We start from the raw sequence: 72,089 nt of genomic DNA on the forward strand, positions 1-72,089 counted from the left end.
AAATTTCTAAAGCACTAGTGACCTTTACAACTCGAGCCTCAGTTTCTTCAGGAATGGGTACCACAACCATCCCCTCTTGGATCACACAGGATTGGTTATGAGGCTAAAACGACATCGTTTATATTACAGTACACTGAAAAAGATCATGCCCTATGTAAATGTGAGGCACTGTGACAATTGGATTTTCCCTCTTTTAGTGAGTTGCCTGCACTGATCTTTGCCTCTTTTCAACTTTCCAATAAATAAATGTTCTGAAGTGTGTCATCCTCATAAAGTTTTATAAGCAGTCAAGCACAAATACTCATATATACTTGTCTGAGAATGACACTTCTGACTGTAGAGGACCATTCTTTCTAAGCATCCAGCTTTGAGAAAGACACGCATGGAGTAGTGCTGAGGCTCATGGACACTAGCCTGGCCAGGCTAATCAACTTGATTACGTTTTCCAGGTCATGAGCATCTCATATTCTGGCCAAATTTCTTTCACTTTTTGAGAGAACATTATAAAAGATAAGGAATACGAGGAGAATATTAATTTGACTAGGAAGAATTAGATAGCGGAAAGAAAATTAGCTTTAGAATGATATATACCTGGCACATAGTAGTCACTCAATAAATATTTGTTGACTAAATGAATGAATAAGCTCAAATCTCACCAACAATTTTTAGCTGTATGATCTTGTGCAAGATATTTAACTTCTCTGAGCTTTAGCTTGCTCACTTGCAACACGCAGAGTAATAATCGCTACCACACAGAGCTTTTTAAAAAAGGATTAATGAAGGGGTAGAGGCACAAAGTCTCTCGGAGGGCTTAGTAAAAATTTAATAAATGTGAGTGTCTAGTTTACTAGCGATGTTATGTCCTGGAGTGGGTGGCCAGTTTATAGAACAAAGACTGGGCTTTTGAGCTTGTTTGCAAGGTTCCATTAATGAAGCTTCCGAATTTCTTCCAAAAAAATCAATAGCGTTTTGATAAGACCAAGCTTTCTTTGCCACAGAAGCAAGACCGTAAGAGTGCACCTGAGGAAAGCATTTAAAATGCTTTTGACACACAAAAGCTTCAAGGGTTCTGCCTTGGAAAAGCTTTCCTGACAAAAGGAACCTCACGGTCTCCCAGGCCCTGGTTTCTAGATTGGTTTTCCACCTCCTCTCATGCACCACTTTTCTCTCTCAGTGCCAGTGTCTGCCTCTTTAATACACTGGTGGGTCCTTGAAGGGCCTTTCTGCAGGCGTTCCTCAGCATCAAACTTAGGAACTTTTAGCGGCAACAATAAGGTGGATGGCAAACTTTTAAATGATCCGCATCACAAAGGAAGAAGGAAGGGAAGAAGCCTGTGACATACTTGGTGCTTTTCCCAGTGTTGATCATTCCTCTAATCCTTGCAGCAACCCTGTGAAGAAGGTAGCTTTATTCATTTTTTGCGATGGTGATTTTAAAACAGGGATATTAAGGTACAAAGAGGCTCAGGAATCTGCCCAAAGTGACATAAGCAGTAAGTGGTGTAGCTGGAAATTGAACGCAAGTCTGTTTCATTCCAGAACCATGTTCTTTTCTTCACATTACCCTGCCTTCCTGTTTACTGGCTTTTCATTTCCTCAACGCACGATGCAGCGAAGAAATCCGCCAGCTTGATGTGTTGTGGAGAGCGCCTTGGAGCCAGGGGACCGAGGATCCCGCACTGATTATGCCATTTACTAACTATGTGGTCTTGGGCAGGTTACTTATCATCCCTGAATCTCAGGTCCTTCATTTGTAAAAAGAGAAGAGTCACTCCTTTTAGGCAACGTCAGTGTGAGAACTAGAGACAATGTAAGTGGAAGGAGCGTCTGGCATCCAGGAGACATTCAATCACTGAAAGCTGCCGATGTTATTGTTACTGCTATCCTCAACAACCAAGTTCCAGAACAGGATGGTTGACTCTACAGAGCTGTACCTGATAAGCGTCAAATGGGTGAGACCAACACCATGCGCATCGACAGGATGCACAAGGAGATGGTTTCTTCCTCGAATAACTGGAACAAGATTGAAGCACTGACAGTCACTAGACTGCAACTTCCACAGTGGTAGGAATGGGGCCTGCTTTTCTTTTTCTTAGCATTCTCTTTCTAGGACCGAGGACAATAGATCTGAGCATACAGTCAGTATTCGATGAAAGTGTGCTCAATAAATGAATGAAAGTTGGTCCTTAAGGGAACGATTTTGAAGCGGCATGAAGGAGACTGGAGGGAATGTAAACGGTGATTTAAAAAGGTGGGATGGTCAGAAAACTTACAGCATTTACGGGAAACAGAAAGTAAAATGAGAAATGGAAGAGAAACAGCAAGATGGGTTAGTGCTATAAGACTTTGGCTCCAGTTGATAGTAGAAGTCACATTGTGGAGGTAAAAGCAACAGACCAGAGAGGCTGTGGGTGTAGACATTTATGGATAATCCGTAAGCATAAAGCACTGTCCAGGCCCCCTGGAGACACAGAGATGAAACTTCCTTCAACTACTTCTCTTAACACTGAAACGTCCCTCATGAACCTTAATACCAGGTGTAGAGTTAACATCTGAGTAATGGGTGTAATGTCACTGGCCAGTTTTGTATGTGGACCTTGGGGACCCCCTCCCGTGACATCTCCTGAATCCAGTCAATTCCTCTCCTGCACCCAAATGCCATCCTGAGGAATAAAAGGGGAGCTGGGAGACCTGGGGCCTGATCTTGATCCGAATACTACTGAGTGACCTAAACCGACTGTGTACATTCTACGATCAAATGAGATTATGAGACTGGACTAAAATTTGCTTTGATTCTTTTCCTTCTTCCAGCAGCATGGGGTCTTGTGAGGAAGAAGAGAGAAATTGTGAGCTAAATAAGGAGGAGTTTTAGAACAAATGTTCTCCACCTATCTGAGGATGGCATTAGCAATTTTATGACCCACCCTGCGAGTACTTAAATACAGCCACGTGTTCTGAGAAATGCGTCGTTAGGCATTTCGTCGTTGTGAGAACATCATAAAATGTACTTACACAAACCTAGATAGTATAGCCAACTACACACCTAGGCTATGCTCATTTCATGGGACCACTGTCTTACGTGCGGTCCACCATTGACTGAAACCTCATAATGTGACGCATGGCTGTAACTATAATGTAAGGTAGAAAGTGATAAACGCGGAGTACATAAGTGCTGTGGGGATTTGGAAGAAGTATTTCAGCTAATTCAGGAAAAGCTTTGTGGAGGAGATAGAATTTTGTGAAGGAGGAGGAGAGCTGTTTTTCTCTCCAACATTTGATTTTGAAAAACATACAGAAAAATGGAAAGAACCAGAAAATGAACACCCATATACCCTTCAACGAGATTCAGCATTTAGTAGTATCTTGATATACTTGCTTTCCCACCATGGATAAGAAATATAGGCATGGAGCCGGCCCCGTGGCCTAGTGGTTAAGTTCGGTGTGCTCCACTTCGGCATCCTGGGTTCGGTTCCTGACCGTGGACATACACCGCTTGTCTGCATATGCATGTGTGTATATATAATGTACATGTTATATATTTTTCAGAACCGTTTGAGAGTAAGTTGCAGGCATCATGGCACTTCGTTCCTAAATACTTCAGCGTGCACCTCTTAAGAACAAGGACTTTCTCCAAATAACCACAACATCACTACCACTGAAGAAAATGAGGAATCATGACTGAGCTGGGCTTTGGAGGAAAGGCAGGTTTTGGATTTTTGATGACTAGCGACAGGCGTCTTGGGCAGAGGACACAGGGTGAGCCCAAGCCCAGATGTAGAAGTCTATTTTCATCTCTTCATTTGACGGGAAACCGCTCCTAGACCAGAAAGCTGAAGTGATTTGCTGAAGGCCACAAAGGTAGTTTGGAAAAAGCTGGAACCAGAAGCCACATTTCCTGATTCCTTCTGCATGGCTTTCCACCACACTCCTCTTCCTGGCATGGCATTAAATTTAGAACACGGCACTTTTGGTTTCTACACAGGGACACCTTTAAATCAGTTTCAGTTAAAAAAGCTTTTCGGAAAGCACCTTTCTGTGTAGGTTTCCAAGACGTTGCAATCTGATTCCTGCCAGCTCTCCTGGAAGAGCAAGGTTTAAACAGGTGAAGAAATAGAAATAGGGATGACTAACTGCACAATAAGTCATGGAAAAAGCCAGGAGTCACATCCCAGGTTCCCGGGAGAAAGCAGGTCTGTAACCTGTGCGGGCCTGTCTCTACCTTCTTACCCCACAGGCTCGAAGGCCTGAGCGTCTCTTCCCCTCCCTCTGCTTCCCGTGGCAGAAAAAGAGAGGCCAGCAGAGGCAGGGAGACTGCTCGGCTGTGACTCGGGATGCTTGAGTCCTGTCCTGCCTCCACTTCTCATTATTGGTGTGACTTTAGACAATGGTTCTCAATCAGGGGTGATTTTGACCCTCAGGGGACGTTTGGCCACATCTGTAGACATTTTTGGTCTTTGTAACTGTGAGGATGCTAGTGGTATCTAGTTGGCAGAGGCCAGAGATGTTGCTAAACATCCCAGACAGTCCCCACAACAAGACTTACTCTGTCCCAAGTGTCAGAGCTGAAGTTAAGACACTCTGTTTTAGACCAATCACTCCTTTTCTTCAGGCCTTAATATCCTCATTTTGAAATGGGGACATTTGGGTTAGCTCAGAGGTTTTGAGGGTAACACCATCTTGAGGGTGTTTAAGAATCTCCTGAGAAGCTTGTTAAAAAAGGCAAGTTTCTGGCCCCCTCTTCGGGCTTCCATAGTCGTTCCCCAGAGCCACTCCTTGAAAAAGGTTGCACTGGATAGTTTCTAAGATCCTTCACAGCTGCCCTGTTTTCCAATTCTAAAAATGTAGATAAGTAACAAATGTGCTTAGGGTTCCTGCCTGAGCACAGGATGCATATGGAAACAGATGGTAATCCTCCTTAAAATCTCCTCACACGGACATATACCTCCGCACCCATGGGCTGCACAGAGTGGTCAGGCGTGTATGTGGTGAGACTTGAGGTTGACTCCTTTAACCCTTTCTCAGAAGCCTGTGAGCCCATCAGTACCTGGGGTGGATAATTCTGTAGACTTGTGACAGCACCAGTTGTTCTGGAACAGCTGATGTGACAGAATAGCAGGAGACAACACACACTTTAAATTCAGGCATCAAGTCTCCGAGCATCTTCTTTTTAGGTAAGGCTATTCGTAGCACAAGGCCATCACCTGGCATTTTCAAGCTTGTAGGAATTAGTTTACAGGGACCATCAAAGAAGCTGTAGACATGTCTGTCTGTTTATTGTAGAGTTTGAACCATATGTTATTTTGGGGGAAGGGCAAGGTTGGGTGTGTTGCTGCTGTTGGCAAAAGCATGACTCCAAGTATACTCATAGCCACCAATTATTGAGGATCTTCCATGTGTCAGATGCTTGTGCTACATCGTTTAGCTCTCCTGGAGCACCGCAAGGAAGAAATTACTATTTTCATTTTTCAGATGAGGAGACAAAGATTCGGAGACATTTAGTAACTTGCCCAAGATCACACTGTAAGTAAATGGCAGAGTCCGCTTGTCAACCCAGGACTGCTTGATTTCAAAGCTCATCCTCTGCCACCAATGCTGACTTCCTCCTGTGAGGACTAGAGGGGACCCCAGAAGGCCAGAGACAAGAGAAGCAGGAGACCACCAGCCACAAACATCTCCACATGTCGCTTGTCCCCAAACAGCTACATTTGTGTGTTCCTGGGCTTGATTTTTGCTTGGAACTTATGTGGTTATATTGGAGTAAGGTGCAATGCCTAGTTATTTCATCATTCCTTAAGTATCTGAACTTCTCCCCGAGATTAATGTCTTCTAAGCTAGGAGGATTTTTTTTTTTTAAAACATGTTTTATGTAGATGGATTCATTTTTCTAAGTTTTCATATGAGAACTACTGAACTAGAATTGCTGGGAGTAGAGTTGAGGGTTGTTTTGGGATTTTTGATTTATCAGCGTCACAGTTTTCACTGGTAGGATCACTATTCTTTCTCTTGGTTGAGATATTTTCTCCAGAAGGCTTCAGTCCAAATGCAAACACGTTACCTGGAAGCAGTGACACAGTGAGTCATTGCTTCTGCCAACCTGCTGACGTGCGTGGGGATGTGATTATGTCTTGAGAGAAAGAAACTTACAATAGGTACGAGTTGATATGAAGATACGTTTGGGAGAAATTGATCCATCCTACCCACTGTATGGAGACAGAGTCTGGGTGGTTCTTCAGTGGGAAGTTCTAGGTCATCTTTTGGTACCCTTGGTACTGAGAAAAATAGGGAATGGATTTTGGAAAAGCTAAGGTAAATACTGAAGGGGTTGATTAGAAGGAGGTGCCAAAGGTGAATTTCTTTTATTTTATTAAAGTAAGTCGATGGTAAGGATACTACAATGTTTTTTAAATAGATTTAACACTAAAATTATAATTATATCAGCAGTTTATTAGATGCATTTAAAAAAGAAATGGAAATCACAGCCTTTAATATGGTTTTGCCACTAAAACGATAATAACTTGTTTGACATGTTTTCTCATTGGAATGCTCATTCTCTGCACACAAGTGTGTGTTCACAGTTGTCTTTTTAGCTAAAACAGTAAGTGCTGTATCTTTGTTATTTTCTTTCTAGCATTTAGAATCTTTTAACTAAGAGTTCATCTCCTTCTTTTTCTAGATTCCCTGCCACTTTGTTCATATCTCTACGGTAGCACTTACCATGTTTTATTGCAATTTATCTGCTATGCATTTGCCTCATGATACAGTGAGAAGCACCTAAGGAGCAGAAACTGAGTTTCATTCATTTTTGTGTACCCACTGGATGGCGTGGAGGAAGCGTTTCATAAATGTATCAGATGAAAAAATAAATATATTTTCTTCCCAGTATAAGCCAAGTCTTGCTTCAGTAGGCTCTCATTGACCATAAACTTATTAGAAATATAAATAGAGACGTTTTCTTTTTGTATAGGAAGGTAATACTATTGATCTGCTGTTGCTTTGAAATGACAACGTGGAAGGAGTGATTTACTAGGAGCAGTGATGCAGTGGGAGAGGTCAAGGCACACGTTTAACCCAGGTTTCTTACAGTCAAACATATTTCAGTAACTTTTACTATTTTTGCTTTACTAGACATTTAATTTTCATGTATATCTTTATTTCTGAAGATAAAGACAAAATGTGTTTATTGTAGAAAACAGAAAATATAGACATGCGTCAGGGTTCTTTGCTTATAAGTAGAAGAAACCAACAAGAGTTAATTTAGCCAAGAAAAGAAAATTATTGAAAGGATATAAGGAAGCTTCTAGAATGGACAGGAGGCCAGAGAACCAGTTTAGAAATAGGACAAGAAGGGCATCTAGGCATTGATGTAGGAGGAACTTGATTGCTTAGTTCAGATGCCACTATAGGATTGAATGAAGCCTGACATTCTTCTGTCCCAATGTGACTCAGCTAAAATGTCTTATCAGCTCATCTTAGTACGCATGCAAGGTCCTTGGCTTATACTAGGCTGGTGAGCGAAAGGACCTGGCCAAGGAACCACGAGAGACCCTCTTCAGCTTCCCTAATGGGGAGCAAAGAACCTCAATTATTATTCCACCAAGTTACATCATGAGGGAGGGGTGATTTTCCAAAAGGAAATTGGGGGTACTAGTGGAGAGCAAGAATGAATGCTGGTAGAGAAAAAAGACACTTATTTAAACTATAATTATGCCACCACATGAAGTTGATATTTTTGTTTTCTTTCCAAACTTTATTCTAATCATAATGATAAGAGCCAGATTAGGATCTTACTTTATATAGTTTTACATGTCACTTTTTAAAAACTTTAATATATGTCATGAGCATTTCCCCATTAACCATACTTCAGAAGCACCTTTTCCAGTAGTGGTATAAAATTTCATCGTTTGGCCATTCCAATGTCCAATATCCAAAATGTCCATACTCTCTAGAAAGGCATTTTCAGCTTTCTACCATTGTAACACAATGACAAAGTGACAGGGAAGAACAGTATGGGCTTTGGTGTCCTGGAGAAGTGTATTTAAATTCCAGCTTTATCATTCTCTAGTTAGGTGCTCTTAGGTAAACAAGATAACCTCTGAGTCCCAGTTCCTCATTCTAAAGTGGGGAACTAATAAGTCCCTTACAGATTTGGACATGCTGAGTTTGAAGTGATTGTGCGATATCCAAGTATATACAGATGGAGGGAGAGCTCTAGACTGAAAGTGTAGATTTAAAAAAAAAAAATCTATTTTTAGAGGACATTTGAAGTCTTAGAAGGAGATGAAATCAGCCAGGAAGAGAGAGTAGAGAGAAAGGCAGGGAGCGAAGGATTCGAAGTGAGCTGGGCCCACCAATATTTAGTGGGAGGGGAAGGGAAAGTGCAAAAGCCACGTGATGAAGAAGAGATGGTAGAGGGATGAAAGGAGAAGCATGGAAATAATGTGGAGAAGCGGAGGGAAATGTTTGCAGAAGAGAACAGAGACAGAATGGTCGGAGAGGTTTAGTAAAAAGAAGAGACGGTTGGGGGTCAAGAATGGAGGAAGGAGAGATGCTGTTCAATGCAGCAGTGAGGGGCACTAAGGCAAACACTGAAAACGATCATTTGACTTGGTGATTAGGAGGCCTTTTGTCTCCTCGGCTGGAAAAGTTTCCATGCAGTGGAGGGTCAGAAGCTACAGAAGGATGCACAAGAATTGTGGAGTGTACTTTTAAAAGGTTTGTATAAACAAGGAAGGAGAGGGGTGAAGAGAGAAGCTGGAGGGAATCAAGGGAGGTTTTTTCTTTTTAAATATGTAAGAGACTTGAACAAGGCTGAGGGAAAGAAGATGGTCAAGAGGGAGAAGATACAGGCACGGGAAAGAAGGGGAGTCCAGTCATTTGGGCATTTCTTCATTGATTTATTTGTTCAACAAATGAGAATAAAGTGCCTCCTATGCGCAAAGAGCTATTCCATGGATACAGCAATGGTCAGGCAGTTTAGGTTGCTGCTTTCATTGGGGGGTATGTTATACTTGGAGAAAAAGACAGTAAACCATGATGACAACACAATAACACCATCACGAGCATAACTCAGGAAGCAAATATTCGAGAATAAAAACTGTATACCGAGCATCAAAATAGATTCACTGTTTTGTAACGAGTGGTTACTTTGGATCAGATGTTCAGGAGTGGGCTAAGGAGGCAATATTGAATCTGAGGCTCATATGACAAGAAGGAGACAGTTATGCAAAGATCAGCAGGAAGAGATTTCAAGTCCGAGGAAGGGATAGTGCAATGGATGAGCTCGGCATGTCTGGCGCAACAACAAGAAGGTTGGAGTAACAGAGATGGGGAAGAGTTGGAGATGTGCTCAGAAAGGAAGGCTGAGGCTAGATACTGAAGGACACTGGAGGCCACGGTTTTATTCTAGGTGGGATTAGAAGCCACCCACCGCAAGAGAGTAATATGATTACATTTATGTTCCAAAAGGATCATTCTGGCTGCTGTTAAAATATAATTTAGTGGGGAGGAGCAGAAGATGGGAACAGGTTAAGAAGTTATAGCCAGAGTCAAAACAAGAGATGGGGTGGCTTGGACTACAGTGGATATGACAAGAAATGGATGGAATGAGGCCATATTTTGGAACAGAGCCAAAGGACATGCTGATGGAAGGACATGGAGAGGTGGTGTGTGAGGAAATGAGGAACCAATAAAGGCTCTTTGCTGGAGGACTTGAGTGGATGGTGGGTTATTTTATTGAGGTGGACAAGAGTAGGGTGTATGTCTAACCAAGTCAATTTACCTCAATAAAGCTGAAATAAAAAAAAAGAGTTCTGCCCTGGACGTGATAAGAGGATGACTGGTGGAGAGATTAGTTGAAGGAATGTTTCTTACCTACCTTATCTCTAGCTTTTTAATTACAGTTGTTTTCCCAAGGCTCCAAGGTACTGAAAGCATGTAAAAGCCATTTGGAGTATCTACTTTTTGGCCTCGCCCACTGTTTCCTGTGCTCCTTTGTCCATCCTTCTGCTCCCTGGTTCCATACGCTGGCTTCTGACCCAGGTTCTGGAAAATCACGTGTCCTTTCTCTAATTTGTTACTCAGGTCCCCATCTGAATCTCTGCTCTGCATACTTCCTTGATCTCATCATTAGCTTCAACTTCAACATCTTCCATCAGGTATTACCAGGTGTTCCACACCCTCTTTCCCCATTCCACAGGCCCAGACCAAAAGAGCCTTTGCTCTCCAGCATCTCCTGCCCCCCAACCTATTTGAGGAGAATTCAGTTATTTATAATCTGTTAAATTACTAGGTAAATTCAGCCAATAGTTGACACATTCTGTTATTATTATTCTTAAGAAAATTCTCCTTAGTAACCAGTACCAGTTTAAACCAGTTCCTTGCTAGGATACTTATAAAAATGTCTAGATTTAGGTATTTATTGAACTGGTACATTTGACACCACCATATTCTAAGCCACTATCTTCTCTTATTTAAACTTCTGAAAAATCTCCTAACTGGCCTGTCTTTGTCCAGCCAATTCATTCTCCACAACATAACCAGGGGAATTTCTACAACATAAACTTGATCCTAGCAGCCCCCTGCTTGCAAGATTTTAGTGGCTCTCCATTATCTTTAGGATAAAACCTGCTAATCCTTGACAGAGATGCTGGAGATCTCCAAATGCTCCATGCGCTTCCCACATTTTCTAGCCTGTGTTGCAGTTAGTTAGGTCTTTGTGACTAGTTCTGGACAGCAACAGATGCATGTGTCTCTTTGGAGCCAAAGCATTTAAGAGCTGGTGTGCCACCATTACACCCTCTCTTCACCTGTTGTAGTGACCCTGAAAGCCATACGTTGGGATGGCAACATCCAAAGACGGTGGGACGCTGAGTGTTTGAGTTACCCCATGGAGAAGAACTGCCCTGGAATGTGATGTGACCTGCATTAGAATTTACTTGGCAGAAATAAATCTTTGTTGGTTAAGCCACTGAGCTTTAGGGTTTTATTTCTGCAGCCCGGCCTCGCCTACTGGATTAATGCATCTGGCGAGCACAGCCCTGCGGGCTCTAACTCCAGCCCATCTCTCCAGTGTGTTCACCTCCCTAGGCATGTGGGACTCCTTTCACTTCCTCCAAAGTATCGTGCTTTCGCCTGCCTTTGGTCATTTCCCATTTGCTGGGCAATGTCTGCCTCTTCCTCCTCCTCCTTCCAGCATACGCACTTCGGCTAAATCTTACTCATCCTTCAGGTCACAAGCTAACCATCACTTCCTCAGGGAAGCCACCATAACTTCCTTCATCTCGCTCATTGCACATCACTGCAATTACTTACATTTAAACAAATCTGTCAGCCTGCTAAGCTATAAGCTTTGCCAGGGTGCAGACACTGTCCTTCTTAGGCGCCACCATAATTGCTGACCCCTCCATAGTGCCTGACATTTTAGTAAGGGCTCAGTAAATATTTGTTAATGATGGAATGATTGAATGAATAGTGGTTGTTAGTGCCACGGAGTTGATTCCGACTCCTATACAGCAGCAGAATCTTGCTCGATTTTTTTATGCCCTCTTCTTATAGGGCTTTCATGGTCAATTTCCTGAAAATGGGTGGCTTTCTTCCTCGTCTGTCTTAGTCTGAAAGCTCCACTGAAACCTGTCCATCATGGGTGACTCTGCTGGTATTTGAAATACCCGTGGTCTAGCTTTCAGCATCATAGTGACATACAGCAGCCACAGTATGACAAGAGACAGAACTGTAGTGTAGTTCCCTGACCAGGAAACCAACCTGGGCCGCAGCGGTGAGAGTGGAGAATCTTAACCAGTAGACCACCAGGGCTGGCTGAATAAATGATTAGCAGGAGATAAACAAAGGTGAACAGGATAGAGATTACACAAAAAGGAGATGTAACATAGAGGACCCAGCTTATGCAGAAATGGGGCTTGACCCTAGGTCAGAGCATCCTGAGTAGCCATGTAAAATGCTGATTCCAACTGCACCTTCTCATCGATCCTCTGTGATACCACCTGAATTCTTTGAATACAAATGAAATCTTTCCTCATTGAAAATCCCTGGTGGCTTTCTATAGCATGTGGGGTAAGGTTCAAATGCCCAGCATGGCATCTGAGTCAGTCAGACCAGACCGGCCCCTACTTGTCCTCATCTCCCAGCACCTCCTCCGTCCATCCGCATGAGCACTCTCCTTCAGTTAAAGCAAAGACCTCATCCTCTTGGAAATATGTGCAGAGCTCGCACCTTGCCACCCAGCCACCTCGTCCTCATATTTTAAGACTCAGCTTAAATGTCACATCCTCTGTAAAGATGGTTTTAAGTCCCCTAGTGTCAGCCAATCAGCATTTTGGGCTCCAGTAATGGCGTGTCTTTATGCAACCCTTAGAGCATAATTATTTATGTGTGTGTCCCTCCCACTAAGAGGTGAGCTCCTCTGGCTGGGGGCTGTGCGTAACTTACTCATCTTCTACTTCCTATTACAGTGCCCAGCCAAAAGGGAAGCTCTCTGAATGCTTATTGAATGAATGCATGAAGGAAGGAAGGGACAAGAACCAAGTTGGAATATTCCAATGGATGTGATTTCTAGTTTCGCTGTTGGTTTTAAAATATTTTCTTTTCTTGAGTGAGTGTATACAGAAGGGAGTAGAGGTTGCATAGGGGAAAAAATAGCTTCTTTTAAAAGTCTATTTTCCACTTTTACATTTTCTCTTAGGACCAACAAGAGACTAAGAAGTCTCTAAATAATATGGACAACATATTTTATTTATTTATTTATTTAATTTTATATTTTTAAAGATTGGTCCTGAACTAACATCTGTTGCCAATCTTTTTTTTTTCTTCTTCTTCTCCCCAAAGCCCCCCAGTACATAGTTGTATATTCTAGTTGTAGGTCCTTCTGGCTATTCTACGTTGGGTGCTGTCTCAGCATGGCCTGATGAGTGATGCTAGATCTGCGCCCAGGATCTGAACTGGTGAACCCTGGGCTGCCGAAGTGGAGTACGAGAATTTAACCACTCACCATGGGGCCGCCCCTGGACAGCATATTTTATATTCCATGGCTATTTATGGTTTAGTAGCAAAATCTTTATCCAGAATGCACATCCTTTGGATTTCTGAGAAATAGAAAATAGCTTTTCCCTATTACCTTATAATTAAGGTTCTGCGTATATTTTTAAATCTGAGCTTTTCTTTTAAAAGTTTCTTTCCTTCCTGGGACACATAGGCTTAACATTTTTTCTATGTTGGGAGTGAGGGCAGTTTAATTTACATTTATCTTTTCTTCTAGTTTGAAGTGTTTTTTGAATTGTTCTTATGTTTTATTTTTTATAGTCATTCAGCCTCGAGGCCTGGGAAAATCCCATTTCCCCTTCTCTGTTGAGGATACGATTGTGAAAGGTTATTAGTCTTGAGAACTCTCCAAGATTGCGTCACTGGCCCGGGATGCTAGACCAATAAAAACCCCACATGGCTCAGTGGATTCACTTCTTAGGAAGAACCTACTGAAATGCTTGCCTAAACACCCAGTGCTCAGTCTGTTTTGCTTATATGGTGCGTCTGTCTCCCAGCCCTGTTGACTGAGTGACGAACAACTTCCTCCTCCCCTCCCCACCCCAAGGAGCTGGCAAGGTTTTGAAAAGGGGCGGCTCAAACATTGGAGCGGACAGTCCAGAAATAAATCATGCTTCGAAGCACACCATGTGGAGCTCAGGATCTTCAGTTGGGGGAAGGGGCCTGAGAATTTTTTGAAGGAGACATTCTTACTCCTTTCAGATCAGTTTAGAAATTCAGCTGGATCACAACAAAACAGATGTAAAGATGTCAGTAGGCGTGGAAGTTGGCTGGTTTCAGTTATGTGTGGTCCAGAACTGTCAAACTTGACACCTTCCCTTTAACCCAGCTAAAAGATTCCTAACATCACCTCCAGGACTGTCAAGAACAATTTGTGTGTGTATGTGTGTGTGTGTTCTGTATATACGCATTTTTATCCCACAGGGACAATTGTGTTTTGGCTAATGGGGATGGTCTGTTTTCCTCTGTCAGGTGACCATGGATTTTGTGGTACTCAGCATGCCTTTTGTCTAAGGCAGTGACACCTTAATGAAAAACAAAAGGTAGATTCATCAAAAGAGACAAGATTACTGGAATCATAAATGGAGAACATCAGAGAGGCTGGCAACAATAATAATAATAAATTGCAGCTATTGTCCACAGAAACTTGCTTTTCTCAGGTACTTTTGATAATTACCTGTCAATGTTTCGGTTTCAACACCGGCTCCTTGAATTGATGGACTCTATGTACACTGCATGAAATTCTTGTGTTTGCCTGTTGAAGTGCGTTCCATTCCCAGGCATGAATATGGTGGAGGGTATTTTATTTTTCCACGAGGTGAAAGTGGCATTGTTGAAGCTGACACATGTAAGCATTGCTTTCTGGTTGAAGGGACGCAAAACAAAGCAACAAAGAAACATCAGCCTTAATAGAGAAGCAAAAGGAGAGTGCGGTGGCTTGGATGGTTTGGGGGCGAGTTGTGTTTGTGTCTCCAGCAGAAAGGCATTTGTTTCTCTCTCTGAGGACCTTTGTTCCAGCCTCTCGGAGGTTGTCTAGCTCAAGTGATGTCTAACTTGCTATCTCTGTCGGGTGACGTGTTGAAGTTTCAATAAAATATCACTACAAGCAAGAACAGGGGAGATGGGGAAAACGGAGTCAGTGAAGATCTATCTTAGGAATGTAGGAAATTTGGAGATTATCGTTTGTCTTTATTTAAAGAATGTCCTAATATAACTGACTGAATTTAATAAAGCTACAAACGTCTAAAGAGAATGGATGTTCCATTGGTTCAGTTCTTCTCTCTGGTTTAATTCATGGAGAGAGAAGTGGGGGGACTGGTTGCACAGGACCATGTGGCAGGGAATTCGCACATTTCTATCAGAACAGGAGACGACTCCAGATCAGGAGATAGGTGTCGTGGCATCAGTTGTGCTACTCTGTGACTTAGGACAACCAGTCTGTCTACTCTGAGCCTCAAATTCCTTATTTGTTAAATGAGAAAGTTGGGCCAGATCCTATCCGACTCTAAAATTTATTTTTTTAAATCTAAGTATTCCTACCTCTTCACAGCATCTGACATAAAACTGGGGATCAACCAGTGTTTATTAAATGAATAAACAAATGAATGAGGGCTTCCCTTACAGATAACTTACCCTGTTCAGTCTGTTAGATGGGTGGATTTCAGAACTGCAAGGGTTATTGGTAAGGATTTACACGTTTACACATTGCACAGTTAATAAACGCACTTTTTCCGATTTCTTACTGTGTGTGGAAGGCAGCCTCTAAGATGGCTCTAGTGAGCACCACCTGCTAGTGCTCACACCCTCGTGCAACCCCTCCCCATTGAGTGTGGGCTGGACATGTTGACTCACTTCTAACAAGTTAATACACACAGCAGGAGTGAGGGTTTGTTCCGAGACTAGGTTTCCAAAAAACCCTGACTTCTGTTTTGTCTCTCTCTTTCTCTCTCTCTCTCTCAGCTTTGCCCTGGAGGCAGCCAGCTGCCATGTTGTGAGCTGCCCTATGGAGAGGCCCCCATGGCAGAGAACTGAGGTCTCCAGACAACGTCCAGCAGACCTGAGGCTGCCATAGTGACGTGAGTGAGCTTGGAAGCAGATCCCTCCCCAGTTGAGCCTTAAGATGACTACAGCCCTGGAGGGCGCCTCGACTACAGCCTCAACTATGAGAGTGACTCTGAACCAGGCCCAGATTTCTTTTCTTTTTTTGAGGAAGGTTAGCTCTGAGCTAACATCCACCGTCAATCCTCCTCTTTTTGCTGAGGAAGACTGGTCCTGAGCTAACATCTGTGCCCATCTTCCTCTGCTTTGTATGTGGGATGCCTGCCACAGCATGGCGTGCCAAGCGGTGCCATGTCTGCACACGGGATCCAAACCAGCAAACCCTGGGCCACCGAAGCAGAATGTGCGAGCTTAACCGCTGCGCCACCGGACTGGCCCCAGGCCCAGATTTCTGACTCACAGAAACTGTATTTTAAATGTTTGATGATTTAAAATGATAAGTTTTGAGGTAGTTTGTTACATAGCAGTAGATGAGTAATAGACGATGTTGCAAAAAGAACCCTAGTCAGACAGGTAATTTAAAGTGCATATAATCTAAATAAGAGACACAACAAATATAGCAATAACTGTTTTGCACAACTGTAACAGTAATAATAACCAATTCCTACACAGAGCTTACAATGTGCCCCAAACTGATATATATACCTGTATATATATACACATATATAAATATATACACACATATGAATAAATACGTGTATTCAAATATATACATATAAATGTATATATATTAACCCATTCATTCCTCACAACAACACTGTGACATGACTATCCCCATTTTACAGATGAAGAAATGGAGTCACCAGAAAGATTAAGTAAGTTGCTCAAGGTCACACAGCTAGTACAGGTAGGAAATGGTAGACCGAAAGCTAGAACCCAATTTCCAGATGGCTTGCTCGTTACCACTGTGCTGTAGGGTACCCACAAATGAGATAAGGAAGTATCATGAAATGATAAGTTCTAAAGGCAGGATTACATGCACTTTGAGGGATAAGGACAGGATTTTATGGGGAAGGTGGATTGTGAGACAGGGAGGCTTAAGCACATTGAGATAGAAGCAGGATATAAGCAGAATCCCCGTTGCAATGGATCGAATGTTTCTGTTCTTCCAAAATTCCTTTTCTATTTTGCTAATTGTATAGTTACTGCTAAAATTGCTGCTACGTTCCCTCTTTGGGGCAGCATTTCTTTATTTACTGGTGCCAGCAATGTGGACACACTGCTCACTATTCAGTTCAACTTAGCTGGCACGGACCCGAAATCAGCCGCGGGCAGAGGACAGGCTGCAACTTCCCATTTTCTTGCTGGGTGCGGGCTGCCTGCTAGAGAGGTTTCAAGGCTCCCATTCCACAATCTGGGATCTAAAGAGTTCGACTCAGATGCAGAGTCTCATTTTCAGAGGTGTTACATTTGCATAATTTTACAGCTGGGGATATCAGAGCTAAGGTAAATCAAATAAGTTTGTGCCTCTGCACAAATAAAAGCTTGCTCCCTTTCCCCAGGCTCCCATCATCCTCTTATAACCATTCCTCGGGTTCTGGCTCTTTCTCAGACCTCCTTTCCATATTGCATCTCATGCTCAGAAATAACTTCGGCTCTGCAGCCATTGTGCTCCGCCCACCTCTGTGTGCCTTCCCCAGGAATATAAGCTGTGGCTGTGGTGCCGGAGAGGGCAGGAGCCTCGGTCGTAGGTGGCTGGGCTCCCATCTTCTTTCTGTACCATCAGAAGCCAAGTGACCGTTGTCTCCTGCCTGGCCAGGGGTGGCAGCCTCCTAACTGTCTCCTTACACTCGTTCCCACCTCCACTTTTCTTGTCCACACAGTGGACAGAATAATCACTGAAAACAATTAATTTAGTATTTTTATTTTAAACACAATGCATGCAGGCCAGCCCGGTGCCACAGTGGTTAAGTTCGCATGTTCCACATGCAATGTATGAATCTAGTTAAAAAAAGAGAGACAAGTTCAAAAGTGGGTGCAATGAAAGATCTCTGTCCTAAGTCAGCCCTCTCGTTCCCAAGGACCTCTTCCAATAGGCAACAACATTCACCAGTTCATTGTAGATTTTTCAGAAATAGTCTACATATATACATATATGTATAAGAGATATGCATACATATATATATATATATTTTTTTTTTTGAGGAAGATTAGCCCTGAGCTAACATCTGCTGCCAATCCTCCTCTTTTTGCTGAGGAAGACTGACCCTGAGGTGATATCCATGCCCATCTTCCTCTACTTTATATGTGGGACGCCTACCACAGCATGGCGTGCCAAGCAGTGCCATGTCAGCACCCAGGATCCGAACCTGCGAACCCCGGGCCACCAAGCAGAACGTGTGAACTTAAATGCTGGTCCAATATACATATATATTTTTGATGAAATTTTTCTTCTATATATGAATGCTTTTAGTATATAAATTCGATCATGACGTACAACAGAAACTCTCCATCAACCTTAGGAAAGTATACAAAATTTTTAACATGGCCTTCAAGCCATGCATGATCTGGCCCTTCCCTGACTGTGTGACCTTGTCTCAAGCCATTCTCCTCTTTATCTTCTGTTTTTCACATGAGACTTATATCAGATGGTCAAACATCTAATCTACCCCCCTAAGGTTCTCTGCACATGCTCTGTCTTTGATTAGAACAGCTTTTTGTCTGGAATGGAAATTGTGGTTGCCTCTTCCACATAGATCCCATCTACGCTTAGGAGCCATATGGTTTGGATGAAACAGACCTACCCTAGGGTCCAAGAATATACGAATCCCATTCTTCTTACTAAAATGGTTGGTTCAGGTAAGCAAGACCAAAGTAACTCAGGAGACAACCACCAGTTAGAAGGATTGGTTTGGGGTAGCCTAGTTAGCATAAAGAGGGAACACTCTCTTTCTCTCTGTGCATGTGAAGAAAGAAACTCTAGTAATTGTTGGTAGACATTATCATGATAGAAACCAAGAGACTGAAACCAGCACGTAAATTTTGGCAGGATGGTTAGAATCTCAGAGAAACAAAGCCAGAGGCTTGATCAAACTGTGCCTGAAGCTATTACAATAAATACTTTTTAGTGTTTTAAGGAAATTTACATTGGGTTTTATTTGAGTTGCAGACAACTTAAGGCATCCTGATATACCCCTTCTTCCCCACATGCAACTTCTTCTATCTGGCTAATTCTTACCCAGTCTCCAAACCTCTTAAATGTTACTTCCTCAGAGAGGTTTTTCTGACTTTCCCAGACTAGGCTGGGTTTTCCTTTCATGTGTTTTCCTTGCATTGAGGACTCTTCCTCCCACATACTTGTCACAATTGTAATGAAAGATGACTTTTAATGTCCCTCTCCCCCAGGGGAGTATAAATTAAATGAAGTCAGAGCTATGTCTGTCTGGTTCACTGCTCTGGCCCCAGGTTCTGGCACACACCTCACACCAGTTAACTGCTCGATAAACATTTATTGGATGCAAAAGTGAATGAATGGTAGGATATATTATGGATAACTTGATCATTCACAATGATTTTTAAAGTTAATCGTATTCCCATAGATTAACCTATAATTGTTTTCTTTTTTTTTGAGGAAGTTTAGCCCTGAGCTAACTGCTGTCAATTCTCCTCTTTTTGCTGAGGAAGACTGGCCCTGAACTAACATCCATGCTCATCTTCCTCTACTTTATATATGGGACACCTACCACAGCATGGCTTTTGCCAAGCAGTGCCATGTCTGCATCCAGGATCCCAACTGGCAAACCTCAGGCAGCCGAGAAGCGGCATGTGCGAACCTGACCGCTGCGCCACTGGGCCAGCTCCTAACCTATAGTATTTTATCTTTGGTCAAACACTTGCAAAATATCCTGAATCGCTGGGATATCTTACCAGCTGTAACCCCTTTTCCATCACTGAATCTCTGTGGAAAGAATGTGAGGGTGATAGTTAAGAGCCCTGTTTCCAATGTAGGTAGGTGTCCTGGATCAGAAACCGGAATCTGGGGCCGGCCCCGTGGCCGAGTGGTTAAGTTCGAGTACTCCGCTGTGGCGGCCCAGGGTTTCCCTGGTTTGGTTCCTGGGCACAGACATAGCACCACTCGTCAGGCCACGTTGAGGCGGCGTCCCACATGCCACAACTAGAGGGACCTGCAACTAAGATATACAACTATGTACCGGGGGGATTTGGGGAGATAAAGCAGAAAAAAAACAAAAAAAAGACTGGCAACAGTTGTTAGCTCAGGTGCCAATCTTTAAAAAAACAGAAAATTCTTAAAAAAAAAAAAAAGAAACCTGAATCTTTCATAGACTGGGCTTCTGGTCTTAGGAAAGCTGCTGAACTTCTTTAAGGCTCAGTTTATCTTTATTTTTTAAAATTTTTTTTGCTTTTGAAGAAGATTAGCCCGGAGCTAACTACTGCCAATCCTCCTCTTTTTGCTGAGGAAGACTGGCCTTGGGCTAACATCCGTGCCCATCTTCCTCTACTTTCTACGTGGGATGCCTACCACAGCATGGCTTGCCAAAGCAGTACCATGTCCGCACCCGGGATCCAAACCAGCGAACCCCTGGCCGCCAAGAATCAGAACGTGCGCACTTAACCGCTGAGCCACCAGGCCGGCCCTCAGTTTATCTTTAAAATGAGGATTCTAATGGTATCTGCCTCACAGGGTCATTGTGAGGATTGAATGATGCAAACCATGTAATGCATGGCTTTATACTGAGTACTTGCAAACAGTATTTCCATCACATAGTAAATACCGATAACCCTAGTACGTGATACATGTAGCTACTTGGTATTATTGTTATTATTCAGAGTCGGGCCTCAATTTCTAGGGCTGCAAAGTGAGATTTCTCTTAACTGTACTCCAGGGCTTACTTATGAATGATTCAGCATAAGCAGAATTGACCAAACACTGGATTTTTCATCACTTCTGCTGGATTCGGATTCTCGTTTAACCCCATGATTTGGAACAGCTATTGTTCTTCGAAAAAGAAAATGGATTTCAAGGAGTATTCATATTGATTCATTGTTGGTTGTCTGTTGAAATGTAAATAGCCCTCAATGTGCCACTCACTGAGACAGGACACTGCTTTTCATAATGGACAAAATAGCCTTGTTTCGCTTTAATAACCTGCTTGTGGTCAAACCAGTCATGGGATTGCTTAAACACAGCAGAATGCCCGCCACTGTCATTTGCATATCAATGAGCAGCCATCTCTGCCGTTGGTGTCACACAGTCTTGCACTTCCCTGACTTGGGAGCTGTACTGAGGAGCTGAAATGTGAAATGCACACATCTGTCTCTTTCACACAGACACGCATACACTAAGGATGGGCAGCAGCTGCTGAGGCGGGTACACGGCTTATCTTGTATATTTGCAGAAATTGTAAGGGGGAGAAATAGATCGGCCACCCCAATATCTTATGGACATATATGCGCATATTTCTTTTACAGAAGTATGCCAGGAATAATCACTTTGGGTTTGCAAATTTGGCTGTGTTAGGGGAGCTAGGCTTCAACAAGAAGAAAAAATATATGTATCCTTACTTACATATGAAACTCTCTGATTTTAAAATTCAGGGGGAAAAGAACCAAAACTTCTTTCCTCTGCTTATGGCCCCACTCCTGCCTATGAATTTTCCCAGAGTTGGAAAGAGTCCTTCCATTTTACCAGTTTGGAAATAGACGGGCATATAAGTCTCTTGCCCAAGGGCCACTGAGGGCGTTGAGGATGGACACACAGTTTTGTGATTCTAGTCTGCTGCCCAGGGCGGCACGGGAAGCGAGGACTGCTAATTCAGCGATCGTCTCCCGCCGTCTTTGACAAGACCTGGCATAATGCTTTTAATAATCTTTTTAGGTGACCTTAATCGCCACTGCAGCATTAAACAGCAGTTTCACCACGGAGCCAAGATTCAGGCATGGATTTATTACTCAGACTAATTCAGTGGGGAAAGCAAACCTGAGGCTACAGAGTCTCCATAACTTCGTTGTGGCTGTACGCATACTGTGAAAGACTTGAGAACAGTTGGCCCTCTGTATCCACAGATGCGAAACCCGCGAATACGGAGAGTCGACTGTATTCGTTGTCCTACGTCCGTCCGTCATTTTATATATGGGACTTTAGCATCTGCGGATTTTGGTGTCTGCGGGGGTTCCTGGAACCAATCCTTTAGTGGATAGCGAGGGATGACTGTATCATAAATATTTGTGTGTTAGTATTTTTTTAAATTAAAAACTATCAATATTGTACTCATCCCTAGAAAAATGTGAGGAACACACTCATACACGAAACAATAATCATACTTTTGATCTGCTTGGCACTGTTCTAGACTCTATCTGGGAATCAATTTATCTAAGTCCCTTCTTCAGCAACAGAGTGAGACACACACTATTTTAATTCATTTTTTTCTGTTAAGCAACTGAGGCTGGGCGAGGTCCAGTACTTTGCCTGTGCAGGAGTACAATGTGAAATGCACACATCTATCTCTTTCACGCAGACACACATATACTGACCAGAGGCAACAGCTGCTAAGCTTATCTATCGTATATTTGTAGAAGTTGCAATGGTAAGAAACAAACTGCCTACCCCCGACGCCTTACTATACAGATAATAGATAGTGGAGATATTAATAATTAATAATAACAATAATAGGTAACATTAGTTGAGTACTTCCTATGCCAGACTAGGCACTCTCTTAAGGGCTGTATGTGCATTATCTTATTTAATCCTCACAATAGTCCAAGGAGAGAATTATCACACTCATTTCAGAGCAAAGGAAGTTACATATTTTGCCCTAAATCCTAAATCTAGGAAGCAGGATAGCTGGCATTTGAACTCCTGCACTTTGTGTGAAAACACTGATCAGCAAAGCCTCTCGATGGGTGAACTCTTCTGCCTGGTCCCCCGGAGAATGGTGTGGTCCTCCATGCTGGGCGGGCTGCAAGGATGCTGAGCTTAACTATGGGCTTTCTTCTCCCTCTTCCAAACATCAGAATCTTTCCCGTCCCTCGTTTTCACATCCCATCACCTCAGTCGCACACTTAACTTTCCATGTTCCATTTCTTTAACAGCCAGCTTGGGCTTCTTAGCAGACGGCCAGTCTGAGAACACAGTTCACAAGCACATACAGTGGGAGCAAATGAGTTAATATGTCCCAGATACTTGCATATTTTTGGCATAGAATATAAGCAATATAGTCACAGCTTATTATCCATCCCGGGCAACAATCATTCTTTTATTCGTTCAATAAACATTGAGTGTCTGTGATGGCCTGGGCAGGGTGCTAGACCTGCGTTAGTATTTGTGACAGGAGCATTTTGGAAATGCAATGCCCCATTCATTGGAGTGACTTTAATGGCAGAAGCCTTAGGCAACCTGGCAAGCAGGCTTTTTGGCTCCTCTCAAGTCACATTAAGTCAATGGCCATTGACTCTGCTTATCTGAAGGGCTGGTCTCTCTGGCACCATGTTTGAAAAAAGTGATGGGGGGTTTGATTCCATGGTGAAAAAAGAGAAGAAAATCGCTTGTCTGGGCTTAGATGAATTCTTTCAGATGTGGATGGTGCCATGTTTCTGACCTGGAACATGAAATCTGTGAAATGGAACTTAGCTGACGTGAAATTCAGCTTCAAAAGAGAAGTTTCCATTAGTTTCTATGATGGAGATTGGGGCAATGTCTTTATAAGTTTTTTTTTGGTTAATTTGTTTAAATAACTGGGATTTCCTTTTGCCCATTTCTAGGCCAATAGAGAGGCTGTCTCTTTGATCAGAACTTGCCACTGCTGCATTGTCTCTTTTAAATTTTATGCAGGATGACCGTCATCTGTAAATACTTTGTTGGGAGCCCTGCCTGACTCTAGAACAGCCAATTTAGGATGACGTGAACAAGTCAGGGGACTCAGAGCTAAAACAGACAGGATTTTTAAATCTAATGAAGACTCTGTCAGGCCCGATTTGGATCTGGATAATGAGGGTCTGATTAAATTTGCCATCTTCACAGCATTGTGAAGTCTTTTGGGCCAGTAAATGATTTCCTTTATTTTTCTGCCCAGAAACGAGGGTGAGGTCAACTTGTCAGAGGAAGCATTTGTGTGTCACAAGTTATCAGGAGTCCCGCATTGGGAGGGTGACAGGCTAGGTCATCTCAGATAGGCTGTTTGATCTTTCTGTGTTTTTGTTTCTCCGTCTGTGAAAGCATGATAACACACATGGGGCTTCTAAGGAAAGTGCTATTAGGAAGGATCTAGAAGGTGCGTTCCTTGAGAGCCTTTTGCAAAAAAGCTTTGCATCAGGGTTTGCTAGAGAGATTGTAATCTTGAGGTGGTGTAGTAACTTTATGGCAAGTCAGTTTGAGCCAAAGTCCTTGCCAAGGAAATATCAGATCTGAAGGAAGGGAGGGTCATTTCCGGTATTTCATGCATTTGGGGGTGACTTCTGATATGGATGGTGCTGCAGTTTCTCCTTGGGAGAAACGGAAATCATGAGAACATCATTTAAAAGTCCAAATTAAACTTGCCCACAATTTAAAAAGGCAGATTCGTATGTGCTCAGCTTCAGATTATAAATTGCCAATAACAGCTTGGTACTTTCGTTCTGTTGCTTTGGGGGGACTTCGGGGGGGAAGGCATCCCTGCAGCTGCTTTTCACACGTGGCGCATTCACAATGACAAGTGTGATGTTAGTCCTTGGAACTGTGGAGGTTAACACGCTCTGGTGTTGTCTCCATTATCATCTCGATTGCCCTGGATCTCTGGGACCAGATATGCTTTTACAAACATGCACAGACCCAGTCAGTATTTATTTTTGGGTAATTAAAACTGTTCTAGTAAACATCTTAATAAGACCCCATGCACGAACATATGTCTGAATTCAGAGAATAGTTCTGCTTCTACAACTTCCAATTCCTATATTTTAAAATACAAGTTTAAAGCTTTTCATACATAGCAGTCAAACTCAGTGGAACCCCTTATTTTCCATCACCTTCTTGCTTACACAGTCCTTTCCACCGCCTCCCTGAAACTCTGATGAGACCTGTTGCTTTCATCTGTGTGAATTTCCCACTGGCAGCGCCCCAACTCCTAGAATCATTCTCTTTCCCCAAAGGGAATCACCAGATGCTCCGTCTGTGATCAATGTGCAGTGTGCTTTTCGGCTTTGCCTGAGCTTGCCCACAGGTCCTCGCAAAAATGTCAACAGAGGCGCTGCAATGCTGCCCCAGGGTAATGGGCAGGACTTCACAGTCAGTAACAAACCCAGACAAAGGCAGGAAATGTTGCTCCCCTCCCCCACCCCAGCAAAGCTGGTTTTTTGCAGGAGGCTGGGCCTTCTTGCTCTGCAGGTCTTGGGCTTCAGGTTGTGGTGCCCAAACAATGAGGGTTCAACGGGGTACAATGTCATCTTCTGAGAGCTGTGACAATTCCCCGATCTGTGTTACTCCACACTTTCAAAATTTCCATCAATTTCATATCCGCCAGTATCATGGGGAAATAGTTACATGGCTAAACTTTAAAGTAATAGTTCTATTCACTATGTATTGTTTCTAACAGCCAAAAACTGGAATGGACCTAAATGTCCAACAGGAAGAATTTGGTTAAATAAATCATGATGTCTATCTGTATCTCCCTCTGCCAGATACATCTATTTCTGTTTAAAATGAGAGTGTAAAATAGTGGGTTTTTCATTTTACATTGTAGATAACCCTGGAGAGCTTGAAGAAAGCTGTCAACCATCTCCCCAGAGAAATGCTTATATGCTCAACGTTTTCATATACTATCAGAGGATTTCAACATAGATTTGTCTATCACTCAAAGGTTAAGAATACTTAATGTAAAGGACATAGTAGAAATACTATTTAATCATTCTGGTCTATGGAGTAGTGGACCAAGCAAGTTATAAGAGTAAAAATCTCATTTTTATTAAAAAAAAGACAACTGTATATGGTTTCGGGAGGAAAAAGTTGTTCTGGACCCTCTTGGGGTCCCTCCTGGGTCTGAAAATTAAACTGACAAAGACAGATTAACAGAAGAAAACCATGTAAGTTTTACATGACACGGGAGCCTTCATAAGGAAATGAAGACCCAAAGAAATAACTAGACCTGAGTAGTTTTTACTAGGTTTGAGGAAGAGAGCGTGGTCGTGGAGGAATATGGTAGGTGAAGGAGCAGGAGGTAATTGTCATAAACTGGGGGAAACTTAGCAAGGCCTGTTTGTTCAGATTCTTCTTGGCATCTCCTCATCTTCAGAGATAAGGATGTTCCTTTCCTGGGAGTACAGAGAGGCCACCTCTCACCTGAGGGTTTTATGACCTGTTTCCAGGGAGAAGGGTGAAAGGGAAGCGGGTCAGAATGAACTTCCTGCTTCTGCTGTTTTCTCAAACTCTTTCAGCTTAAAATGCTCAACATGTTAAGGTGCCATATTTTGGGGTACGAAGTCCTGCACCCCATCCTATGTAAAGAAAAGGCTTTAAAAGGCCGAACATGAAGGTGCTAAGAATAGTCTCTGCTTATTTGTATCTTCTGACTTTTCTACCACTATACACAAGCTGCTTTTATGAGAAGAAATATGCCACACAAGTTTGTTTAAATTGAAAAAAAAAGCTGTAGTCAGTTTGCACATTTGTTAGAAACCTGGGGACATTTTTAGCACTCCTCTTTATTTATCAAATGATAAAATACTAGGAGGAAGGGACATTAGGATGAAGGCACACTATTTCTGAGTGAGATCTAATTGGCCCATATAAAAAGGTACCCGATTGATGGACTTCTTTCCAACATGAAATACACAGATAAAACATATTTAAAAGATTCAAATGAATCAGAACCAATTCAAAAATCCTAGGACCACACTTGGCGACCAAAAAAAGCCAGCCTACAGGTAGCTTTTAACTTGACATCAAGGCATTTCCACTCCTGGAATGTCCTTTGGGGTACCTATGGCAACTCAGTGTCTTGAGAGATCATGATGGGTGCGACATTCCAATTTCTTTCCCCTTAGGAGGCAGCTGGGACAACTCCTTTCACCCTTGCAGGCCTTGCTCTCTCAATTTGAAGGTGAAGTTTGCATATCTTCTATTTCCCAGCAAGTGTCTTTAAGAAGAGAAGTTAATTTGGGGGTTGCAGGGATGTCTACTCAGCATCTGCACCCCCTTTCCTGGGTGACACGGCACCCTCACCTTCCTTCCCCCTTCTCCCACTCAGTTGCTCTGGCTTCAGCGAGGCGGGCAGCACCCCTCCGCTCCAGAATGAACACGTGACTCAGCCCTGGCCAATCAGAGCATTCTTTCTCTCAGGTCACAGCGATTGGTTCAGGGATGGGCGTATGGATCCCATCAACGAGATACAAAGAGGGAGCGCTTGATAGAGATTTCTCCAGCCCAGTTTTCCCACCTGGGAGAATGTAAGCCTGGAATTCTTCTGGACTGAGCCTGCAGAGGAGTGAAGGCCAAACAGCACAGCAGAGCAGATTCAAGAAGGCGGGGGTGGGGTGGGGGTGGGGGCATCAAGTCTTGGGGCCTCATTTGAGCACCCCGATCCGTATGTGCCTGAACCAAACTTGCCAGAGGAGTTTTCAATTTTTTATGGCAATAATTTCCTTTTTTTGTTTAACCCAGTTTGTGTGGGGTCTGTTTCACTTACAACCAGTTGGGTCCTGATTAATATACTGGTTTAATAATAGTGACACTTACTGAGTGCTTCTCAAGTAACAGACCTGGAGTAAATCCTTTATATGCATTCTCTTAATTCTTACAATAGTTCTTTTTAAGAAAAGAAACAGCTCAGAAAGGTGGAGTAACTTGCATTAGATCCCCAGCAAGTAGCAAAAGATCAAGATTCGAACCCAGTTCTGTGTAAAACCCTCTATTCTTAACCAGCATACTGCCAACTGAGCAGTGAGACGGTGAAAGTTAGGCCTGACAGCTGGAGGGTTGTTCATCTTGAGAATTCATTTTTAACTGTAACTTACAAACGGCTGTACGGGGGATAACAAACGAGAAGTTGCTAAACAAGGCCAATTTCAAGGGTTAAATTCTCCTCTCCGTCAGTTTGTCAGTTTCCTTGTCAGTACCGCCCTGTTATTTTGTTTTGCTTTCTGAGGGCCAGACAATGTTTAACAGAAAAATCCCAACCGTCTTCATTTGACAGTTGAAGAATCTGGGGAACTCGAATTGACCTGATGCCTTCAACTGCTCTGAGGCTCACTTGGGCTACAAAGAAGCAGAGCTGGAGATAGAGCCTGAATCCTTTAAGAATCAGCGAGGGGCTACAGGCCACTTTGGTGATAGGTTGTTATAAACCCAGAGTGGGCATTCTTTTTATTAATGAAAATGAGGAAGTTTATCGGTTCTGCGCTGCTCCCCCCTCGGGTAGGGTTTGCTTACACTTTATATAACAGAAGAGTTCTCTTTTAAACTTTGAAGAAAACAAGGTAAACACACGCCTGGGAAGCGCCAACTATGGTTTTGACTCTAGCTCCGAGGTTCACACTGTACTCATAACATCCTGTTCTTCTCTGCCGCCTGTGATGTGGTAGATAGCGGTCCCTCCCCGGACTGTTAACAGCTGAGCTCACTTTTCATAAAGATGCTGCTCTGTGAGATGGAGGAAATGGGCTGCTGCTGCCTCCCCCCTGTCATTCTTACCGTTAAGGATGGGTACTCCCAGGTGCTTTGAGGATGCACTTTCCATCTTCTCTAAAATTAGGTCTTTGACTCCTTGGGGATATTTGGCAAACTTAAATTTTACTGGAAGCCCAGAGAGTATTAGTAAGTGGGAAATAAGTCTAAAAAAAAAGTCATTTGTTTAGCATAGAAGAAACCCGCTCTGTGGAACCCTGCAGCTACAGAGTCAGGAAAGGGAGCCTGGCTACTGGGGAAAGATGTGATGAACTCTGACACTGAGAAAGAGCAGTGTCAGTGAGTCATCTGCCTTTCTAGAGACTGGGGTTTCTGACTTCTGAGCCACTCCTTCAGTAGGGGGCTGGAGAGCTGCGATATCTTTTCATACAATATATTTATTAGCTTCCGAATGAACTTGTGTCTAAAAATTACATCTATTGTAGAGACATAAATGGAATAAGAAATAAAATGTCAGTTCTGTGGTCTGGGGCTGACTCAAAATTAGTTCTTTGCATTTGGAGATTCTGAAGGCATAACTACATGAATGACTTCAGCTGGTCAACTACCCGAGGAAGGTGTTTCCCTTCTGTCTTCTCCACTGAGCTGCAAAGTCACTGTTTTGCCATCCAGGAGACAGACACAACAGTGGGGTGTGTGTTTTGAAAGGCTTTTGTTACAGAGCATAATGTGCATCCTGTGATTGCGCTTCTCATCGGGAAGTTCCAAAACTTGCCTCGTCACTGGAATCACGAAGCTGCTTTAGAAAGAATGGAGAGATCCTTTGTCAAACCTGGATCTACTGAATAGGAATACATCAGAACAAAGTCTGGGCATCTATAATTTTATCTTGGTGATTCTTATAATCAATCTGGGAGCCACCACTCTGGTCTTCCCTCATTGGGATGGATAAATTAATCAGATTAGCAATTTGTCATTTGAGATCTGTAGACAACCAACAGGACAGGTCAGCCTTCAATTAGGGGCAGAAGGTAGGGAATAGAAGGCGAAGATTAGAGGGTCTTGGTAGAAACAATGGGCTGATGTGGGCGGGATGGAGGCATCATACAGGAAGGCCCAGTGTGGGGTGCAGAGGATTCTTGGGATGGTTGTCTGAATGGGTTTTAAAGATTGGTTTGTTGGATGAACAGAGAGTGGCAAAGCCCACTTGGCCTCTTTCAAGTAAAAACAAAAATCGTGTTTCTGTCTGGCTATTGCGCCCACCATTTTTATTCTATTCTTCATAGTCAGAAATCAGAGGTATGTACTGAAACCCCATTCCTTTCAAACATAGGCGTAAAACAGAGGAAATCTAAGCGCAGACATTTCAGTGTAACATTTATGTAGACAGTAGTTTAGTTTCCCTTTTCTACCTGGGAGAGCATGTCACATGCCCATTTACTCATTCACTTATTTCATTAACCATCATTTATTGAGCAAAACCAATACTTATCAGGCATGGTGCCATGTGGTGGGGAATAAATAAATGAAACGTGGTCTCTGCCCTCTAGATGGTCACAGTTCCAAGGCCACATGTGAAATCATGAAGAAGAGGGAATGATCAGCTCTCTGTGGGCAGGAGAAAAAAGTGTGTTAGGGGAATCATAGAGAGGGAGATCCCTGAGCAAGGTGGTTAAGAATGAAAGGGAGATTCACCTGGAAAATGGACCCAGTCTTCTTGGGCAAAGACAAGAGCTTGAACAAAGGCAAAATGGCCTGGTGGTTCTGTAGAATTCTATGTAATATGCCATTATTGCATGAGAGGGGAAAGTTGTGGGACATGATCTGGTGGTTTGGCAGCGTCCAAATCATGCAGGGTCTTGAATGTCTCTGCTTCTGTTCTAAGGAAAAGAACTTGGCACATCCCAAACACCTGAATTTATAAACACACAGCAGAGGAGAGCAGAGGCTGCTCAAGACACGATGAGGATGCATAAACTCTTGCTTTTATTAAGTATATATTTTGGCGTTGGGGTTGTAGGAAACTACTTCTCAGACAAATTGGATATATGAACACGGCAACTCACAACTTTTAGAGAATTGCAATTTAGAGAATTTTCTTAGCTCCAGAGTATGTTTTTAAAAAGATGAAAACCACTTCTAGCTTCAATTTGAAAATGGCTTAATTTGAGAGACCATTAGTCATGAAGGTGTTTCCATAGCAAATGTGTGTGGGATGTCCTAGCTCTGTTGGCGATAGTTCAAGGGAACTTATATCATTAAATCCGGACAAGGCCTGGCATGATGGCGAGAAAATTCATGGCACTGTTCCCATAGCATGAGGCCTCCATTTAAGGGCAAGATAAACAAAGGGCAAAGAGCAAGAAGAGAAGTGTTGGAATGAAAACAAGTAACAAAGGGAAGATAAAAATGGAAATCCCAGTTCAGTGTGAATAATAGGAATGCAAATGGTGCTGCTAAAATAGAAAGGAACAGTACTTTTCAAAAAGGCAAAGCAAAGGAAAATTGTAGTAGCAAAAGCATTTTGCATGGTGAAATTGTACACTGCCTATGCTTCTCAGAAGCAAAGCCACCTACTCTAATTTTTCCCGGCACGATGCAGTGAATTTGGTGAGTCATTTTATGAAGGTTTACTACTGAGTTCGAATCTGCATATTTTTTATAACGCGTTTGGATTAAGTCTCGTTTTTGCCAGCGGCTGGCTGCCTACTAATGCTCCCATTTTATAGCTAAGTTTCTCACCTGGGCTACAAGAGCACACTTCAAAAATTAATAAGTTTATGGATGAGCTCTAGGATTTATTGTTAAGTAAAAAAAAAAATTATGGTGGAAAAAAGTGTGTATAACAGGCTGCTGTTTATCCAAGGAGAAGATAATCTGAATATAAATTTGCTTATATTAAAAAAAAAAATCTCAGGAAAAAGTAATTTATGGGAGAGCAAGGAAACGAGGTAGAGGGGACAGGATTAGAAGCTAGATGTCTCTGAATATATTTTGTTTTTGTTTCAAATTCAAAAACGTGTAAATATTTAACATGATTATAAAACAAAATTAATCATGAGACAAGGCAATTTCTAAAAATTGAAAGCAAAATGACACGAATGAACCTAAGTCTCACATTGGTGGCATAATCACAGAGAGGGATTATTTCAGAGACAAAGCAGTTCATCTGTAGATATATCTTAAGAAAAGAAGAATTGTCAAAGTCTTGTAGAATTATAAAGTATTGTAATTATGAATTGAAATTGTGACATATTTTAATACAAAAAAGACAGATTCACCAGCTCTACTCGCTAAAAAAACCTGGAAATTATGACCAGCTCAGAAAAAAATGAACAACCCTAGGGTTCATTCACTGGGTTCAACACTCAGTGCCTCGATTGTGGTATCAATACATTTCCCCCTAAAAAGAAACAGGGCTTCTGGGGAGATAACCGATTCCAGATCTGGGGCAGGAAATGTGTAACAATGAGTCTGGAATAATTTATCATACCAAAGAGCAGGGAAGGTGTCCGTGACTTTTGGGGTTATGTCTAAAATACTCCGGAACCAAGTAGGAGAGGCTTTCTCTAGCCAAAGATGGGGACAATTTGAGCATCTATAAAATAATAACGGCAGTGGATTGAAACACATTCGTAATGTTTAAACCTATAGTGATTCTAGAACATACACGCATCCACAAATGCCCAAACAAAAATATCCTCAAAACCTCAAAACCATTGGTCCTTTTTGGAGAATGCTAGGTAACCAACTCATAAATTTCAAAGCTAATAAATGAAGGGAAAGAATCAAACATTTATCCTGTCTTTTCTGTAAACATTATACTGCTGAGTAACCAAATGCAAATGGCTCCTGATTCAGATCAGCAAAATGAAAATAAAATGAGCAGGTAATTGGGAAATGTGAGCACTGATTGTATGGTTAGAAATATTATGGATTTACTGTTACTTGTCTGTAGTTATGATAATGAATTGTGCTTATGTTTAAGAAAAATTTCTTATATTATACAGACATATATATTTACAGATTAAATGTGATGTCTTAGTTTTGTTTGAAATAATCCAATGGGTGTCGGGGTGAGGAAAATTGGATGAAGATATAAATAAAACAAGATTGACCATGAGTTGATAATTGTTGAAGCTGAGTACATGGCGGTTTATTATATTATTCTTTTTCGCTTTTGTATATATTTGAAATTTTCCATATAAAAATTTAAAAATTTTTAAATTTGCTCGTCTGTCTTTCCCTGTAACCTGATAGTCTTGCTTCCCAGTGTGTTTTTATGCTCACATGGCAAGTCCTCAATGACTCTTTGCTAACACTCGTGCTGCAGCTGGTTGAAGGTATCCCTCTAGCATTGTTCACGATTCTCATTCTGAATGAAAATCGGACAGATAGAAAAACGAATTGTGGGCATTAATCAAGCCAGTTAATGGGTGATTCCTTTTGGGGAGTTATGAGCATTCGGACTTAAACATCTGATGTTTGGTGTTCTAAAAGAGGCCTTAAAGTGAAAGATACTGTCCCTCTTATCTAGGAGTAATATTTCTTTTAACCACAAGAAACCAATTTTGCAACTCAAAGGCTCTTGATAAATTGACATGACATGGTCTCGTGACTGATCAAATCCTCATCGGCAGGAAGACTCATCCCCAATTATTTTCTCTAAAGCAACTGAGCTCTTGACTATTGTATCTATAGTTCTGTATCAGCAAAACCCATGTTTCAACACATTGCACTGTCATTCTGGGAGATTTGTTGTCATTCTGAAGGTTTTAACTGTATAATTTTCCAATTATAATACATTTTCTTTTATTAGTGCATTCATATTTTTCCATCTCAGTTTATTTATTTTTGAAACAATTATTCAGATCCCTAACCTTCTGGATTGATACTGTAATTGGCTTTTTTTTTTATTCTGTACTCTTTTCCATCTCTAGTATTTTGAACTAATTTCTGGGCAATTTCTACTTGGTGTTCCCAATCCTCTGTTTACTTAGAAATTTTCTGTTCATGTAGAAAGGATACTTTCTTATATTTCTTTTTTTTTTTTTAAAGAGCTAACATCTGTTGCCAATCTTCTTTTTTTTTTTTCCTTCTTCTTCTCTCCAAAGCCTCCCATACATAGTTTTAGATTCTAGTTGTAGGTCCTTCTGGTTGTGCTATGTGGGACACCGCCTCAGCATGGCTTGATGAGCCATGCCACGTCCGCGCCCAGTATCGGAACTGGCGTAACCGTGGACCGCCAAAGTGGAGCCCATGAACTTAATCACTCAGCCACAAGGCTGGCCACACTTTCTTATATTTCTGATGGTTCTTTTTTTATTAAAAAAAAATAGCATTCTATCCTTGTTTCGTTTGTTTAATGGATACAATATTCTTTTGTAATTCTCTGAAAATGTACCTGTTTTGAAGTTTTCTTCTGCCTCCTGAATTACCTCTGTTTCCTCTAAGTTCTGTTTATTTATTATTGTTTTTTTGTCTTTGCTTCCATGTTAGAATCCTCCTTCAAATATCTGGCGACCTTTGGCTGGCTATTCACATTCAAGAATGAGGCTCTAAATAGCTGAATGAAGTTTCTGTGCATGAAGCTGGGTCTTGTTGACTGCTGGGCTTCCCAGTAGATAAGAGTGGAACCCTTTATTTACTGGGGAACCCCAAGGGTAATATTAAAAATATTTAACAATTGATATGGCATGGGCATCATTCAATCAGAGAAGGTGTGCAGACACTCAGGATGCACTGGCCATACACAACTCATTCAAGAATACTGTGCGTACAGACTGGATTCAACCTCATCAGAGGGTCTTTCTCTTGGATGGAATGGTTTCCTCAGAGAGTACTTCTCCAGCGTGCTGTCCAGAGTGAGATGGAGATAGTAATCCTGCTGCCAGGGTTGGAGAGGTCACAGAGTTCTTTATGTAGACTGTCATTTAATCCATCAGCTGTGCTTCATGTCCCTGGGGCGCAGAGCTTCTAGGATTCAGTTTCTTCGCAATCTGTCACGCTCCTGTCTTCTGCAGATCTGTTGGAGGCACATACCTAGCTGTTGGTAGAGGGACGACATTTGGGAGTCTGATTGCTTCTTATTCAGACTTTCTTCTAAGATTCCTTTCTTCATGTCCACCCTCCACCCTCACCTTCAGAGATACTGGGAACCTCCAAGTCCTAAAGCATTCTGGGTTTCTTCTGCACAAATTGTCTTGTTTCCTATGAACATCCCTCTGTTCAGGCATAAAGTTTATCCTTCTCTCATCTATTAAGTCAGTCACCACGTATCCAACTGTTTTCTCTCCCCTCTTCTCCTTTTTTTCACACACCTCTTTTGCCATCACTTTGTCTCCAATTCTCTTTGCTATTATTAGTTTAAAGTGTATGTGTGTGAATTTCCTTTTAAGTTTTTAGTAGCATTTCAGAAGGAAATAGAATATGTGTATTTAATCTACTATGTTTAATCAGAAGTTTTATCTTTAAATTGTTTTTTATTATTTATTAATTTTTTTTGGTGAGGAAGATTAGCCCTGAGCTACTGTCTGTGACAATCTTCCTCCATTTTGTATGTGGGATGCCTCCACAGCATGGCTGACGAGCAGAGTAGTCTGTGTCTGGGATCCGAACCTGTCAACCTGGGCTGGCTGAAGCAGAGCACGTGGAGTTTTAACCACTCTTCCACAAGGCTGGGCCCCTGAATTCTTAAGATATATTTTTAAATATAATTATTTTGGACAATAACTAGAGCTCATCAGCATTTACATGGTCCTGCAAGACAAAATGAGAATGTTAATTGTCTTTTCATTTCCTTGTGCTCCCTCACCTCCCAGTTGAGATCATCTGAAGTTTTAGTTCCAAATTGTAATAAAAATAAATTTTTATATTATGCATGAAAATGGTTTCAAGTTAACAATGCTTAATTTGTTTATTTATTTTCTCTGCACCACACTTTCTTATATCCCATATCTTTCCTTATCTCAGCTTAGTCTTGTTGGTATCTATATTTGAATAACTTGTTGACAGTTTAGTAGAAGTTAGTTCAGATTGTAGGAGCTTGTCTCCAGTGATGGTGGGGGCAGAAGAAGACTTGCTGTAAGGAGGAGATCTGAGCCTTTAGCTGGTCTCTAGGGTGTCACTTGCTACCCATGACAATAATCTCCCCTATCTCTTTAGTCTCAGAGCCCACACTCCTCTGCTTTAGCCTGTGGGCGATTGTTGCTCTCTCTTGCTCAGCATATTCAGAGGTAGGGGGGCTGGCTGACAAACCTCATCCCTCTGAATGCCCTGCCCCAGTTAATCACTGTGATGATGGCTCCCTGACCTTTTTCTTCCTGAAGTTCCCCATCATCACTCTCATTTCCACACTACTTCTCTCCTGTATGTTGTTCTCTGGTCTTGTTTCACCAAGAATTCAATCCTGTCAGCTCTCTGTCTTTTATGATTATCTCACATCTTTGGTGTTGACCTCTTTGGTGCTTTCCAGTGCTGTTATGAATGTATTTATTTATCTGATCGTATCAGAGTGATTAGAGTGGGAGAGAATGTCTCTTCGGTCTGCCATTTTGCTCCTATTTCTGGAAAGAGAGCTATATATCTTTAACTATATAAATAAGTAAATATATATATTTTTAACATAATGTCCCTGCTAACCAGCTTATCTACTTTTGCTATGTTGTTTCAAAAAGAAAATCCGATTTGGTCTTTCTTCCTTTAATGTCGTCTTTTAAAAACAAAATCTGCTTATCCTTCTTTTTCTTAGTATAATTCAGCATGAAGGTAAAAGGTAAAAAGCCAGCCAGAGATAAAAAGCCAACAATAAAATCTCCCCTCTGACAGTTACTTACCACGTGTACTCTGCCAAGAGAGAAAGAATGCATTTCCAGTATAGATTCCCCACTGGTACCAAGAGCATCTGTAAAGACATACAAATATGAAGGAAAGCCAAAAACCTACAATGGAAGCAGTGTTGTCCAAAACAATTTTCTTTAAATGTATTTATCTTAAAAAGACTCTATGTTCTTTCAAAGAAATGGATGCTTTCTCTTCCCACATTTTAAATTGGCAGTCACCCCATTTTCCAGAACTGCAGTATCAAGTTTTTTCATTTGATACTTGAATCAATGCAGAGAATAATATTTTATTTTTTATTTTTTTGAGGAAGATTAGCCCTGAGCTAACATCCACCGCCAATCCTCCTCTTTTTGTTGAGGAAGACTGGCCCTGAGCTAACATCCATGCCCATCTTCCTCTACTTTATATGTGGGATGCCTACCACAGCATGGCTTGCCACGCAGTGTGTAGGTCCACACCCGGGATCCCAACCAGTGAACCCCAGGCAGCCAAAGCAGAACGTGTGAACTTAACCGCTATGCCACTGGGCCAGCCCCAAGAATATTATTTTATTAGAAAGCTATTATTTTTTAAAAAATATATGATTTTTAAAGAGATATTTCTGTGCTCTTTAAGGTAAATCGTTCTGATTTATTGGTGCCAATTATTGTTTTTACCATGGAATTCCATCTCTGAAATTATAACGTAAAACCTTAAAGTATAAGTTAATTTAGAAAATTTTATTTAAGGCATTTTCAGCATTAGAGTTAAGGTTAGGGTTCGTGTTACTGTACTATATGTAATACAGGCACGTCATGAAGTGTGGTTTCCTAAATTAATGCCATGTTCTTAGATTGGAGGAACGATGACTCTTCTTTCAAACTCATCTCTAACATACAATTCCAATGTTATCTCTCACATAAATTCAGGAAAACTGATCAGTCTAGAAACAATAGTAGTTTGTAAAAAAAAAAAAAAAGAAAGAAAGAAAGAAAAGAAAAGACCTGTATGTTTAATGCTTTTAACAACTTGAAGCCTGTACTTTGGGAGTCTAGTTGTACCAACCTCTCAAGATATATCTGACTCCTGGGCTCCCACTTAGACCATTTTTCTCCTGATATGTGTGATTCATACACTACACACCTATGATTCATGTGTACTTCTAGATTTTACCTGGAGCCTCTTTTGCTTTTTGTGTTAGCCTTATGCAAGGTCTCTCTGTCCCTGGGATTCGTGTTCAGTCTTATTTAGATTTTGGAGCAAATAATGAAAATGAGAACCAAAAGGAGCAGAGTGTTTTGATGCCACAGGGACGAACAAGGTAATTTATTCCAGATTTTTCATTGTTTACGAGAAAGGCCTAGCAAAAGAAATGTTCACAATTGGCTCACACTAACGAGAAGGAGCGTCCATCATCGGTAGGTGGGGTGAGTTTTCTGGCATCTCTCACTCCTGTCGGTGCTTTGAGCCAGATGATTCAAGTTGAGATGATGCCAAATTTCAGGAGACCAAAAAGTGTTGTTAGCTCAAGAATGTGGGTAGGGGCCGCCCCATGGCTGAGTGGTTAAGTTTGCGCGCTCCAATTCAGTGGCCCAGGGCTTTGCTGGTTCGGATCCTGGGCACGGACCTAGTACTGCTCATGAAGCCATGCTGAGGCGGCATCCCCCATAGCATAACCAGAAGGACCTACAACTAGAATATACAACTATGTCCTGGGGGGCTTTGGGGAGAAGAAGAGGAAGAAAGAAAGAAGATTGGCAACAGATGTTAGCTCAGGGCTAATCTTAAAAAAAAAAGCAGAAAAAAAAAGAATGAGGGTAATACATACTAAATTTGTACCTTGTTTCTGAAGAAACTTATACTTAAAGTTTGTATTTTTGTTTTTCTTGAGGAAGATTAGCCTTGAGCTAACATCCACCACCAATCCTCCTCTTTTTGCTGAGGAAGATTGGCCCTGAGCTAACATCTGTGTCCATCCTCCTCTATTTTATGTGTGGGATGCCTGCCACAGCATAGCTTGCTAAGCAGTGTGTGGGTCTGTGCCTGGGATCCAAATCGGCGAACCCCGGGCTGCTGAGGCAGAGTGCATCAACTTAACTGCTATGCCATCAAGCCAGCCCCGAAAGTTTGTATTTTTGCATTGTCTTTTTTTCTTAATCATCTGAGCTTATGATATTTGAGTACATAAAGTGAATTGCTAAGGTAAACTCTGAATAACCACAGTATGGAATGTACACGAATGTCACGTTGGAAACAAATGTTTTTGGCCAAAGACGAAGTATAATAATGTAATATTTATTTTGAGTCCTTGAAAGAGTTCCGGTCTGTTCAGCTTAGGCTTTTATGTTTAAACACTAAACTACTTTTTGTATAAAATCAAACAAACCCACAAGTAGACAGCAAAGAATGGAGTAATTGACTGAGCTTTGTCTAAAAGCCTCTTCTGGGGGTTGAATTAGCAAAGAACACATTTTTTCTGTTTGGCATGTAACATGAGTAGTAGAAAGCTAGACTACTATTTAGTTGATAGTTTTTGCCTTAAGCATATTCTTTTATTGAGTGTGTGTCTGTGTGTGTGTGTGTGAGAGAGAGAGGGTTTTTAAAAGCAAGCCATGGCCTCTTTAGTAATTAACATCCCTTACAAAAAAAGTAAAGAGCTTATTGCAACTTGGTTTGGAGGAAAGCTGGGTTTCACTTCCAGCTCTTATATGCAGACTTGCGTGATGTTGAGCAAGTCGCTTGCTTTCTCTGGGTCTTAGTTTCCTCATCTGTGACATAAGGGAGAACAGGATTTAATTTCAAAGTCCTCTCCCAACTTTGAAGTTTCATGATTCTCTGAAATAAAATGAATATTTGTACTTCACTGATCCTCACAAAATAAATAGGGGATATTTAGTGGCCAGAAATGTCAGAATGATGTCACATCACTTTCTTCTTGGAAAGAAATACGTGAGAAAGTAGCCTTTCTTACTGAATAAGCCTACATTGAGAAATAATTTTTTTCTTGGTCTGTCTAACAAGCTTTATCGTTTTGGGATTTATCGGCAACTTTTTGGTTATTATAGCCAAAATTTCAATTAGACCTCTTTTCTAAAATGTGCTTGTTATATAATAAAAAATGTTTTTAATTGATTATTTTCTCAGAAAGGAATATTATAACTTATACTCATCTATGTATTTCTGTGATTATTTGATTATCTGTTTTCACACCAGACTATATAGTCTATGAAGACAGAGATCATTTTTGTTTAGTTTGCAGTTGCTCCTAGAATGGAGCATAGTGCTGGCACCTAGTATGTGCTCAATGAAGGAAGAAGCGTGGTTGAATGGGCTGACCAGGGTGGGTCTATATCAGATGCCATATATCATCTTTGAATCATCCAAGAAAATTTCCAGAAAGAAAATATGACACACATAATCTTTCTAAGTTCTTTAGACTATGTTGTTGATGGGGAGCAATTTTGTTAGTTACTGGTTTTGTCTTTTCAGAGGAGAATAGAAATGGCATTAACCTGGCTTGATCAATTTTCCACAGCCACTAGGTGTTCGAGAGTGTGTAGATGGTGTCTATTTTTGCCGTTTGTAATCGGTGGAGAAAGGTTGCTTGTAAACCAGCTTGAAGCAGCTGATTGATGATGCTCTCTCCACTCAGAACTTTATGACTCTTCAGATAGATCCATAACCTCAATTTGCTGAACTTCTCGGCTAAGCATTCTGACTCATCGTTCTCCACAAGGATGGTGTTACTCACATCAGCAAGCCAGGGGAGACCAGAGTCAGGACAAAACCAACATGTTGGATGGGCCTGCAGAGGACACTGTGGCCAGAAGTCAGTGTGGACGGAGTTTCAGTCTCTGCATACCGGTTATGTCCAAGTGATGTCACAGCTCAATTAGGGCAGATATTTTTATTGTTTTTATGATTTTCCTTTGTAAATCATACCTTTAACAGTTGGAGCTTGGATGCTATATGAAAAGCAATGCAATGATATTGCTTCAAGAATTTTACAAGAATTAAGGTTAGATAGGGTTAAAAGAGAAATCATCGTCATCCTCCTTTCTTTCTTCTTTATTTCTTCCCTCTCTCCCTCCTGCCCTCCTTCCTTCTTTCCTTCCTTTTCACAGAGAGGTATTCTATAGTGAAAGAGCTTGGATTTCAGAATCAAGCAGTTATTGTTTAGCATCTTGAGTTTACCATTTTCTATCAAGTTGCTTTAACCTTTCCAAGGCTCAGTTTCTTCAAGTGTGAAAAGACAGATAATAAATACTTACATCACAGGGTTGTCATGAGGCTTAAGTAATATAAGAATGTCAGCTACTATTTATTAAACATCAAAGAGGTGCATTATCTAATTTAATCTTCACAATAACTTTGCAAGTAAAATGTCTGGTTCATGGTAGGTGACATATAAATAACAAGGTGATGGAAATATTGGATGCTCTCTATGACATGTTTTTTGAGTAAGTGCTCACTTATTTAATTGTCAGGGGTCATTATTCATGCCATTAGCCTCCATAGTCCCTACCACTGAAGTGAAACTGGACATTCACTCATTCAAAATATATTCTTTGTGTACGTACTACTTACCAGTTAGTTATTGTGTTTGTTACTTGGGAGGAAAATGGGAAGCAAAGAACATAGACATAGTTCCTAACTTCAAAGGGGTTATAATTGAGTAGAGGTTATAGGTAAACAGACAATTATAACCAAGTGTGATGAGTCCATTGACAGCAAGAACTACAGAGTGGATGTTTTGGGAAGAACTCTCTACTTCTGATTTGGGGGGATTCAGCAAGGGTTCCGTGGAGCAAATCTATGCTGAGACCTGAGGGATGAATAAAATGGGGATTAGAGGCTGGAGTGAGTTCTAAGGAACTCCATATGCAAAGCACTAAGATGAGAGGAACTATGGCGTATTGGAGAAACTGAAAGCAGTTCATTCTGGAATTTGAAGGGATTAATGGGGAGAGTTGTGGTGGGCTTAGCAGGGCTGCTAGGTCATGGGAGGGCTTGCTGCCCATCTGGCAGGGTGGTCTGATCTCAGCAAAGGACAAGACACAGTTCCTAACTTTTTTACTTGAGTAGAGGTTATAGATACACAGACAATTATGACCAAGTGTGATGAGTCCTTTGGCAGCAGGAACTAAGACTGGATGTTTTAGGAAGGACCCTCTAATTCTGATTCCTCCTCAGCCTGGCTTTGGAACAAGGGCGTACTATCCTGCTGACTCCCTGGACTCCTGATCTGAGTGGGCACGTGGCTATGTTGCTAACCTCTGATCCTTAGGTAATCTTTTAAGCTGTGTTCTTGGTCCTGGAAAAGAAATTTATCTTACTAGGAACATGGCAGGACATTCCTGGTTAGTCACCTATCTCTAACTATTGCCCCTGCCATAATCTGAGGGGTATTGGCCTATGGGTCCAGGAAGTTCTTATCAAGAGTCTCTCCCGGCCAGCACTTCGCGGTCTTGGGGCCCGTTCAGTAGGCCCAGGAAGCTGAGGGGCAACTCTCACACCACTGGGCCTCTCTGAATCTAAATGCCTTCTGGAAAACTCTGTGACATGTAATTACCGTGTCACTTTTTTTGGGAGTGGGAAGATAGCCAGTATACAGATCAGTAAGCTAGGTGGAGGGCTGATTCATTTATGGACTCACAGATGCTTTTCCTTTGAGTTTGTGCTACAGAAAGTGGTATCCCAGTAGCTAGGCCTGAGGGCACAGAGACAGGAAAGCATTCCCCTTTCTTTTGTGCCACCACTCAAATGCTAATAACTCTGAGTAAGGCGATCACGTCCTTCATGGTCCAGCCCTGGACGTTCTGAGAGTGGCAGAGGCCTGTACAGATCACTGTCCGGGGGCAGCAGGCATAAACCAGGCCTGTTTTAGGCAAACCCAGACACAGGGTTGCCCTAACCGTGAGCAATCTGTTGGTCTGACAACAGCTTCCTACTTTGTGTGTCTGTACTTAGGGGGAGAACCTGGGGCCAAATCATTTCTGGGTCTTTTTATGGCATTATTTTTGATGCTCCCCAAAGCAATTTTTGGAACGTTCCCCATTTTATGACATCCTCATGTTTCTGAAAGGCCATTATTAGCCATTTTCATACAAGGCAGTTGATTTCTGTTCAAAGCAAAGGAGTGGGGTGGTAAAAATGGAAATTCTGAAGAGAAAGATAATCTTGAAGAGGAAAAGTTGAGCTGTATCTTCTGGCTTTTTATGATCTTTTATTAATTAGAGTGTAGAGGAGTGTAGAGGAGTGTAGAGGTGGAGATAGCATTTTTTTTAAGGCCCGTAAATTGTATATCGTATGTTATTAGCTTTGATGATACCACATTATATGAGTAGGCATAATTATTGGTGTTATTATTGTTTACCCAGAGAAGTGACAAGGAAGAAAATATCTTACCTGCAACTAACAGATGAGAGACTAAGCAGGCACTTTCTTGATTTATCAACTGTTTTCTTCTAAACACGTTTCTTGGTAAAATAATAAGTAAAATGTCAGTGTGCTGTGAAGCCAACACCATCTTAGCAGCAGTATCTTTCTCCACATCAAATTAAGCGAGCTGTGGGAGAATTTGGTGACCAAGTGTTACTTTCACTTTTCATTTCTTCCTCTGTTATAATCATATTAAAAACTACCAATTTTCACTTTTGCTCCTGAAGCAGAAGTTCTCAACTCAGGGAGATTTTGCCCCTCAGGGGATGTTTGGCAATGTTTGGACACACTTTTGCTTGTCACAGCTGGGGGTAGGGTGCTATTGACGTCTGGGGGTTAGAGGCCAGGGATGCTGTTGAACATCCTACAAAGCACACAACAGTCCCCTGGACAAATCAATGATCTGGCTCCAAATGTCAGTAGTGCCAAAGTTGAGAAACTGCTCTGCAGCATTCTAATCATTCAGTTATTTAGTCATTCAGCAAGTATTTGTTGAACACCTATTGTGTGCCAGCCATTGACTACTGAGGATATAGCAATAAACAAAAATCCCTCCTCTTGTTTGGTTTGCCTTCTAATAGGAGAAAGTGAGAATGAACAAGATAAATAGAAATTTACAAGTATTAGAAAAAAAATAAAGCTGGGAATAGGATACGGAATGTTGGTAGGGAGCGTGGGGTTGAAACCCTCTTGTCAGTCATTGAGGTAGGTGTATTTGTCACTATTTATGGATGAGGAAACTGAGTCTTAGAGAGGTGAAGTACTTGGTTCAACAGCAACACTACTCCTGAGAGGTAAGACTGGGAGTTCACCTTAGACGTGTCTGACGTTGTAGAATCTAGAGTTATTTCTGCTTGTTCTATACTATATATTATCACCAGAAACTAGGGCTATCCTTGCTTCCTTTTGATGAAATTCCCTTTTTTGAACTTACTGATAACCATCTCCTGCTCTGCCCAGATCATTCCTTTCTAGCATCTATATTTCTGCTGGTTGGAACATTCTCTGACTGCCTCCTTTCCCCAGACTCATTATCCTCATGACTTAAACATGCTCAAAGCTCTTTGGTATTTAAGAAATGAAATGAAGAAAGTTCTTCCCTTAATTCTGCAGCCCCTCCTTTCAGCTAAACTTCTTAAAAAGATGCTCCATTTATGTGGTCTCTGTCCCTTTATGCTCCCCCAATTTACCTGTCAAAGGACCTCTGTACTCTTACTTCACACGAACTGTTTGGTCAAGGTCCAACAATGACCCCATAATCTCATTTTTATAGACTTTTTTCTGTTTGTCTGCTGTTTGTCACTTGGCCTTCTCCCAGCGTTTGATGGCCATGACCTCTCTTGCCCTGTGTCTGACATACTTCTCTCTTAGCTTCATCTTTTAGCTTTGGGAATTCCTTCTTTCTCTTTGACTTCTCCTTCTAGGTAGTCTTTGTGGGTTCTCTTTCACCCCTTTATAAACTGATGCCCTTCAAGATCCTGTCCTCAGTTTTCTTTTCTTTTCAACCATGGCTTCTATAGATTTGTCATTTAGAGTCATTCCAAAGGTATGTAACATACTGGGTAATATGCTGAGATGTGAATGTGATGTAAGTGTGATAAGAGGGTCATGTGCAAGAGTGAGGACCATGTCTAGTGAGTGCTCCTGGCCAGCCACCCGGAATCCACATTGCTGAAGTCAGCTGAATGAGTATCACAGCCTGGACTCTCCCCTCATCAATCTTTCTGATGATTATAGGAGCTTCCATACTGGTCTATTCCCAACTTCAGCTCCATCCTTTGCTCTCGCCATAGTCATCTTTCCCAAAGGCAAACCTAATCAGGATCTAGTTTCTACTCCCTTGTATCAGTCCATTCAGGCTGCTACAACAAAATACCGTAGACTGAGTGGCACATAAACAGAAATTTGTGTCTAACAGTTCTAGAGGCTGGGAAGTCCAAGATCAAGGTGCCAGCATGGTGAGGGCCCTCTTCCTGGTTCATAGATACCTGATCATCTTCTCACTTTGTCCTCACATGATGGAAGGGATAAGGGAGCTCTCTTGGGTCTCTTTTATTAAGGACACTAATAATCTAATCATCTCCCAAAGTCCCCATCTCTAAATATCATCATATTGTATTTGAACTTGAATTCATATTATATTTGAAAAATATGAATTTTGGGGGACATAAACATTCAGTTTACAGCACCCTTTCATCTTTCACAACATAACTCACCCATACTCATGTTTTTGTGCTGCTCTGCAGCTCTCCCGTCTGCCTGGAATGCCTTCCCTCCCCGCTCACACTCCAATGTTGCCCTTGGGAAGTTCTAGTCATTCTGCAAGGCTCACCTTAAGCATTACTTTTGTGCATTTCCCAGCTTTCTAGGCACAGTACTAGCTCGAGAATGCCCCACTGCCTCCCACCTCCAATTAGATTATGCATTTCTTTGGTGATTGGAGAAAAAGACTCACGAGCAAAGTTTCTGTCCTCAAGCAAGTTGTTCTACCCAGTAAATTATCTGTTGTTATCTCACTGTACAGCTTCCACACTCTCTCAATTCCAAATTATTGAATTTCTGTCAGTAATTGCTCTGTGATCCTGTATATTTTACTTAACCTCTCTGAGCTGTCATTTTATCAATTTAAATTCTGTCAAATTATGTTCTCGTTATAACTCAAAGAAGTGTATCAAATTCTTTGAGTTCTCCAGAGGAAAAGATGTCATAATCCGAAAATGAAACAAATTGTCATTCATTAAAATAATACTTTTTATCAAACATTTCGCTCAGACACCAACAAAATGAAACTATTTCAAAGAAAAATGTCCCCTCCTTAGATAGCTTTAAAACTTGAGGCCACTTATAACAAAACTTGCCATGTACTTTTTTTCCCTTGTGCACAAGATCGTCATTCGTCTTTTTCTCCAATTTCTCCATAAAGTTTTGAAAAGCCTAAGATTCACCTTTGCTGTTCTACTTAGCTCTTCTTCCCCTCAAACGGAAGGGAAGTTTCATGCCAGAGAAGTAAGGAGAGAAAAGTTTAAAATTATATGTCCTTCATCTTGATCAGAAGCTTTCTTATATTATCAGCAGCATTTAGTGTCACAACCTGGGGAAAAGAACTATAAAGGAGGAATTAGAAGAAAAGAAACATAGAGATGAATGCCAGGTACCTTTATTCACTTTATTACTCTAAGTTTCAGAATTAAAATCATCTTTTAACAATCTCATTTTGGTGAGATGGGTAAACGTGTCAACGAATAATTCTAAGAGAAAATAATGCAAGAGGAAGAGCTTTAATCAGGATATGTTTTAGTCACAACACTTTAGTGTCTCATTGACACTTCCATGGAATATCTCAATGCAGGGAAAAGCGATGTTTAGATACTAGGGGTAGTGTGGATATGGGGAAAGAGAACTAGAATTTGTGGATTGCAATCTGTGTCCTTAAGCTACACTGTATATTTATATAACTTATTTCATTATACCTTTTCAACAACTCTATGTGATATATTTACCTAGCTTTTTTTTTTTTTTTTTCCTGAAGAAGATTTGCCCTGAGCTAACATCTGTTGCCAATCTTCCTCTATTTTGTATGCGGGCTGCCATCACAGCATGGCCACTTTTGGATGAGTGCTGTAGGTCCACGCCTGGGAATCAAACCTGGGCTGCCAAAGTGGAGGGCACCAAACTTAATCACTAGGCCACTGGGGTTGGCCCTATTTACCTACTTTTGGGTTAAATAAACTGAAACTCTCTAGTTAGTAGTGAGTAGAGCCAAAATGGAAATCTAGGGTTTTCTGACTCAAACACTAGACCGCACTGATGTCCTGTTATGTAGAAAATAAATGTCTTGGCCTCAAGCAGTTTATAATCCAGAAAAGAAATGCAAAACTCTCTGTAAAAAGCAGAACTGATAGATCACGTCTTTATCCTACTTTAAGTACTCTAAAAATAACTCCATAAGGGCTGGCCTGGTGGCGTAGTGGTTAAGTTCATGCACTCCACTTCAGCGACCCAGGCTTTGCAGGTTCTGATCCTGGGTGTGGACCTATGCACTGTCATTGAGCCATGGTGTGGTGGTGTCCTACATACAAAATAGAGGAAGATCGGCACAGATGTTAGCGCAGGAACAATCTTCCTCAAGCAAAAAGAGGAAGATTGTTGCAACAGATGTTAGCTCAGGGCCAATCCTCCTCACGCACTCAAAGCTATATATATGTATAACCCCATCTCCATGATTATGAAGGTTCAGCCCCACTGCTAGTAGAGCACCCACTCTGAGTTGTTTCCCCTTGACATTAATGCAGAAACAGAGGTACTATTTTGCTAATAATTTTTTTCAGCAGATTAATGTAACTTGTCACCCAGGCTTTGAAGTTATCTGGATTTAATCCCTTCACTTGCTTTGCAAATTTGGCAAGGTGTTTAATCTCAATCAGAGTCAGTTTCCGCTTGGTAAATTGGGAAGATGCTACTTATAGGGGTCGCTATAAGAATTCAAGAGGTGCTTGATTCATGGTCAGTTCTCAAAAATGGTGGTTTTGACCATTTGCGGCAGCCATTTTGTTGGCATATATTTTGATAGATGTTCATGTATTTAGGAGACGTTTGTTGGCAGGTGGAACTGGGTTCCTAAATAGAGCCTCTGCATTCACTGACCGACGGTGCTGTTCAGGCTGATACGTACGTGCACCAAAGTGCTAAGTAATTGGGTGTAGGGAGGAGAGATGGCAGGGTCAGGCAGATACTGGAAAGAAGGAATCGTGCATTTCCCTAAAAGTACTTTGCAAAATTGAGTCAAGGAAATGGCAGGAATCTATGGGAAGAAAGTGGGAAAAGGTTTCGGGTGGGAGATGAACATTTATCTCCCACATTGAATATCTCCAACAAGACGGTTCTCGGGCCAAAGGTCACAAAATTTTCCTCTTAATGCGGAACTCTCCTTTGAAGGATTAACCTCACCAAACACAAAACCCCAAAACGATGGCACATGTTTTTCTCTCCTTTATTTCATCTCTTAATATAATACATTTAAAAAAGTAGTTGCTCCACGTGAACCCGATTAACTGTGAAGAGGGTCATAATCCATCTAAACCAGTCCAAATGAAGGTGAGAGGAATGATCAGCCTCCCATTATGCAAAATGGGGCTCAGTTAATTTATTGCCCTGCACTGAATAATAAGCTGTTAGGCTCCACATTACTTTTTTCACGTTAGATCAAATAGCTTATTGCGGCTGGAGCTTATTTCATATCACATAAAATTTGGATATATTACAATGGAGTCGATATTAGTGCATTATAAGAGACAGACTTAAGCACTTCATTTATAGGATCTCTCCATTTGGAAAATGGCAAGGGAGAAGAAGAAATGCAAACAAGGAAATGGACAGAGGGGGATTTATGTGCCTGGCCCATCACCCGACTGTGCTGTGGGTGACTGCTTGTTGCCACGCCTTGGAGAAAAGTTTCCAGTGGGAAGAAAATCCAAAGAGAGTTCATGTTCCTTTTCAGGGAAGTGTTGACATTTTAATTACTTTCTGTTTTCTTTGGAGCTACATTTGAGAATTGGAAGCCAGTTAGAAAAATAAGAATTGGCTTTATTAGAAATCAGATGAATTGACACGCAGCCATGAGCTGGAGAAAGTCCAGATTCAGCTCTCGACAGACTCAAACCTCCAGCAGGACACAGACAGCCAAAAAAACTCAGCCATTGAAAAATGAACCAGAAGAATTCCTACTCCGGGGCTTATCGTCTCTGAGGGCAGACCGTGCCTCTGTGCCACCTAATCTTTTCTAGCCACGGGGCCCCTGTGCTTCACTTTTGTCATTTTTTCCCTTGAAACTTTGGTCTTCCAACTTTGGTCTCCCAGGGGTTTGCGAGGACAAGCAGCACAGAGATGCAGAGCAGAAAGGGAAGGGTCACAGAGAGCAGGAATGAGCTGGGGGAGTTGGTGGGTTTTGAATTGTGTCGTTTCGAAGATAATCTGATACTTTTGGTATTTCTTGACAGAAAACAGCCTGTGGAAGTGAGGGCGGAGCCAGAGTAAACGGCTGAGGAAGAGGTGATCTATCTGTGTCCACTCTGCCTGCACCTGGAGCTGCCTAGAACTGAATAAATATTTAGCAAAACCAGGGTACCCACATGTGGTCCAGCATCAGCAAATCTAAAAATAATAACTCTGTAAAGGTTGAAATAAAAAAACCCAACAACTCTAACAGGCATGTTTGTGGTGCCCGAATGGGTGGTGCCTGAGGACATAGGCCTTCCTTGTCCCTTCTCTGCTCGCCCCCCCCCCCCCCCCCCCCCCCCCCCCCCCCCCACCCCGCGCCTTACTGGGCTCCGGGGACAGCATAGAAATTCCACTGAGCTTAGACGAGTCAATTCAGTAATAAGTGGATCAAACCAAGTCTCGAAAAAATTATCTCACATCGACTGTCTTCCAGGTGCTTTAAATACACTGTTTAAATTTTCAAAAAAAAAGAAACCTATAAGGAGATATTGTCTCTATGGTAAATATTCTTATTTCTGTTTTACAAAGGAGGAAACAGAATCAGGCAAGTTAAATAAATTTGTAAGTGATACAAACTTTTATTATAATATATTTTGAACATAGGCAAAAGAAGGTAAGGTAATAAAGTGAACTTCCATGCTCAGTTTACTTCCCCCACTCAGGGGCAGTCTTCATCACCAACATCTGTTCCAGCTCATCATGTCATTTCGTCTGTATATCTTCCAATATGAGTCTCTAAGACATAGGAATTCTTTAAAAGAAAATAACCACAATACCTTTATCACAGTTAAAAACATCAACAGTAATTCCTAATATCAAGAAATAGACAGTCAGTGTTCACCGATCCTCAATGATCTTACAATCTTTTTTCTTTTTTAGTAGTTCGTCTTGACTCCAAATCCAAACAAGGTCCATACAGTATGATTGCTCTGTGTTCCTTTAAGGTCTCTTTAACAAAATCTGTAGGTTCTCCCTTCGTTTCTAATTTTTTCCTTGGAATTTTGGGTTGAAGAAAGGGAATTATTTTCCCTGAAGATTTTCTAACAGTCTGAATTTCCTTGATTCCATTCCCCGAGGTGTTGTCAAATATGTTTATCATCTTGTATTTTGTGCTTCCTGTAAATCTACAGTTAGACCTAGAGATTGTATCGGATTCTGGCTCCATGTTTTCAGTGAGACTGTGTCATAAGTAGTGGTACGTATTTCCGTAAATGGAAATGCGTGTGTGTTTGTAATAGTGGATAGATAACAATCCACTATTGAGGATTTTTGCCTGGATGCATTCAGTTGTTGGTTATTGCAAAGTTGTGGTATCCTAATTTTATTTATTTATTTTTAAATAGAATTTATGTTTCAGAATAGTTTTACATGCACAGCAAAATTGAGTGGAAAGTACACTGAGTCCCCATATGTCCTTGCCCGCCCCCCTCATCGCTCCAGCCTCTTCCACTACAACATCCTGCACCAGAGTGGTCCGTTGTTACAAGGCATGGACCTGCATTGACACGTCATTATCGCTCACAGTCCGTAGTTTACATTAGGGTTCCCTCTTAGTGTGGAACATTCTATAGGTTTTGACAGATGTACACTGGCATGGATCCATCAATGATTTCTTTTTGCATTTATTAATAGGGGTATTTCTATAAGGAGAAACTCCCCCTTCATTACCTATTTGGTTGTATGAAGTAAAGTTTATACAAGAAACCCAGATAAATGCTTTGTTCTTTTCCTCTCTCTACCCGTTTGCAGAATAATGAGTTGCTTCTCTCTGGTGTTCTCTAAAGTGAACGTAAGCTTTTTTTTATTGTTAGTATCACGCTGGACTCATGTATTTAAACATTTGGTGCTTTTCAATGCTCTTTTAGATATATGTGTATATGTGTGTGTGTATATATATCCATATACACGTGTATACTAATAACTCAGTGGTAAACTTCTATGTCACCAATGTCTCTAAATCTACATTAATTTGGCATCCTGATTTGAAAAAGTAATTCTTAAGGTGTTTCAAAATTTTATCTTAAAACACTCTTTTCCATTTACTGACTCATAAAAATTCCTCCGAGTCTCTGAGGATGGTAGAAAACCTTGCCTTGCTGCTAGAAAAACAGAAACAGCTGTATATATAAACATAAGAGCAGAAAGAGAGAAGGAAGCAGGGAGGAGGAAAGAAGGAGGAAAAGAAAAACAGAGTAAGCAAATGAGTATTAAAAAATAAGCTGATTAATTAATAGGCTATTGCCTAGTCCAGAAAAATTATTGCAGTTAATTTATTTATATGGTATCACGTGACATTTTTGTGACGTGGTTAAGCTTGAGAGCTTGAGATTCAGAATGCTTGGATCAAATCATCAGTTCTGGTATTTTCTAGTGCCAGCTTGCCTGGGTTACTTCTCTGTGCCTTAGCTTCTTTATCAGTGCAACAGGAATAAAGCAGCGTAGGATTGTATGGGTAAAGAACATAAATACATAGGAAGCGCTTAGATTGCTCATAGGAAGTGCTCGGTGAAGGCTAGTTGATTTTGTTGCCATTGTGATGATGATGGGGTGTAAATATGTGAATGGCAAAGTAATGTCTCTTTCTGGACACAGACAGGGAGAGTACAACTGACATTTGTTGAGTAACTATTAGGGGCAGGTTACTGAACCAGCATCTGTATTATATTATATAATTTATTATCAATTTTAATATTTTTAAAATCTATCGCCATCATTTATTATTTATTCTAGCACAGTGACTGGCATAGTGGAGGGAGGCAATATACCTTTTTTGTGAATTGAGCGATATTGTTAGGTGTGTTTGACCCATATTAAGTTTTGCTAACATCTGCAGAGAACTTTTATGAGACAAAAGAGGATACAGCGCTGGCAAAGAAGAGAGCTTTAAAATTCTGTAAGGAAAGGTTAACGGGCAAATCCCAGTAAAGGCGTCCAAGTAAAGTGAGCATCAAAGTATCGGAGAATCACACAATTCTAGTATTGCCCATGGCAAATCAATATCACTATTCACCCAACCCAGGAAAAGAAAGAAAGAAAAGAGGAACAATTTCCAAATCACTCCTCCAACCATGGAAATGATTTTAATTACCAATTCATCTGTTGGCAGATTCTTCTGGCAGATGTACCTGCAACTTGGAAAGATAACAAATGAACGAATTCCTTACTCCAGAGTTGACACTGATAGTGCTTGCTGAATTTGCTCTCAGAAAGGAATCCTGCGCAACAATGCTTCTGGCACTCTGTTCGAGGAATTTGTCATGTCGTTGACATGTTCAGCCTCCATTGTCCACACCACCCTGACAGCAGGTCCTTTATGTTTCAAAGAAATTGCAGTCTGAATTAATATAATTAGAATGTAACTGCTATTCACTGCACAAACTCCTCATTTCCAGGAGTACAGATCTGATAGCACGTCTGTGCTCAACATCTTCCCAGTAATAGCTGGAGGGGAGCAAACAGATAATAAAGTGACAGAATCTACTCTATTTCATCGGCCTCTTTAAGTACCAAGTAATGGAAATATAGGAGAAGAAAACTGTCGCATCTCTGGCATGTGTAAAGAGAAAGTTTTCAAGTTTACCAGCTGGTATAGCCCTTTTATAAAACATGTAGTATAGGATGGCTGAAGTCAAAGAAAGAAATGAAATAGGAAAAATTGTGTATCTTCCAAAAGAGTTACATGAAGTAGAGTGGATAATTCACTTACAGAATTACAGAATTAAAAGGTGGTTGGATGGTCTCATTCGTTCTTTACTGCTTCACCTTGAACAGTGAATGTCACTAACCAAGCAATTATCACCAAGTACACAACACCTTGGGCACTAGATTCTTGAATTTCATTCTTTGTTATTGTTATGTTTCTACAAATACTTGGTTATTGATATGGTGGAAACCAATAGCAGCATCTTTTTTGGGGGGAATAAGATCGATTTACACTATCAAGACTGATTTACATTCTCTCAAGTAAGTTGACATTCTCACTTTGAATGACTCATTTGAGGGGAACAAGGACCTGACATATCCACATGTAGGCTGGTGCTCATGGCCTCTCCTCTGAAGAATATAGTTTATCCTTGTACGTGTTAGGGACTGAATGGTTGTGTTCCTCCAAAATTCATATGTTGATGCCCTAACTCTCAATGTGATGGTACTTGGAGGTGGGGCCTTTGTGAGGTAATTAGGTTTAGAGAAGGTCATGAGGTTAGGGCCTCCATGATGGGATTAGTGTCCTTATAAGAAGGGGAAGAGACACTGGAGCTCTCTCTCTTTCTCTGCCATGCAACGACACAGCAAAAAGGTGACCATCTGCACACCAGGAAGAGAGCCCTTACCAGAAACCAAATAGGCCAACACGTTGACCTTGGCCTTCTCAGACTCCAGAACTGTAAGAAATAAATTCCTGTTGTTTACGCCTCCCAGACTACGGTATTTTGTTGTAGACTGAGCTGACTGAGCATAGGAGCATAGGAGCACATTGGGTTAACAGGCACTGGGAAGGGATAATGGCTTTCATTTTCTTGTTTTTGTTAGAAGTACCTACTGATTGTCACCTGAAATTCCATGTCAGAAATTGCAATAATAGACATATGGAGAATGGGTAACATAGGACAAAAATAGGCTTGTGAGTGACAGAGGGGTTCAAGAGACGAATACCAGTGCCCCTTTGAATTGTAAGCCAAATACTTTTTATAAATCAAATATGTTATATTGAAGAGCTGTGTAGCCTTCAATTTCTTTTTATAAAGGTTGGATACACCCTTCTAGTAGCATCTTGAAAAAGCCAGGAGTGATTCCTTGCCTCTAGGTTCACCTGTGGAGTGTCTTCCTCACCTCCCCCAACCTGGAGAGACTGTCTACCATTTTCCATTAACTGACCCAGTGCTTTTCATAATTTGATGGGCTTCAGAATCACAGGCATGTATGTGTGTGTGTGGTGGTGGGTGGGTCGGCGTGGGGTGGTGGTGCTTGTTAAGATGCTGATGCCTGGATTCACCCAATCCACTGAATCAGAGTTTTCAGCTGTGGTGCCCAATTGAGTAAGTTAAAACCCACTTCAGGTGCTCCTGATACACACAAATCACAATTTGTATTACTGACACAAATATTTAAGTTTACTCCCTAGAAGGATCTTTCTATAGATAATAAATTTTTAAAGATGGATACATTTAATTTATATAAATAGAAATCCATTTAAGACATTTTGGGCCAGTGGTTTTTAGAGGAACTTATCAGAACGCCTGTCAGACCTCCTCTCCGTCTCCTCTTTGCCATCGTTACTCATGCTTAGTTTCCCAGTTTGTCTGTCTGTCTGGGTCAGGAAAAAAAAAATGGTATGTCACAGTGTCAGGCAAATTGACTTTGCAAATGAATGCAATAGAGATCTAATTTTTAATGTGAACCATCCTTTAATAGAGTAAATAAATGCCCTCCTTCCAATGCATTTGGCCTATTACTCTGGATGTTTAATAATAGGATTGTGTGTTATAAACACATGTTTAGACATCCATATATATGCACAGATGGAAAATGTCAAGCTTGCAGGAAAGGCCCATCCTCCAAACATGGGCACTCAACAGAACTCGCCTCTGTTTTTCTCTACGGAATATGGAAGTCAGACATGAGTGCGGGAGGTTCAAGGACTTCTTGTCCCTAGCCTTCGACCAGCTGCTGGCTCTGACATTGTCTTCTTGATTTTTAGTGACTTTAAGAGAATTCTCAGGGGAGCAGGTAGGAAGTAGATTTGGGGTGGGGGAGTTCCTGTCCTCTGACCAAAGGATCACAGGATAGACTCGTCATGTGGAAAACAGCTTGATTTAGCCAAGGCAGATAATAGTTCCTCCCAGGCCCCAGCCCGCCCCGTAACACTCCAGAGGACTTTATTCCAAGGCTTACAGAGTAGAAGGATTGATGAATCAACTAAGCATAGTAAATATATAACAGTTATTTTCCAAAAAGAAAGTTTTTAAATGTAAAAGAAATAGTACATACCCATGGAAGAGATGATGGGAAAAAAAGAGGAGTGGAGGAAAAATAAGAAGGGAGAAAGTTTGGGCTGGGGTGCTGATTTTAAAATCAGAGACATGTGGATCGGAATCCAGCCTTCCTGCTTGTGTGCCCTTTAGTCAGTTATTTCACATCTCCGAGCCAGTCTTCTCATCTGTGAAATGGGCATAATATCGCTCTCACATGGTTGTGGTGAGGATTTGCTAAAGTACATTCTGGAAAAGCACTTCGCAGAATGCTTGGAATAGATTAGTTCTTAACACCGTACATCTGAGCCAATAGCATCATCCCTGCTTGTAGGAGAGTGTGGCGGCTACTAGCACAAGCTTTCCAGGCAAGGAGACTTGACTTTGAATCTCTTTTGATTTTAGGCAGAATTGCTGATATTGATATGCCTAGCACTAAAGCCAAATAATATTTTAGAGAATTTGTTGAGATTTCTTAATACTTTTATTATCAAGAAATAGATTTCAGTTATGTCTGTTTTCGTGATTTATGAACTGAAATCCCCTAATTCTTGCCTTGAGCTTACCAGCCTTCTTCTTAGTTTGTAAGAATTATTAAAAAAAATACCCTTGGAAACACTTAATGTTCACAAGAAAGTAAAAAATCTTTGTGGCAGTTTCGTTTAATTATCATATTTTTCTCTTTCCTGAAAAACCAATGAAGAATGGCAGTTTTATATGTAAAACAGTAGTTAGCCTCTATATGGATGACTTTTTCCTAAAAGCCTAGAAGTATTTCACGTTTGCAGAAAAACACTCCACTCCCGAGTTGGAGCTGATTAAAATTCAAATCTATGTTAACATCTCATTACTTTTTGAAAAAAGTGAGCACCACACTTAATGGAAAATGCTCAGTATCTGCCAGCTCTGTTTTCTTGGGCTCCTTAGCAAGGCCATCGTGGGACCCAGGAGGGCTGGGTCACAGCTACATCCTTGTTAAAACAGTCACCGGCGTGAATGCTGGCCCTTAGTTTTTCCTTCCTTTCCCCTCTCCCATCCCCACATTGTTTCAGCTGCCAGCCCCTTAATATTTTCTCTGAAGCAAGGGAAAGGGAAGGGCAAAAATGAATAACATTTGAAAGAATAACATTTCTTTCTATGGACTTAAATGGAACACTCAACGCAAAACATCCTGTGTTTTCTTTTAATTGATGACACTCTGATTGTAGTAATGGGTGATCTAAAAGCCAGGGCCTGCTGTTCAAATAGGCACTGTTTTGGTTGTCTACTGCCTTATGGAGGGAACGTCGTTCAACTTTTTAAAATTACAGCCCAGCTCCTTCCCCTACACACTCGGGTTTCCTTATCCTGCTGTAGGTTTTCTTTTCTCCATTGGACTTGTTACCTTCTAACATGTATTTATTATATATTTATTTATTTATTTATTTATTTATTTATTTATTTATTCTCCAGCTCCCCTGGCTGTAACAGAAGCCCATGACAGCAAGGATCTTCGTCTGTTTTGCTCACTGTTCTAGTCTTTGTTCTAAAATAACAGCTAGCACAAAGTAGTTGCTCAATAAATATTTGCAGCATGAATGAATGAACTAGTTTCTTCCTCTATGTCCTTTCCTATATAACTGTGGGGAATATCACGGTAAAAATGTGATACAAAAGATCCTGTATATGTAATATGTTTATTCCTAGTAGATATGTTTAAAAAGATAGCTTGTTTGAAGTTTACATATCTTAGTTGGTGAAGAAAAGATACAAGAGTTGGCTAAAAGAGAAACATCTCGTTACTTTCTATCCTCTTATTCTGCTTTATTTTTCTTCAAAGCCTGACTCCTCTACTCCCCAACATGATACATACTTCTTTACCTATTGTCCACATCCCCTTACTAGAATGTAAGCTTTCTGAGGGCAGGAACCTGTGTATATCCACTGCTGTAGCCTCACTGTTTAGAATAGCGTCTGGCACAGAGTAAGCACTCAACACTTATTTGTTGAGTAAGTGAATATTTGGATGAGCTTGCTTCTTGTGGGCTCTCCGTGCCTGGGCCCAACTCTGTATGGACTCCACAGCGTGGTCGATCAGTAAGACATTGATACTACAGAGGTGGACCATGGTTGGGGAGATGAGAAAGGGAAAAAGATGACTAATATTTTAAGTTTTCTGTTCATATTGAAAAAGAAGCCCTGCTCATTATACATGCGGTACGGTATGAGTCTAGAGACTGTGGTTTGGATCCTGGGCCACCCATCTATTTTCAGAACAAACTGAAATAATTTCTTGATATCACATTTTCATCGTCTGTAAAGTGAAACCAATGTTACCTAATCTATGGTTATAGGGGGAGGATAGAAAGGGCCTGACACATAATAGCTTGTCAGTAAGTGTTAGCTATCACCATCATCATCATCTCCATCGTCATTACCCAGGGTTGGCAGCCTACAGCTTGTGGGCCAAATCCAGCCAGCAGTCTGCTTTTGTAAATGCAACTTTATTGGAATACGGCCATGCCGTTTCATTCACTTACTGTGTATGGCTGCTTTCTCACTACAACAGCAGAAGTGAGTAGTTACGAGAGACTATATGGTCTGCAGAGCCTTAAATTTTACTCCCTGGCCCTTTACAGAAAAAGTCTGTGAACCTTAGTCTAGAATATGATGTATCAGCAATATAATTAAGCCCATGGCCCAGCGGAGTGTGGTCTGTGGGCCGTGTGATTCACAAACTGTTACTGATCAAGGTAAGTACAGAAATTAAGTGTTTAAAAGCATTTATAGCAATTGGATGTGCTGTTGACATCCAAATGCATGATTTTGGTTTATGCAAAAGTTTGGTTTATGACAGATTGGAAATAAAAAAATTCTGGCCTTTCACATTGGAATAGAATCTAGCAATTCATAATGGGTTTTTTTTTTTTTTTTTTGTATTGGTAACTTAGTAAGACATATTCATATGGTTTCACACGGGAACATCTGGGGGCCCATCAGGTGGGAGTGATGAACAGGTCCTGAGATTGCAAGTGACCTGGGAAGGTTGATGAGTGAGCCCGTTAATAACGTCATGCAAATGGATTTTATATGCAGATGGATGGGCCCGCCACAGTTCACTTATCAGCTAATACAGTTGTAATGTGTTGCTTCATATCTGAGAGAAGGCGGCCACCTCAGGACATTATGTGTGTCTTATGTACGTATATAAATGAATTCCTTTTGAGATAAATGTATTTTAAGTCGATAATTCATCTTCTCTGAACAGTAAGCCAACAACTTTCCTGGAAATCTAGCAAAACAGCAGTTATGACCGGCCTTATGTTTTGTTGCATGTGCGCTTCAAAAAAGCAGACTGACTTTTTCCTTTTCTGTTTTAGAATCAGTTCCAAACAGTCAAGCCTGCCAGAAAAAACAGACAAACTCTCAGGAACAACAATGCCCATTATGTGTGGGGTAAGAGCTGCCAGACTTTGATTACTGACTGGCCAGACATTAACCCCTTTGGTGTCTTCTGGGGGAAATGCCAAGTCTGAATCCAGACACTTCCAAGATTTTACAGTCACTCACGGTGTGAGACCAGGCAATTTATAATGACTTGTGCAGAAAAGGACTATTGTGAGAAGGAAGTACAAGTTCAAGGCCACATCTCCTTGTTTCCTGAATTCTGCTATGACTCACTCTGGCAAGCGGAGGTAGACCCGATGACTTCTGCTTGTCCCTTTGCAGGCCTGCTGGATGTGGCTCTTGCCACCTGCCACACCTGTGTTTTTAGCTGGATGTCACAAGGAGAGGGGCAAATTCGGCACTCACAGAGGAAAGCCTGTGGGTTCTGTGAGGCCACTACTTATGGTAAAGCGGTTAGAAAGGAGAATTCCTGCAAACTCTTTTGTGATCAGTTTCTTCCCTTCTGTCATATACCCTGTAGATCGACAGACTATCCCATCTTGAGAGCTCAGATAAGCAGAGAGCAATGCAATTTATAGTGAGAGGATGACAGTGTGTGTATATGTACTGTATATATATATGTGTATTTTGTCTGTTCTTCTACTTTGCTCTTTGATATACATTAATATAGATTAATAGAAACAATAAGATAGTCTACTGTGGGGTGACTGCGGATACCAAGTTAATTACGATCATAATAATAGCTACCATTTATTGAGAGCCTATTGAGTGTCAGTATTATGTTAAAGATTTTACATACACATGGTTTAATTCACTTAATCCTTAAAAAACCTTTATGAAATAGCCCCATTTTACACAATGGTAAATTGAGTTCCAGGAAACTCAAGGGCACATGGCTAGTTAATGTCAGACCTAGGATTCATATCCAGATTTGTCTGACACAAACCCATTCTCTTGTTCATTTTGCTGAATTGCCTTCCTAAAGGTGAACAACAACAACTAAAAGGCATTTACTTAATTTTTGGGAATTCACATTCTGGTTGGCGAGAAAGGCATGTGATGCAGAATGAAAGAGGTTATAACACAGCTGTGTACAAAGTACCATGATTAACTAATTCTGTTGGAGGATGGGAGAAGGTGGCAGAGGGTAGAGGAAGGTCCCACAGAGAAAGCAGTGCTTGAACTATGCCTCTTTGGAGTAGGATATTCACGAGAGAGAGAGAGAGAGAGAGAGAGAGACAGAGAGAAACAGAGAGAAATTCAGTTGGGTGCACTTTGTTGTGTAGGGAGAGACCCGGACTTAGTCAGAGACAAAGAGATCTCTGGCTTACAGAGTGATTCTATGACACAAAATAGAGGAACTCAGCAGTGAGAAAGTCTTCAAGGTTGCTTCTCCACTTACCAAGTCCATATCTTTGTCCTCTTTGTCCTCCACGGCATTGCCACGCCTTCTGAAAAGGGGACGCAGGGAGAAAGAGATTGCAGCCTGAGCAAATTAGAGGTGGTGATGACTGTGAGGGAAGCCACAGGAAAGAGAGACAAAGGTAACCACATCCCTCTGCTCGCTGCAATGGTGGGACTTGTATGGGATGACTGTTTTGGGCATGAAGGTGTCTCCCAGCCCTGGAAGGCCAAATGCAGGCCTTGGCTGGATCTTAGTACCATGAGGAGGAAATAAGGACCTGATACACTTAGTTGTCTTCAATTGTATTGTCTCACCCTGAAAGGCATGGTTGCTTAGTTCTTTCACCAGAGACAGAGGGACACATGAAGAAAGGAAAGTAGCATCCCCTCACAGGGGGACAGGTAAAGAAAGGAGACAATCCTTCATGACGATGACTGTGATAAAGGCAATGCTCTATCAGAACACTGGGAAATAAAGTGACCCCTATTCAGTCCCAGCCAGAGGAGCCATCCAGCTCAAGGGGAAAAAAAAACAACGCTGTTATAGCCAGGACGACCCGAGCCTCAGGCTGTTGTGTTTAGGACGAACAAAAAGCAGTGAACATAGACGTAACCCGCACTGTTGGCAACCCGCATTGTTGGCAACCACAGCATCGCAATTCTTTGAGGTTTTGCTTTGAGAAATTGAGACCTCACTTTGAAATTGTGGGGGTTAAGATTTCAGACTTGAATGATCACTGAGCTGCTCATTTGCAGTAATTCTGTGTTTTGTGCATATTTTTAAAAGGGAAACTGGGCTTTCCTATATCCATGACAAAGTCCTCCCAGCCTCCAAATTTTCCTATAAAATGCCTCTGCTCTTGTCTTTCAATACATCCCACGACTGAATATGATTATGGGATATTTACATGGCATCCTTGTCTATTGTATCAAAAGATCATGAAAAAAAAATGCCCGTTATTAAAGCTCCAAAGTGATTGGGTTGGCACGCAGAATGGGGATGGGGCTGGCATGGAAGAGAGGATCTGACTCTGGGATTTCATGAAATCCAAAACAATAGGACAGCTGCTTTTCCATAAACAGATTATTATTATTATTTCTACCTAGACAGCTTGATAGTAGCCATTATCTTCTTTCTGGGTGTCTTATCGAGTTCTGGCTGTGTGCAGCATGGGTGATAAGGAATGAGAAATGATACCCATGGGATTGCCAAGGATTATTTCTATGCACTGCTGTTCAGCAACAGCCAATCCCTTAGAACTGAAAAGTAGTCCTATTGTTCACGCTGGGCAGTTGCTGTTCCGACTACAGCAAGAGAACAGAAAGAGGATGTAGTTGCCATTGTATGAAAGATTGAAATTTCATTACTCTCAGCTAAAGTTCAAGCAGTCTTGATTTTGAAAAGCTGAATCGTCACGGAATATCTTTGAAGAGGGAGAAGACAAGGGGAGGAAAGAAGAATGAAATGAGCTCAGAGCTTTTCAGGACTATGAGAGTGTAAAAAAAAAGAAAGAGAGAGAGATAATACTTGCAATCACTGGAACTTAAAATGCCAGGCATATAAGCCTCGAAAGAATTGAGTAGCATCGCATCGCCGTTACTTATGACCCAATTGTTTAATGTAAAATCTCCATCCGACATATTACACATCAGAAAATTGTTAATGTACTGGATTTCTGTTTAATTGTCTTCTTTTTATACCAAATTCTTGAATGGAGTTAATCTGTTGGTACTGAAAATTTTCCCTTTGCTTCTCAATGAAAAAATATTTTTTTTATTATAGATGTAGGTATGCAGGCTCTAAATATTTCAGGAAAAAAATTACAATCTTATTTTGTATGTCAGCTTCCCAACCTATTATCTGTCAGAGGAAAGACTGCATTAGGAAAATACAAAAGCAAAGACTAAAATGTGTAACTAACCTGTACTCTATTCATGAAGAATTTCCCCCAGTGTTCAGAGCGCTGTAGGCTTCTTTAGACAGTTTTGGGGTCATACTGATGTTATAATGTAGGCTGCTTGGAAGTGAGCCAAATAAAATTTTTGCAACATCTTAAATCACTATTCTGAAATTGGAATTTCAAATTAATAAAGTACTTTGCTCTTAAACCAACAACTTCTGAAATTAGATATCAGTCATGGCATCATTAAGATGGGGAGTGGGAGGAGGTTGGGAAAGCAAAGAGCAGAGAGAGGGCACAGAGGAAGAAAGGAGGATGTGGGAAAGGACATGACTCCCTTCTGGATTGTGAGCTCCAGGTGAGCAAAGACCTGCTCTCGATGTTTCTACAACACCTTGGACAGAATAAGACTCAGGAGGCATGTGTTAAATGAATTAGTGAGAGGTATATAGAAAAAGATGGTTTCAGTGTTAAGATACCTAAAGGAACATTTTCTTAACTAAACAAGTTATTTTACGTTTTTCAGCCATTAAGTATTTATTGGGAAGCCTAGAGCTTTTCCAACTTTAATACACATATAAATTATCTGGGGATCATGTTAAAATCCAAATTCTGAATCAGTGGGCCTGGGATAGGGTCCGAGATTCTGCATTCCTATCAAGCACCCATGGGATGCTGATGCTACTGGTCCATGGAATACACACTGAGTAGCAATGTGCTAGAGTAATAAGTGGGGGCAGGGTGGGGGGCGGCTAGGCTGGGAGCCATGGGCTCTGAGTTCTAGTGTCTCATATTAACCATCTGTGTTTTTAAGCCGAGTGACCAGTTTCTCAGTGTCAATCTCCCCATCTATGTAATGAGTGGGTTGGATCTACATAATTTCTAGTGTTCTTACAGCCTTCATGTTTTTAAATGAAAGAAAGGAAAGAAGAAAGAAAGAAAAGAAAGAGAAAGAAAGAAAGAAAGGAAGGATGGAAGGAAGGGAGAGAGGGAGAAAGAAAAAGAAGAAAGAAAGAAATTGGAGAATGCCCTGTCTGTCTCTAGAAAATCCAAGGGGGGCTGAATTAACCCTCTTCCAAAACCTCACAGGGAATTGGCATAGCTGAACTGTGATTTCTAATAGAGTAATTTTCTGACTATCTTTTTTTATCATTATTAATTATTTTTATGGAATGCTACAATTTGCCTGATGCATTGCTAGGTGTTGGGAATACAAAGTAGAGTAAATTATCATATTTTATTACCGAACCCCTTGCCTGATTAACTGAGAGCTTTCCATGCTGCAAGGTGACAACCAACTAATCGACCCAAATGTCTAATGTGCATTAATATGCTAGTCCTTCCTCGTCTGTGATATAACATGGTGATGACTACAGTAGAATGCTTGCAAAGATGGCCCCAATTCTTCAACTCTCCCCATATCCATTCCCTTTGCTATGTGATTTTCCAGTTTATCGCATGAAAAGGCGGAATTTCTTTCCCCACTCCCTGGCTTTGGGCTGGCCTTGTGACTTGCTTTGGTTAATAGAACATAGTGGAAGGGACAATGTGCCAGTTCTAAGTCTTGGACTCCAGAGACCTTGTCCACTTCTGTCTCCGATCTCAGACCCCTGCTTCTGCCCGAAGAACAAGCCTGGGATAGCCTCCTGGAGGATGAATGATCACAAGGAGTGACGAATTGTCCCAGCTGAGGCCAATCTATACCAGTCTACAGTGAGCATATGCGTGAAAGTCTAACCAAGAGCTACAGAGTTACTTACCCAGCCCACCACTGACCACAATGCACGAGGGAGCCTAGCTGAGACTAGAACTGCCCAGTTCATCCACAAACTTGTGAGCAACCATGAACCCCTCCTAAACCTCTTTGTTTGGAGTGTTTGGTTACGCAGCGCAGTTAAGTGGCATGATGGCCTTCTGGACACAGAGCTTGAATTCAGATAAATGGTTCTGGTTTGAGTTCTCCCCAGAAGAAGGTAGTTGAGATATTATGGGTGTGGCGTGGGCTCTGCTACCCCTTGTATATTTCTGAGCTGCTTCTTACTTAACAAAAAGGGGAAGCGTTTAGCTTGTATTATGCTTTATTTTACTGATAACAGAAAGATGTGCACGATGACGACAGGAAATGCTAAGTTTAGAAACTAAAACTCAAGGTAACATACATGCATAGTCTTTTACTAAAGGAAGCATAAAAGACAGAGCTAAGAGCTGAAATCAGAAAAGAAAATGAATGCTTAAGTCCTGGTTTTGCCACGTGCGTATGTTATCTTGAGCCTCGGTCTTCCTGGCCATCAGGTATAACGATAGCTGCCGGCCGCCCTTCAAAGGTGGCCATGAGAATGAACAGCTGTAGTAAATACAAAGACGCTCTGTCAAGTAGGAAGTGGTTTATAAATCTTCCTTCTTTTGAACATTATACTCAATTTATTTTGTTTTCACATACTAGTATCTAGTAATCATTGAGAAGTCATAGCTCCCTTTATAAGTATAATAACAACTACCATATGTACATTTTACAGTTTTCAAATTGCTTTTGAATAAATAATTTCAGTTAAATTTTCCAGTGGTGCCTTGAAATGCATTTCTTTATCTTCTCCTTTTGCAGGTGAGGAACCTCTGCTGTCTTCTAAACGGAGGTATTTATAAAGCTGAGATAATGAATGAGTTTTGCTAAGATAGGAACTCCACCATATTGGAATTTTCTTTAAAAGAGTCAAACTTGGTGAATAAATCAGATCTTTGGCTTTTATTATCTAGCATTACAATTTTTCATAACAGCTATTGTCTGCGAGGTTTCGTAGAGCCTATGTCTATAAGCTGTTTCATAACAGCTATTGTCTATTCTTTTTCTCCCCAAGACATTTTAAAATGAGATTAGGATAATGGTCACTTTGAAATTACATCTTGGCCTAGTATTTATGTTTCTAAACCATCAGATTGTCTATTTGATGACGATAATGGATTAAACATACAATTAAATTATCATCAGTGCTTAAGCCGTGGATTTTTAGTTTTGATTATATAGTTGCCTTGGCTGATAATGCAGGTTCTGGGCTCAGGCAGTTGCTGTCTTAACTATGTACAATGGCCTAAGTATATGGTGAGTATTGCTTGGCCCCTGACCCAACAATTTAAGCTCCAGTCAATGGTTATAGTGAGTCTTACAAGGCAGAGCATTTCCTGTGTTCTACTTAATTTTAAGTGCTATACTTATTTTGACCATATCTTATAACTGTTCTGGTTGGGTCACATTTTGATAGTGTGAAAGATAGTTGCTAGTGTGAGAACGTTATAATAGCTCCCATTTATTGAGAGCTTACTATGTAAGAACCAACACTCAGTGTTTTACTTGGTTTAACTCATTTAATCCTCACAACAGCCCATTGACATGGGATCTATTATTATCCCCATTTTACAGACAAGGGAACTGACGCACAGAAAGGTTAAGTAAATTGCCCAAAGTCATATAGCTAGTAAGAGAGAGAGCTGGATTTTTAGCTCTGTTCATTTGAATAGTAAATTCCTATACTATTCACTATTATATTTCTTGCACTATAAGCCTTTCTTTAAGTCAGATACCGAGAAAAATTAAATGTATCAGTCTAGTCATAGCAGTGCTCCATGGTCAAAAATCGTATGTGTTTATAAGCAGTCTATGTATTACGAACTCCCTTCAAGAAATATTCTAGTAATCAGTCTTCAGCAGCATGTTTCCCAGCCTGCTAGACGTGTTGAGGATGTGAAAGAAGTAGAAGAAATACTCCCTCTTACTGGACCTGAAGATTTGTAGGAGGAGATGATCTTTTTGGAGGGTTGGGAGGATACAGTTGATTCTGTAAGATCTGAAGGTCATAGTGGGGAGGCAATTGATAGAAGCCTTTGAAATTACTTCATTTCAAGACACTGTCATCCGGATTTCAGCTGGGACTGCCAGTCCTTGAAACGTAGGCAGGCTTTACTCTAACCCCAATCCGTCAAACCGAGAAAGCACTACGTCACTCCAAAATTTCTTTGCACAGTCCTATTTTCCACATCTCGTGGTTTCTATTTACTTTCGTGTCATCCCAGATGTAGTGGTCAAATCCTTCACAGGTTTCCACAAGAAAGTCAATCCATACCAGTTATGGGTTAAACTGTGTACTGCAAAAATTCATATGTCGAAGTCCTAACCCCCAATACCTCAGAATTGTGACCTTATTTGGAAATAGAGTTGTTGCAAATGCATTTAAATTATGATGAGGTCATTCAGGGGTGGGTGGACCCCTAATCCAATATGACTGGTGTCCTTAGAAAAGGAGGAAATTTGGACGCTGATACAGACACAGGGGGAACGCTTTGTGAAGATGAAGGCAGAGGTCAGGGTGATGCTCCTACACACCGAGGAACGCCAAAGATTGCCAACAAACCACCAGAAATGAGGGAAGAGGCGCGGAACAGATCTTTCCCTCACAGCCCTCCGAGGAAGCAACCCCGCTGACATTTGGATCTGGGAAGTCTAGCCTCCAGGACCATGATAATAAGTTTCTGTTTTTTTAGCCCCTTGGTCTGTGGTCCTTTGTTATGGCAGCCCTAGCAGATGAATACACCATCAAGCATTTCCTGAGTTGGGTAGATTTTACTGAAGATATTTGAAGGGAGGCATGTCACAGGGAGGAATTACATCACATGGCCCACAGCCCACAGCATCCCCCCAATTAAATTGCCTCATCTCTCTCTCCACCCTCTCTTTCTCAGCTCCTCCATACCAGGTTAATCTAAATACCCAGCTTCAAATTTGTCCTACTGTTTTTTTAGAGTAGATTTCCCCTTCCTCTCAAGTTGTGGCAACAACCAACATCTAGGTTCTAGGCTCGGCTTCTAGGCCAACCATTAATCAAAGTACCTGTCAAACACAGACAGTCCATTCACTCAGAGACATTCCAATGACATATGTTACAGTAAGAATATTTTCTACATGGCCTGGTTTCAAATCTTGCCTCTACTACTTACTAGCTGTGTGACCTTGAGCAAGTTACTTCACCTCTGTAAAATGAGGATAAGAATAACAATACTCCAAAGTGTCTGTCTTAAGTTTAGTGGCCCCCCAGATAGACTATGAGGTGGACATGTGTGTACAGGTGGTTCCCTGGGGAGGGCTGTCAGGAATAGTACTGTCAGGGAGTGAGAGGAACAGGATGGGGCAGAGAGAGGTTGACCTGTGATCCAAGAGTCCCTGAGGGCTCACCTCATCCTGAGGGAGCTGGATGGCCCTTCAGAGCGGTTTCATATCAAGGCAAGGGGGGTTGAGCCTTTGTCGCCTCTCACCACAACAACTAGTCATAGGAAGTGGGCTACCCCCCAGCGAGCGGTCATAACCTTCAGTGAAGAGGCAGACTGTCTTGCAGGCAGTTTTCAGGTGACACATCACAACATTTACTATAGGATTATTATGAGCCTGAGTTAAGTTATTAGACAAAATGTGCTCAGAGCAGTACCTGGTGTGTGACAAGTGCTGCACCAATGAGAGCTGTAACTTACTCAAGGTTCACGTTAGCAATTCTTAGGCTTATGTAGTTACATACAATGTACAAGCTAGTTCCACTTGGATTCTGATTTTTATAGAGGCCCGTAGGTGAGCGAAGTAGATATTTGATCTAAAATGTTTTCTATGAGGAAATTGAAGCTCAGAGCAGTTAAATGTCTTGCCCAATGCCACTGAGTTAGTGGGGACCTAGTCCTCCCTGTTTTAAATTTCCTCCTCCCTGTTAGCCCCACAGCTCATTTTTGAAGCCACAAGAAGCCACGCAGAGGCTCAGCCTCACCAACTCTAATCTTAGGACAGTCCCTTATAAGGACTTACAATGCCCTAGTCTAACATCAGGATTCAGTATAAGCATCTTGTGGCTGGCTTGGCCTTCCCTGGAGCTATGATGACGTCGCAAAGATGGCTGACGGGGATGAAGGTATTTCACCAGGGGAGGTTGCCCAGCTGGCTGTCAGAGCCCTTGTGAGGTGGCCTGTATCTTAGTGGGCTCTCTGTGTTGTTGTATATGTCTAACCTTCCACTGCAAAGACCTGATTGTGTGTTATCTGTGAGTAGAGACGGCTTTCAGAGGAAGATTATACCAAATAAATACAGAAAAAGACTGGTGTTTAAGTCAGAATCCTACTTTTTAAACTTACCCAAAATACTCAGATCCCCAGAACAACACACTTTTCTCCCCAGAGGCACACTGATCAAACGTTTGCTAGGTGAGCATGGCAGCAGAGCAAAGGAAGTTGGTCAATCTTAAGAAATAGACTTCAACTGAGGTATCTGGGGGCCTTTTTCTCTTCTACGGGAGTACCAGCCTGGCCTGCCTGAACGTTTTTGTCTGGTGGCCAAAGGCCCTCTCCCCTGGTTAGAGTCATACATGCACTGATAGTCTTTGTCTCTGGGACCCTCATTTTTCCGTGTTCTATGGTTGACCAACTCCCCTTTTAACATCATCACATTAATAACTCTAATGAGTTTACAGGGAAAGCCTGCTCTAGCCAGATGGCCATTCTTTCTCCTTGGAGAGATTTTGCATCTCTCTGTGCTGATTTCATAGCTTAACTCTCAGAGGGTGATACCCTACCCTTTAGAGAGGCAGTGGAGAAAGTAGAGTGTTTAGACCTCAGGCTTTGAAATTGGTTTCCTGGGCTTACATCCCAGCTTGCCTTTTGCAAACAGTGTGACCTGGGACACGTTGCTTTCTCTCCGTGTGCCTCAGGTCCCTCATCTACATAACAGAGATGATGATAGTACAGACTTCATACGGTTGTTTAAGGATTTAATGGAGTAATTCATATAAAGCACTTGGAGGGGTAACTGGCAAAAAGTAATGGCTAATTAAATCTTAATTAATGATATGTATCTTCCATACTGATAATCAGAGCGAGCATTTATTGAGTGCTTATATAATCTAGGCACTGTTATAAGCCTTTTACCTGAATGTCATTTAAATCTGCCAAAACTCAGTAGGATGGAAAATATTTTGAGTCTATTTTATAGATATAAGGAAGTGGAGACAGTGAGGTTAGAAACCACAAGCAAGAGGTGGAGTAGGTGACCCAGGGTAATAAAGATTATCATCTCTGTGCGTCACCTACGTGTTCCAATCCTGCAAATGAACTTCAACGTTGCCCCCTGTGCTGGAGTCTTTTACTTGGTAACATGGTACCTCAAACTAGTGCCCTCCAGTGCTTCCTCCAATCCCACAAGGGAAGAGCTAGATCTTTCACGTCTCCAGGAAGCTGGAGCTCTACTACCTACTGATCTACTGCTCTGTTTTCCCAGCTTTCCCATCTCACTATCTGAGCAGTACTCAGATGCCTGTTATCCCAGGCTGCCCAGCCTCCTGGGCCTCTCTCACTCTGTGTTGAAGTCCCCTGATGGCAACTGCTACATAAGGCTTCCCCTGCTCCCTGTGGCAGCTCCTTAGGGTACCATATTCTGCCTGCTCAACTGGACTTCCGTTAAGCACAGGCACTTGGGGTCCCTCTCCTTGGGTCTCAGCGCCTGCCACACTCCAAAGTGAAGGATGGTCTTGCATTGTCTCTTGTGTAGTTCTTAACAGGGGAAAACCCTTATAAGCCTTAGGATATAAGTATAAGAGATGTAACTGGAATTGAACCCTTGTTGCCTGACTCTACATTCTTCATTGCAGCTGGGGTTAGTTGTTTGGGTATAGACTGCATGGATGGAGGTAGGCCCTGGAGTCTGAGGCCCGAAGCTCCAGCCAGATGCTTCTGCCCAATGTAGTAAAGGATCCTGAGAGCCAAAGGACTAAGCCAAGGCCCCCTTAAAGCAGAGGAGGCCCAAATCCCAGTGGTGGCTTATAAGACTGCAGGGTCAGAGAAGCAAGAGGTAGGTGGTGAGAATGAATTATGCAGGGAGAATTCAGAGTTAGCCGAAGACAGTTCAGAGGGCAAGCAGGTCAAGAATGGGCAAGAGGGAGTTGCTGATGACTCTCAGTTATCGTGATTCTTTGTAACTCCCATCTCTCAGATGTGTGCTGCATGGCTTGGGGAGGTCAAGCAAGCTTAAAAGGCTTCTAATCAGTGGGGCAGGCTCAGATTCTTTCTCTTTGCCCACCCTCCATCACATCATCTTAAGTCTTAAGAGCAGGTATGATATTTAGCTATAGAAAAGACTCTTTGAGAGCTTCTCAAGCTGTTAAATATTACTGTCTTGTTGTTGAAGAGAGAAGATAGCATCTTCTTTTTGTGATTGGTGAAAGCATGTTACAAGGCTCTGATATCGCTGGGCTTTGATACTGCTCTTGGGCAGCTTTGGAGGATGGGGCACTCTGTATTGTGGCCTCAGGTCCCGCATTCAGTAATGCTTATAAAGCATTGAGGGGCCAGCCCAGTGGTGTAGTGGTTAAACTCGCACACTCCACTTTGGTGGCCCAGGATTTGCGGGTTCAGATCCTGGGCGTGGACCTACACACCACTCACCAAGCCATACCGTGGCAGCACCCCATATACAAAAAATAGAAGAGGGTTGGCACTGATGTTAGCTAAGGGACAATCTTCCTCAAGCAAAAAGAGGAAGATTGGCAACAGATGTTAGCTCAGGGCCAATCTTCCTCACCAAAACAAGAAAAAGCATTGAATTGTTTCATGACTATGCACTTTTGTCTACACTATCCCCTCTTCAAGTTGCACCCTTCTCTCTCTTTAAGACACAGCTGGATCATTCTCTGCCTTTGTGCTTCCTTGTATTGTGAAGATGCCTCTATTGTAATAATAATGCCTGATATTTACTGAACGCTAATTACACATCAGGCACAACTAATTTATGAGCTAAGTAATTATTGCTATTTCCATGTAACAGATGAAAACTAAGACTTCAGGTAAGTTAGTAATTCTCCCAAGGTAATCTGTGTAAACAAAATTCAAACCCAGATGTCTGACTTCACAACCTAAGTTTTAACCACTGTGTAAGCTGCCTGCAGCTCATGCATCCATCCGTTCATCCATCTTGCAAATATTCATTGAGAGCTTCCTATATCCCAGGAAACTCACAGCCCTGGGAATACAACAGTGAACAAAACAGATAAAATTACTACCTTTACAGAGCTTGCCTTCTCTGGGGGAGACTGACAATAAACAAATGCATAAATATGTAATGTAATTCCAGGAAGTTGAAACTGCAGTGAAGAAAAATAATACAGAAGAAGAGAAGAGGACATCGGGGAGTTGCTATTTTAAGTGGTAGAGTGATGGAAGGCTGCTCTGAGGAGGGGACATATGGGCAGAGACCTGATTAAATGACATTATTTTCTGCACCACAAAAAATGTGATCTCTTTTAAAAGACAGGGCTTGGTTTATTTATGTCTCCCCAACATGCTTCCGGATTTACAGTACCCAAAAGATGGTTGTATGATGAAAAGAGGAATATGAGTAGGAACGCCAAACAATGGACTAGAAAGTCATATCTGAAGTGACAAGTGATTAATGGGAGCATTTTCCTGTGGGTTTAATTGGAGGAGACTGCAGTGAACAAATTTTTCTCTTAACTCCTTGCATTTCAAGGCACAGTGACTTCCTGGCCAAGAAATACAAGCTATCCCCTCTCTCCAGTGTTTTCTGTGGGTTGCATTTTCCTTGGCTAAATATATTTCAATCCACACTCCACAGCAGGGAACCCGGTCTGCTTTCTCTTCCTTCAGGAACTTTACAGATAGGAATGACTGCATCTGTCTACTGAATATTCCTGTAAGTGCCTAGAGCACCACAGATCTCGAAAACTGAAATAATCCAACGGGGATTGAATTCTGAAATGGTCCTTTACTGGTCAAGGTAGCATGTCTGAGACTTACGTCCGGACACCTCAGTGATTTCATCCTCTCACACCAACTCCTAGAAAGAATTTGCTTCTATTTGTGAATGCCAAATAAGGGGCAGAGGCTCTTGCAGTTTCTTGGTCATTGGAAGGGCATGGAGGGTTTGGACAGTCGTTCAGCTTTCCTTTTATATTCTTTGTCTCCTGGGTGTTAGGATACTGCAAACAAATAACCCAGCCTCTGTCCAAACCAATGTGAAAGCTAAAGGCTAACCCTGCAAATGTAGGGAGTTTCAGAAAAGGAAACCCAAGTTGGAGGGACCTAATGAAATGACAGGAGGGAAAAAATAAGAGTATTTTTATTTTTTTGCAATTTTTATTTAATGACACTGTTTGGCGTTTCAATGTTAATGTAGGAACTTCACACGGAGCCTCTGTAGATTCAACCCAGGTCACAAGTGAATTGGAGAGAGTTGAGGGACAGAAGGCAGGGACAGATGTGGGAAGGGAAGAGTGTCATGCTAAACACTGGGACTGGCCAGCAGGGTTGAACTTTGATGTGGCAACACCCATGTCAGATGCTGCCATTATTTAGCAAACACACTTCTAAATATCCTGATCGGTCTTGAAGGACAATCTTTTCCCTTCTTTTTTCTGTTTCCCAACATCTCTGCTTTTCGGCCGCATATCCTGAAACACACCAGTCAGATGCCAGACTGGGGCTGTCTCAGGCTCTAAAATTACCCCATGTGCCATTGATTAAAACCATCACTGGGAGCCCATCCTGAGGTCTACCTCAGGGAGTTAGAAATAAGTATGTGATTCTCTTTATAGACTTCCATGTAAATTATGAATTTGCCTTTTAATGAAAGACATTTTAATATTTTATTTCTTAGTCTGGCAAGATATAATACCTTCGGGATGGGAAATAAGTGTCCCTCCCCCCTTCTGAAGCCATGACAGACATTGTTAATCAATCTCTGCACTCCTTGTCCTTGGTCCTGGTCTTGGCCTCAGAATACTTTATAAAATAGCGCTCCAGGAGGCAACCACCACTCTGTGGGAGTAGGATTGTAATTGAAACCTCCCTACCATGTGGTATTCTGTTTTACGTTACTACTATATATGTGTGTGTGTATTTATATACATATGTGTGTGTGTGTATACACATATATGTGTATATATAGTATCAATATAACAGAATGTATATTATGTA

Source organism: Equus quagga, chromosome 19, assembly GCF_021613505.1.
Source record: "Equus quagga isolate Etosha38 chromosome 19, UCLA_HA_Equagga_1.0, whole genome shotgun sequence".
In the NCBI taxonomy this organism is placed as follows: domain Eukaryota; kingdom Metazoa; phylum Chordata; class Mammalia; order Perissodactyla; family Equidae; genus Equus; species Equus quagga.